At 33.2% G+C, this 61278-nt stretch overlaps 3 protein-coding genes across 7 annotated transcripts; 2 read left to right on the top strand and 1 right to left on the bottom strand.

Moving 5' to 3' along the window:
* Positions 1–5169: 5169 nt before the first annotated feature.
* LOC128190158 (mitochondrial coenzyme A diphosphatase NUDT8-like) lies at positions 5170–14799 on the top strand. Of its 2 annotated transcripts, none has more exons than XM_052862075.1 (4): positions 5170–5696; positions 9819–9951; positions 14354–14434; positions 14554–14799. In XM_052862075.1, the coding sequence occupies exons 1-4, from the start codon at positions 5368–5370 to the stop codon at positions 14779–14781; spliced, it is 771 nt and encodes a 256-aa protein (XP_052718035.1). In that variant the 5' UTR covers positions 5170–5367; the 3' UTR covers positions 14782–14799. The 2 variants fall into 2 exon arrangements, with proteins under 2 accessions (XP_052718035.1, XP_052718034.1); XM_052862074.1 differs by having other exon boundaries at positions 9819–9954.
* Positions 14800–26295: 11496 nt separating this feature from the next.
* On the bottom strand, positions 26296–42129 carry LOC128188560 (uncharacterized). 2 transcript variants are annotated; one of them, XM_052859682.1, is made up of 8 exons: positions 41986–42129; positions 38957–39116; positions 38183–38700; positions 32313–32582; positions 31138–31282; positions 29165–29320; positions 27594–27790; positions 26296–27220 (listed from the first exon to the last, which is right to left on the bottom strand). In XM_052859682.1, exons 2-7 carry the CDS (start codon positions 39059–39061, stop codon positions 27623–27625), a joined length of 1362 nt encoding a protein of 453 aa, XP_052715642.1. In that variant the 5' UTR covers positions 39062–39116; positions 41986–42129; the 3' UTR covers positions 26296–27220; positions 27594–27622. The 2 variants fall into 2 exon arrangements, with proteins under 2 accessions (XP_052715642.1, XP_052715643.1); XM_052859683.1 differs by having other exon boundaries at positions 41998–42115.
* Positions 42130–42239: 110 nt separating this feature from the next.
* LOC128188559 (uncharacterized) lies at positions 42240–51883 on the top strand. 3 transcript variants are annotated; one of them, XM_052859678.1, is made up of 6 exons: positions 42240–42385; positions 42553–42746; positions 44312–44478; positions 47703–48121; positions 48303–48485; positions 48770–51883. In XM_052859678.1, the coding sequence occupies exons 3-6, from the start codon at positions 44318–44320 to the stop codon at positions 49402–49404; spliced, it is 1398 nt and encodes a 465-aa protein (XP_052715638.1). In that variant the 5' UTR covers positions 42240–42385; positions 42553–42746; positions 44312–44317; the 3' UTR covers positions 49405–51883. The 3 variants fall into 3 exon arrangements, with proteins under 3 accessions (XP_052715638.1, XP_052715639.1, XP_052715640.1); XM_052859679.1 differs by lacking the exon at positions 42553–42746; XM_052859680.1 differs by lacking the exons at positions 42240–42385; positions 42553–42746 and adding an exon at positions 43721–43923.
* The last annotated feature ends 9395 nt before the right edge of the window (positions 51884–61278 follow it).

The raw sequence follows: 61278 nt of genomic DNA, 5'->3' as shown, positions 1-61278 counted from the left end.
CATCATTTACAAGAAACGAAAAGTTTTATAAAGAATTTAATTAAAATGAATACATTTTGCACATTGTAACGAAACTTACTACACTGGTCTCCCTTTATATTACAAACAATATGTTGGGGTTTTTAACAGATGTCTTTGTAATTAATAAATCCGAAGTGTATTACATTTTCCAAAAACAAAACATGTGCTTTAAGAAATTAAACTTATTTTAAAATTTATGTATCTAAACTGTGCAATATTTCATACACAAATGAACATAAAATCGATATATATCCATCAGTATCAATATAAGTATCAATATTAATTGAAAATGGGATTAGTATCAGTCACTGTATTTCTATGATGAACATAAATATTATGCAAGATAATCTTTTAGATATGTTTATAATTTTGAAATAACAATTGTTTAATTTTGTAATGTTCGTTACAATAGATGTACTATTTTTTAATCTCTGTTTGAAGGATTTATCAATGCTTTTTATTTTGTTTAAACTGTTACATGTTTTGGTGTTAGTTGAATGAATAAAATTTGAGCCTGTAGTTCTAGTCTCTGTCTATCAAATATGAAATAGTTTGTACGATTAGATTATGTAACATGCTATTTGATTTTGTAAAAAACATATTCGGGTCGTTTCTTTTAGCTGACAGAAGATAGAAATTAATCAGAATTATCAGCAAAAGCCTAATACTAGTTTGCAGCTATTTTATAGTCACAGAAAAATGTTTGAACTGAGCTCACAAAAATACGCTTTCTTTGACGTTAAAAAAAATTCAGAAAAATAAACCTTATCTATTAATCTTTTGAAAAAACAATATTCCATCAATGAGGACACTGTTTCATTTTTCTTCCAATACACACATTTATTTGCACTCATAGACATGCAGAGTGATAAGATACTGAAAAATGAAACTATCAATAAATCTGATATTAAAAAAAAAATTCAAATCAATATATATATTTAACGTATCATAGATTTTTAACCTTTTATGTAGATTGTATATTTAATACTTGGAAAGTGTTGACTCAAACAGGAGTATTCATAGCAAAGCCTCCCAATAGTTTCATTTTTTTAGAGCGTCACTGCCTTTTCTTTTGTAGAAAGGGTCTGTGCTCTACATGTTTCTGACAGTCTAAAAAAAAAGTCTAATGGAATTTAATAACCGATTTCAATAACCGATTTCAATCAACAAAACCCGTGAAAAGATGACCAACTATGCAGTAAAAATATCATTTTGTATCCAAACAATTCAACGTTTTCAAAAGATAATACTGTTACAAGTCCATAAAATCGTTGCCATAGTCACACATAGTATGTAAACGCGTACTTTGTACTTTGATATGGCTCAGTGGTTAGAGCACCAGACAAAAGCTAACCTTATGTATCTAAGATTTTATGTTGGGGGTTCGATACCACCGAAATTTTAGGCAATATTTTTTTCTTATCGTTTGTTAAATATATAATTAAAAACTGAATATAGTTAGAAGTTGTGCTTTTGCAAACTTGTATTATAATATATTTGAATAGATTTAATTGGAAAACATAGGCAATCACAGATTACAAAGCTAACCGAGACGAGGCATCAACTTTTTGAGGCATCACCTTTATGAGACCACCTTTATCACACTATATGAAAACCATAGTCAATGATCTTGGATATTCATAGATACTGTTTCAACACAATATCGTATATCATATGTTAAAATATTGTATGATAATCATTTGATCATGTCATACAGTATCATAAGATACAATGTTTATTAATACAATAACACAAATTATGATATTGCATCCTGTGATACTTACAATATATATCATATAATACAATATAATACTGTAATAAATAATTATGCAATATGATATTGTAACATTTAATATGACGTTGTATCGTTTTATACATTATTGTATCTAATCACATAATACAATATCATAATATCTAATATATAATACAATTAAGTGTTATATGATACTATATCATATCACATAATACACCATAATTTTATAACATATGACATTGTATTGTATGATACTGTATCATATTTGATTCATAATGATATTGTATCATATGATACAATATGATTTGATAAAACATATCATATGGTACAATATCATCTGCTATAGTAATATATTATATAATAGAATATTATATTATAAAATAGTGTATCATAAGATACAATATTATATATTACAATCTCATATTATACAATTAAATGTATTAATATATTATATAAACAAAAATCATATTATACAATATCGTATCATATGATTCGGTATCATATGTTTTACAATATCATATCATACGATAAAATATTATAAATTGTAATATAATATGAAACAACATAATTCGATAAAATAACATATAATACAATATCATATTATACAATATTGTATAATAATGTCCAATTATATACATAAATTATCATAATACAATATCATATTGTATCTTTTAACTTTTTACAGTATTATTCGTGATATTTTATTGTATTATATAAAACAATACTGTAACATCGTAGAATACTATATAATAGAAATCATGTTATATCATTCAACAGGAGATTTTTTTAGCATCCATGAAAATGGAGATCAGACTCTGCATCTGAAGCAACCTCTGCTATTTATTTATGTATTATAGTTAAATCGACTATGCAAGTTTGAAATAGTGCTATTATCTATTAAACATGTGACCTGTCCCAAAAAACTCAATCTCACCCAACATCCGAAACCTATGGCTCAGATTCAGCATTCTAGCCTGTCCGGTGCATCAATATCATATGACCCACCATCCAGTAGGTTTGGTTAAGTTAGGATCAGCAATAACTAAGATATAATCATCAGAGGTGACCTGCTCCAATAACTTTAACCAGCTCTAAAAACCTTAAGCTCCTCCAGCATCCAAAACCTTTGGCTCAGATTCAGCATTCAAGCTTGTCAAGAGCATCAGTATCATACGACGAATCATAATCTTGAAATAAAAGATACCACAGAGTCTGCGTCATCTGTTTCATATTTGGATATTTTACTTGAAATGGACATTGATGGTAACCTAACAACAAAACTTTATGATAAACGCGATTACTTCAATTTTTCTATAGTTAACTTTCCTTACTTATGTAGCAATATACCATCATCACCTGCATATGTTGTTTTGGTCTCTCAGTCAATTCGATACGCAAGGGTATGCTCTTCGTATAAACAGTTTCTAAGGCGAGGCAAGCTACTGACAAACAAGTTGATAAACAGGACTATCAACAGTCTCGTTTAAAGTCATCTTTTTGTAAGTTCTATGGTCGATACAACGACCTTGTCAGCAAATATAATCTTCCATTGGGTCACATGCTGACTGACGTTTTTTATACAAATTGTTAGACCATAATTATTCACTCAATTGTATACGGACTTTTCTGTTTTTTCCACCGATTACGACGTAAAGCACCGTGTGACCGGTCAACAGAGGATGCTCACTCCTCCTACGCACCTGATCCTACCTCTATCTTTTTGGAGGCCCGTTTTGCTCTGCTTTGAATTTCTATTTCGTTTTATGGATTTTTGAGATAGTTAACGGTTTGTTATTGTCATTTTTTCATCATCCATGCAAGTTTGGTGAAGTTAAGACCAGTAATAATAATCATTAGAGGGCACCTGCAACAAAAACTTTAACCAGCTCTAAAAACTTTAACCTCCTCCAGCATTCGAAACCTTTAGTTCAGATTCAGCATTCAAGCCTGTCAGATGCATCAGTATCATAAGACGCACCAACCATACAAGTTTAGTTAAGTTAGGACCAGTAATAACTAAAATATGATCATCAGAGGCCACTGCTCTAAAACCTTTAACCAGGTCATAAAACCTTAACTTCCTCCAGGGTCCGAAACCTATGGCTCAGATTCAGCATTCATGGCTGTCAGGTGCATCAGTATCATAAGGCACACCATTCATGCAAGTTTGGAAAAATTAGGACCAGTAATAACTAAGATATATTTTTTAGCATCCTTGATAATGGAGATCAGACTCTACGTCTTAAGCTACCTCTGCCATTTATTTAAATTAAAGTTAAATCAACTATGCAAGTTTGAAATAGTTCTATTATCTATTATACACATGACCTGTTCCAAAAAAACTAAACCCCATCCAGGATCAGAAAAATATGGCTCAGATTCAGCATTCATGCCTGTCAGGTGCATCAGTATCATATAAGATGTAAGTTTGGTTAAGTAAGGACCAGTAATAACTAAGATATAATCATCAGAGGGGGACCTGCTCCAAAATCTTTAACCAGCTCTAAAAACCTTAAACTAAACTGAACTTTATTTATTTTACAACGATTGATAAACAAGTTCTACAACTTATATTAATATCTCTCGTTAACCCCCTCCAGCATCCGAAAGCTACATGTATGGCTATGATTCAGCATCCAAGCCTGTCAGGTGCAGCAATATCAAAAGACGCACCATCCATGGAAGTTTGGTTAAGTTAGGACGAGTAATATTTAAGATATAATCATCAGAGGGCACCTGCTCTAAAATCTTTAACCAGCTCTAAAAACCTTAACCTTCTCCAGCATCCGAAACCTATTGCTCAGATTCAGCATTCAAGCCTGTCAGGTACATCAGTATCATATGACGCACCATCCATGCAAGTTTGGTGAAGTTATGATCAGTAGTTACTTAGAAATACTATCAAAGGGCACCTGCACCAAAAACTCTAACCTGATCCAAAAACCTTAACCTCCTCCAGCATCTGAAATTCAGGGTGATACAGGACCTGCAACAAAAACTTGAACCAGGTCCGGACGCCAACGCCGACGCCGATGCCGGGGAATACATGTAGCATGTATCATTAGACTTCGTCTCGGTGAGCTAAACAATAAATTCAAAATTGTATTCCACGGCTAAATCGGTAAACCGAATGGGCATTTTATCCCCATGACGTTATCTTCTTTAAATAAATATCAACTGTGACACTTATATTGCCCCTTTTAGGGCCAGGAATCCCGAGGGGACCCCGTTTCCTTTGGAATCCGGTGTTACCTGAGTGGACAAGTCCTAAAATTTAAATAGTTTGAGCGCTAGGCGATCTGTTAAGATTATTCTTTATCAATCGGGATCGGAAAAAATCGTATAGGCCTATATATAGGCGATAAATCTAAACAAATTCGTTATTGCTGAGCAGCTTTGTACCTACTCTTTGATCTTTGGTCAAGACTGTCGTATGCGCTTTAAAATATTTTAAAAGAGACCATCCATGTATTGTGTAATCAAGTTGTTTGATATAGTGATTATAGATTGAATGTACTTCTACTACAGAAAAGTATTTTCACAAATTTTGGATTTCAAACATAAAGTAAACACGTTGAAACACACAAACTGCTATGAAAATGAATAGGCATGTGTGTAGACGGATCCCCCTGTGCTTGCAAAACATGGGATTCAATTTCAGGCACTGTAAATTATTCCATTGTAACGGTGTTCTGTTTGACCAAAATGCAGTGACTTTTGAAAATATTTTGTGTGATGAGAACAAACTAAGAGTTCTAAAAGCACTTCAGAAGTATGACTTGCCTTCTTTGAGAAAAGTGACAGTATCTGGGGATCATAGGAAGGCAGCTGTATTAATCCCACTGTGCACTGTAAAAGGAGAACCATCTATTCTGTTTATGGTGCGGTCCAATAAGATCCCTGCCCACCGAGGAGAGGTGAGGTGAGTATACTTGCTGACCTAGTTTTAAAATGACATTCTTTAGCCTCCAAGAAACCATAAAAAACCTCTTATAATTTAATGTGTTACGGTCAGACGGTAGAACAGCTGACTATAGAGATTCAGTGGGCCTGGGGCAGGTTGGAATCCCTGTCAGGTGTATCATTATTCCTCTCAGTACATTTGGTGCCCTTTCAACCCCCTGGAACTCACCAGGTCCATTATAAATTTATAATCTTTTGATTTAGCCCCAAGATATTTATGCAGCAACATTTTCGTAAATTATTCGATATTTAGAAATAACTGTGGGTTCAAACAATGTCCATTCAATAGTTTGAAAAAATCCCCAGATTTTTCCATTAAAACACCCCCTCTAATGTAAGCATGTTAAGTTTTAAATACACTGCTAAAATTTAAAGTCTACAGGAATTTTGCATTGCAAAAGAGATGATAACGTTGAAGAATTGTGCAAGGTATTCCGAATGACTTCCATTTGGAGAAAAATGTTAACATTTTCCATTATAAATCTCCATAAGAAATCTGTGTTTGTTCCTGTGAATTTTTCAGAATGAAAAATAATAATGTGTCAATGAAGATATCTTGGTAAATTTGATTAAATGATGAAAGGAAATTATTTTTCTTTCTTCTTTAAAACTATCACACAGCTTGGCTTAGATATAATACCCGGTAATCAAAGTTTACAATCTAACAAAGACGATATTTTTGGCAAAACATAATGGCGTAGGAAAATATCATATTCTTTGCAATTCAGAATTGCTGTAGATTCATGAGTTTATTTAGCATTTTAAAACCAATAACATTAATGTTGGAATTTTTTAACTTATGTGAACTAATGATAAGATACTTGGGTTTCAGAATATGTTTTTAAAATATGATCTGCCTACCAAATTACATTTTTATTAGCTATTTTAAGCACTCATTATATACCTGGATTTGTGTGAAAAAATCACTAAATTCAGTTTTCCTCTCTTAATGAATGGTCAACATGTTAGCTTTTCTGTCAATTTGTATCTTAAATTTATATAAAGTCTTCATAATATGTAAAAATCAGAAATATTTTAATATTGGAAGCATAAAAAATAATCAAAATATCTTCAAAATTTAAGAAAATTAGAGGGTATGCAGGTGAAGAAATATCAATTTTAGTTTAAATATTTAGTCCAATTTAGTAGTACAAGCTGATAGACATTCCAATATTTTATTATTTCATTGATGAAAGAATAGAAACTTCTTATCTTAAACAGATGTCTCCATAAATCCAAATAACTACATTTATTTTCATCATCCTTTAAGTTGAGAAAAAAGGTAGTGGCCTTGACCTTACCTTTATGCAGAAACAAGATTGTCAAATTTGATTAAACTGATAGAATCATTTGGTTATTTGATCTGTTTGATTGTGTCAAAATTTTATAAATTTCTTAATATATAAGAAGTATGTCTGACAACAAGAAGACTCCATTCTTAACTTATTCAGAATAGCTTGATAAATATATATTATTACAACAGTAAGTTGATCCAAAGGGTCGGATCAACATGTTGAGTTGCTAGGCGCGGATCATTAGATCAAATAAGACTCAAAGCGTCGAGTTTGATCTGATGATCCACGTCTGACAACGATACCTGATCCAGCTCTTTGGATCAAGTTACTGTTATAATGATAAACTTATTATATACCCTTGTCTATTTAAAAGCTTTAATCACAAAACTATCTTTTTAAAATCAACTGCATATTGTTTATTTATATAACAAAGCTATTTTGAAACAAGCTCTTTTAAAATGTGCTAAAATAGTTAATACAGACATTATTTAATGTTTACTATGTCATCAGCTTCAGAGAGTGGTGATACGGAATTGGAATACCATAGTGTGGTGATCCGGAAAATTGGATCACACTTTGTAAAATTGACAGTACCAAAAAGGGAAAAATTGATGGGTATATAATAAAGCTCTTTACATGCAGTTACTTACTAGAATTTGATGTAAAGAAGATTGCATGTTTGTTACTACATTAATATACTCGCTATTTAAAAAGCAACCCAAATTAAAGATAGTTTTAACTTGGCAGCTGTTGAACACTTTTAAGCAAAAAATACATTTCCATTGTTCGAGTAACTGTCCATCACATCGTGTGCAATGCGGTGTGGATAAGTATATTGTGCTGAATTATCTTGTTTATCAGAATTGGCCCTCTTTATATGTCATTCAACTCAAGAAGTTACTATGTAGTCATGAATCAATTGCCTCAAAACTTTTATAAGTTTAAGTGCAAAGTCTGTTCAGAGACACAATTGTTGAATTTTTATACTTGCTGAAAATATTACACATTTAAGAAAAATGTATGACAAAATTAGCTAAATCAACCAATTTGGAATTGTCATAGCTTAATAATGCTAATTCAATCTATACTAGTATTGCTAAATCAAGACATTGTACTGGACCTGCTGACAGGTCAACTCCTGTCAAGAGAAGGAAACTGGGGATGTATCATCAAGGGCATGCAAGGATCATTTGATGTACATGACAGGCTTAGATGCTGCATCTGAGTGGTAGGTTTTGGATGCTGGAGTTTGATAAAACTATGATTTCCTAGAGAAAAGTGGGGCCACAAAGTTGAAGGTAATAAGTTGATCTTACAAATACTAAAACAACAAATGGGGTTTGGGATTTCACATAAAAATATGTCATAGGTCATTTGGCTAAGGTCAAGGTCACTGGCAGAAAAAGTGCAAAATTTGTCTGGTCCATTAGATCTTTCTTATGGAGCATTGGAAGATTGCTTATGACCTGAGGGTGTGTCATGACCTTGACCCAAGGTCATTCGGGCAAGGTCAAGGTCACTAGTAGAAAAAGTGCAAAATTCGTGCCAGGTCCATATCTTACTTATGGAGAAACATTGAAAGTTCGTACTTCACACAAAGATTGCTTATGACCTTGGGGTGTGCCATTATCTTGACCGAAGGTCATTTGGGCAAGTTTAAAGTCATTGTTAAAAAAATGCTTAATTCTTGTCTGGTTCACATCTTGTATGAATGGAAATTATTACATGTAGTAGGTAAAATTTAACACAATGATTGCTTGTGTCAGGCCACATAAAATTAATTGTTAGATTCTCATCCTTGTCTGCCCCTCTGAATATGACCTGCCCCGATGTACTTGATCTTTTTTTGAAAAAAATTGTATGGAAATTTTTTTTATGAAAAATGATAATCAGGCTTAGTAATCTAAAAATTCAAAACAATTAATGGCTGCTTGACATCGGGATCAAGGTCAAGATCTAGCTATTAAATGAAAGGTGCCTACAGGTTTATAAAATTTAAGATATAAATTCTTTCAATGATGCTTCATAACAATAGCTTTGTTTGACAGGGTGTATGGGGCTAAAGTATTTGGTAAACACAATGAAAAAACATGTTTTAAACTGTCATTTTCAATGAAATATGAAGGAAATAAGGAACAAACTTCGGAGATTTGTCCATTTTTGACAAATAAAATATATCTAAAATGTCTACAATCTCTCCCAAATCGGAATTAAACAAGCTCTTGACCTCCCCTTTAAAATGATGTAAAATTGAATAAAGGTATCAGGATTACTTTTTCTATGATTTAACATAGAGTGTCAAGAATTTCTTTTTAATTTTTCTACGTAATTCCTTTGCAGCCATAAAGTACGGGAAAAAGATTCTTCAAATAAATGATGACGTCATAATGGTTCTAGCACCAAAAAGACACTTTGGAATCATTTACTAGATCTTAATTGACCTTAACGTTTGATTCATGTCATGATTGTTATCATAAGGATGCAAATAGCTTCATGCATCAACAGTTAAGTTGAAATAAAAGGGAATTTTAAGAATAGTAATTGGTTTATGTACTCACATTAGCATTAAAAAAAAAAGAGCAGTTGTTATTGATAGAACATAGATGTTAAATAGATAGCATCCATCATTTTCTAAAATAGAAAAATAGTTATTACTTTTTCTAGAGGGGGGGGGGGGGTAACATTTATGAGCTTGCTCACAGTACCTGTATTTTAATCTGTGCAAATATCTCCATGAGTTGTTGCAAAAAAGAACAATTGAATTACTTTTTTCTTTCTAAAATTAGTTTTCCAGGAGGAATGATGGATGATACAGATCATGACTTGATAACAACAGCTTTGCGGGAGACACAGGAAGAAATTGGTTTGAGAATTCCCAGAGAAGCTGTTTGGGGATCTTTTCAGAGTTTACCAAGCAGAGTAGTATAGTTGAACCTTTATTCATATTCTATAATATTTACATTTGATAATAAATTTCCAAATATGAGCCTTTTGATGTGCAAAAATTTTCCTTATTAATGTGTGAATTTTGTAAGTGGTCAAGAGATCATATTTATGAGATCATATTTATGCAGATGTTACAAAGATCACAGCAATTGAAAGCTTATGTTTTAATTAATGTGTAATTAGGAACATTTATCAATAAAACAATTATATTTATATATGTAAACAATCTGATTTTATCATATGCATTTCATTCACTTTTTTTTAAAAATTGAGAATTTTTAGATCCCCCAAGTCACTCAGTGCATTAACAATTTTACATATTTAACTTCTTAAAAACAAGACAACCAATTGTTACCATTTTTGGTGCGAAGCATTTCTATGGTATACGTAAGAGGAATCTAAATTGTGAATTTCATGGATGTACCACTCCTGGGGTGCCACGGGCAGGGCCAAATATGCAAAAAATCTTCTTCTCTACTCCCATATATATTTGTTCAAAACTAAATGCATAGTTATGATGTCCAAGAAGTCTTCTACCTAAATCATGAAATTCATGACCGCTGTGACAGCTAGGGGTTTAGGCCCTAGGGCGGGGCCTATATATCCATATAGTGAAAATGTATTAAATCTTAAAAAATATTCTTCTTTACTCCTACACATGTGGGGAAAAAACTTAATGCATGGTTATGATGTCCATGAACTCCTCTACCTAAATTATGAAATTCATGGCCCGTGGGTAAGGGGTTCAGGCTGTAAAAGGGGGGGGGGGATATGACAGTATAGTGTTAATGCATATAATGTTTAAAAATCTTCCTCTCACACATCTATAATAAAAAAACAAACTTCATGGTATGTTAATCAGGAAGTCCTCTAACAAAATTATAAATTTCTTGTCCCCCAAGGTAGGGGTTCTGACTCTAGGGTGGGGCCAATGGTCATATAGTGTTAATGCAATGAATGCTAAAAAATCCTCTTCTTTAGCTCTTTACTTCTGCTGATACTGAATAAAAACTGACTGCATATAAAGAAAGAAAATGAAGCCATCTATCAAAATTTTAAATTTCACGTCTCACCATGTAGGGATTTGAATTTAGGGCCGGGCCAAAACACTCATATAGTGTGTAGGGTAGGGGTTCTTAATGCAGGGTGTGGCCAAAATGGTCATTTAGTGTTAATGTATATAAAATGTTCAAAATCTTCCTTGCTTCTTCATATTAATAGTAATTAATCATTGAATATAATGCAATTAGGAAGTTGTATGATCAAAAGAGTTATGCAAGTTTTTTTATCATTTGAAATAAAAACAGTTTTTAAACTTTTTAAATAAAATACACTTGTTAATAGTATAGTAATAATTGGCTAACCATAATCACTGATAAACAGTACATGTAAAATGATTTTGGTATAAATACCAGATGGTATTTCAGTCAAGAGGTAGCATATAGAGCTGAAAAATTTTTGTTTAAATGTCAACAGGGAGAGTATCTGTCTGCCCCTGGGGGATGGGAGGTTGTTTTAAATAGAACCTGTATACTAGCCACCTTGTTTTAGTTAATCTATGAAAACATATACACATAAAATCTATCTTGAAAGTTAAGTTTGTACCTTTTTAGCTCACCTGAGCTGAAAGCTCAAGTGAGCTATTCTGATCACATTTTGTCTGTCGTCTGTCTGTCCGTCTGTCCGTCCGTCCGTAAACTTTTCACATTTTCAACATCTTCTCAAGAACTACAAGGCCAATTTCAACCAAACTTGGCACAAATCATCCTTAGGCAAAGGGGATTCAAAGTTGTGAAAATTAAGGGCCACACCCGTTTTCAAGGGGAGATAATTAGAAATTAATGAAAAATTTCGAGAAATTTTCAAAAATCTTCTTCTCAGAACCAGAAAGCCAGGAAAGCTGAAACTTGTGTGGAAGCATCCTCAGGTAGTGTAGATTCAAAGTTGTGAAATTCATGACCCCCGGGGGTAGGGTGGGGCCACAATGGGGGGTCGAAGTTTTACATAGGAATATATAGAGTAAATCTTTAAAAATCTTCTTCTCAGAAACTAAACAGCCAGGAAAGCTGAAACTTGTGTGGAAGCATATTCAGGTAGTTTAGATTCAAAGTTGTGAAATTCATGACCCCTTGGGTAGGGTGGGGCCACAATGGGGGGTCGAAGTTTTACATAGGAATATATAGAGTAAATCTTTAAAAATCTTCTTCTCAGAAACTAAACAGCCAGGAAAGCTGAAACTTGTGTGGAAGCATCCTCAGGTAGTGTCGATTCAAAGTTGTGAAATTCATGACCCCCGGGGGTAGGGTGGGGCCACAATGGGGGGTCGAAGTTTTTCATAGGAATATATAGAGTAAATCTTTAAAAATCTTCTTCTCAGAAACTAAACAGCCAGGAAAGCTGAAACTTGTGTGGAAGCATCCTCAGGTAGTGTAGATTCAAAGTTGTGAAATTCATGACCCCTTGGGTAGGGTGGGGCCACAATGGGGGGTCGAAGTTTTACATAGGAATATATAGAGTAAATCTTTAAAAATCTTCTTCTCAGAAACTAAACAGCCAGGAAAGCTGAAATTTGTGTGGAAGCATCCTCAGGTAGTGCAGATTCAAAGTTGTGAAATTCATGACCCCTGGGGGTAGGGTGGGGCCACAATGGGGGGTCGAAGTTTTACATAGGAATATATAGAGTAAATCTTTAAAAATCTTCTCCTCAGAAACTAAACAGCCAGGAAAGCTGAAACTTGTGTGGAAGTATCCTCAGGTAGTGTAGATTCAAAGTTGTGAAATTCATGACCCCCGGGGGTAGGGTGGGGCCACAATGGGGGTCGAAGTTTTACATAGGAATATATAGAGTAAATCTTTAAAAATCTTCTTCTCAGAAACTAAACAGCCAGGAAAGCTGAAATTTGTGTGGAAGCATCCTCAGGTAGTGTAGATTCAAAGTTGTGAAAATCATGACCCCTGGGGGTAGGGTGGGGCCACAATGGGGGGTCGAAGTTTTACATAGGAATATATAGAGTAAATCTTTAAAAATCTTCTCCTCAGAAACTAAACAGCCAGGAAAGCTGAAACTTGTGTGGAAGTATCCTCAGGTAGTGTAGATTCAAAGTTGTGAAAATCATGATCCCTGGGGGTAAGGTGAGGCCACATGGGGCGGGGGTGTTAAAGTTTTACATAGGAATATATAAAGTAAATCTTTAAAAATCTTCTTCTCAGAAACTAATCAGCAAGATGATTCTTTATAATTGTTAAAACTTTGGCTCCAGGACAATTCTTCGGCCTCACAAGAAGGTTCAGAGTTTGATGTAGCTAAATATCCCATATATAAACAATTGTAAAGGATCTTTTTGAGAACTGCAATACTCAACATGTGATATGACTATAAAATTGAAGCAGGCAGCTATTTTTTCATTAGAATCTTTTTGTATTACTGTATTGAGTTATTGCCCTTGATTTATTGATTCTTGATTATTTTAATTAATGCATCCACTGTTAACCAATTATTGTGATGATTATTTTTATACAATAATAAATATTCAATGTATATAAGTTGTTCTGCATAAGAAGTTTTGGGTAAGGCCGGATTAGTTTGTTTATTTTTGATTTCCAATTTTTATATACTATGAATTATTTTAGGTTGGCACATATATAGGGACAGTGTCTATTGCATTTTGATGAGTGACTGTTTGGGGTTAAACTTGAACAGGTCTGGATAGATTGAGTGTGTGAACAGCCTTGCTCTATCTAATCTACGTGTTTTCTAACCTTCGATACAAAGTGTGCGGTCATACCTGCCCTGTATTGCAGTAATACAAGTGTGCAGTCATATCTGCTTGTATTGGTGGTGGTTGCGGCGGAGCACTAATATATGGTCATCACTGCTGGTGTTCAGGCCTTTCTAGCGCAAGTGTGCGGCACTCCCTGCTTGCGTTAGGTTGAGCTGTTGGCGCAAGTGTGCGGTCATCCCTGCTTGCATAAACGTTGAGTCCCTATATATGTGCAGGAGCGGTGATTAAAGTCTGCTCTTGTAAATATTGGCAGCAATCAGGGCTATCCGAGTTCCAAGGGGGGAAAAATGGATTTTATTTATACAGGATCTACATGTATTATTGTACATTGTCCAGATTGTTTGTATTATGACTCCATTAAGCTGACTTTATCATACCTATTGTTCCTCAGGTGAGCGATGTGGCCCATGGGCCTCTTGTTTTAATATCAGATTCTTGGTAGCAATCCATTGGCGACGATCAAAGAGTCTCATTTTAATCATATATAATCAACAGATTAAAGACAATATATATGATAACCCGAAAAGGAGAATAGTGCTCCTTATTTAGCTGAGTATCTGATTATAGATAGCTATAATTATTTTTTTCAATAGAATGGAAAAACTTTGGTGACTCCAATTATAGCAAGCATTGGTGAACTACAGAACCATAATCTACACCTGAACAAGACTGAGGTATAAAGTCAAATTGTCTCCACACATTTGCAATTAGCAGATTAACCACCATTAATGCTGTACCTGACCACTTGCTATTATATTAAAGTTTTTTGACATTTTTTTTCAAATTGTTGTAGGTAGAACAAGTTTTTACAAGGACAATTTCATCTCTTTGTGATAGAAAAAATGTTGGATCCACTCAATTTAAAAGAGGAAAGTTACCATCACTAAAATCTGGCTATACACTTCCTGTATATCTTGGGGGAGAACATCGAATATGGGGACTAACTGCAATTACTCTACACATGTTGTTACCGATTCTGGCCCCTGGACTATACAAATTTAATTTGTCGCATAAAAATTGATTATATGAAGTACATGTTTTAAAATGATTTATAGTCATTCTGAATTACCTTAGGTGAATATGATGAATGTTTTTGATTTATGTACACTGATATCTAATTTATTCACTATTGTTATGCTAATGTGGAGATGTAAATACATTTTCATTGGAAATCTTAAAAATTATTTTGTTAAAAACCATTCTGATTGCACACACAAGTACTCGGAAGTTGACATTAAAAAGATGCTTGAGTTTCTGATAGACAACATTTATCTTGTTTTTGGAAATCAAGTCTTCCAACAGTCTGTTGGAATTCCCATGGGTACCAATTGTGCCCCATTGTTAACAGACCTATTTTTGTATTCTTATGAAGCAGAATTTATTCAAAAACTTTTACGTGAAAAAAATAACAATTGTTATTTCCATACATACGTCGACTCGATATATCCCAGTGAACTTGAAATAAAAGATACCACAGAGTCTGCATCATCTGTTTCATATTTGGGTATTTTACTGGAAATGGACATTGATGGTAACCTAACAACAAAACTTTATGATAAACCGATGACTTCGATTTTTCTATAGTCAACTTTCCTTACTAATGTAGCATTATACCTTCATCACCTGCATATGGTGTTTTTGTCTCTCAGTTAATTTGATACACAAGGGCATGCTCTTCTTATGAACAGTTTCTAAGGCGAGGCAAGCTTCTAACAAGTTGATAAAACAGTCTCGATTGAAGTCATTTTTTGTAAGTTCTATGGTCGATACAACGACAGTGTCGGCAAATACAATCTTCCACTGGGTCGCACGCTGACTGACGTTTTTCATACTAATTGTTAGACCATAATTAATCACCCAATTGTTTACGGACTTTTCCGGGTTTTTTTTCCCGATTTCGACAAAGAGCAAAGGATGCTGACACGTCCTAGGCACCTGATCCTACCTCTATTTTTTTTAGAGGTCCGTGTTGGTCTGCTTTGAATTTATATTTCGTTTTATAGATTTTTGAGATAGTTGACAGTTTGTTATTGTCATTTTTCATTACAACATTTGTGCTTTCTCAAATGTAAAATTCCATGCAATGTGTATCACTACGACCCTTTCAAATTGATTATTATACCTCACAAAAAAGTTGGGGGGGGGGGGGGGGGTTACATAGGAATCACCTTGTCTATCTTTCTGTCTGTCTGTGCAATCTTAAAAAAAGGTGTAAAATTCATATCCGGTCTATATCTTTCCTATGGAGCAAGTTTGGGCAAGTTCAAGGTATTGGAAGTTCTTCAAACAAAGATTGCTTATGACATTAGGGCATGTCATAATTTTGACCAAATGTCATTTGGGCAAGTTCAAGGTCACTGGAATAAAAGGTGCAAAATTCATGTCTGGTCCATATCTTTCTTATTTAGAAACATTGGAAGTTTTTACTTCACACATAGATTGCTTATGACCTGATAATCTGTCATGATTTTGACTCAAGCCATTTAGCAAGTTTAAGGTAAGTGGAAGAAAAAAATGCATAATTCCTGTCCATGTCTTATCTTGTAATAAAAAATAAGCAGAAGCTAAGTTTTGACACAAAGACTCATTGCAACCTGCCTTAACCTTGAGCATTGGTCACTTGTTCAAGGTCACTGTAAGAAAAATGGTTCACCCATTACTTTCCGATACAAAAATACTTCGAGATATAATATATTTAGCAGGTGTATCATTTGTGAAATTGCTAACAATACCACTATTTTTTAATTGTGTTTCACCTTCTCAAAAAGACTATGAAGAGTTCAACAGCGTGTTTAGGTTCCTTTTTCTCATCAAAACCTGTAAAATTGTATAATCGCTTTTCTAAGATACGCTACACATAATCTTACAACATACAAGGTCACTACAGAGCAACCATTCAAGTTTGAATGTTAGCCAATCAGATTCAAGTTTATATAGACAAGTAAAAGGAAAAAATGACTGACGTTTTCTTTGATACGTTGATCAAAATAAACATTACTGAACTAAATTTTTTTAAAATCCTAAAATGTATAAAGTGTCAGTCATGAAAAGTGTAAACAATGTTAATACACAACAATATCAGCAACAACATGGCAAAATGGACGTGCCTTTAGCTGATGCAGAGTTACTGAGCTGAATTTAAGAGGGATGTGCAGCCATCTTGTACATTTGAGGATAATGTAATCATTTCTTGAACTGGCTTATTTCTGTCCAAAACTGGCCAACAATGTTGCCAAAAGATAAAAAAGCAATAAATACGAAGTTTTAAAATTTTTAAAGAAGTACCACCCACAACTACCAAGTGACCCACGAACATTATTAAAATCCCAAACACAATATATGTTGAAGGAAATGTGTGGTGGTTTGTATGATCATTTTGGGGTTGGTGAAAGAAAAGTAGAAGATAGCTTTTCTTATGGGTGTTATGACATCGATACAAAATTAAAACTGCAATTGAATATTGATGGTCTACCCCCGTATAAATCTACAAATGACGAATTTTGGCCAATTCTAGGGAGAGTAGAGAAATTACCTGATAGCAGACTGGGAACTGGAGAGAAATGGCCTGGAAGTGATGTTATCAGTCATTTGTGATGCTCTTGCTAAAGCTTTTATAAAAAATTTTATCAGGTTTCAGGGTATCATGGTTGCGATAAAGGTGTGCAGCCTGGAGAATGGGTAGGAAAAATGACTTTCCGAGAAGTAAATGCAGATTTACGTACTGATGCTGTTTTTGATGAAATGCGTGATGAAGATCATGATTAAGGTCCTTCACCATTTCATAATACATGTGTACAGGTATTAAATAGGTATTAAACTTCACATGGTGTCTCAATTTCATTTGGACTATATGCATTTGGTATGTTTAAGGGTAGTCAAACGCCTCGTGTTGTTCTGGATGAAAGATCCTTTAGAAAATCGTTTCAGTAGTTACATGGTTAATGAACTTTCTGAAATGCTTAAAAGTGTTTAAAAACACATTCCGAGGGAGTTTTCAAGGAGATCTAGATCTGTAACTCGTATTGACAGGTGGAAAGTCACAGAATTCCGCCAGTTTTTGTTATATACAGCTGTACAATTGTACTAGCTGACAAAGCATACAGGATTGTTTATATGAAAATTTTATTATTTTTATCAGCAGCAGTACACTACTACTTAATGCTACTCTTTGTCAGAACTATCACAATTAAGCAAATGAACTTCTGGTGATTTTTGTTCAACATTTTTGAAATCTTTATGGTAGGAATTCTCTTGTGTACAATATTCACAATTTGGTACATTTAGCAGATGATGCATATAGGTATGGTTCATTAGATAAAATATCTGCATTTCCTTTGAAATCTTCTTGCAGGGTACGTAAACCTTCATTTTTTATTCAACAAGTTATCAGGAGGTTGCCAGAAGGTACATATAGTTCAGAAGCTGAGCAAAACCTGCTGGCCCATTCTAAAAGGGGAACACCAGCACGGTACAGTACCTGAAGGATTTGGTCCCTGCTCCCAAAACAGTCATGTACAAATAGAAAATTATTGTATAACCTTGAAAGAAAATAATAGGTGTGTAAGAGTCAATGACAATATCTCCATTGTTTTTTGTGCATCAATCTTTCTTACGTGTATAACATTAAATAAACAAGGTTTCAGAACTTAGTGACGAGCTGAAACTTAAACCCGTATATTAATGAAAATAAGTTAATAATACTGTAGTTCTGAAAAATTATGAAGTGTCTTAGTCTTAAGCTTGCACGTTTAATGATTTTTAGGTCATTTTAGAATATTTATTTGTCCTCCAGCATTGTGCTTTATTGAGTTGTCAGTGAAGATCATTGGGCTGTTTGCTTCCTTAGCCCACCTGAGTTTAAAACCCAAGTGATATATTATTTTAAGCGTGTTCTTGGCATTGTAATTTTTCCAAATTTCTATCTTCTTCAGAACCACTCGGCCAAACTAATGAATTGACATTAAGTTTATTAAAATGAATTGACATCAAGTTAATTCAAATGAAAGGATAAGGTTAAGAATTATATTAAAAAACCTTCTCAAAAACAAAATATATTTGGTTAAATTAAAAGCTTGTGTTCAATCAAGTTTGTTTTTATCATAATTCCCAGGGATAGGTGGGATTACAATGGTAGAGAGGGGGAGTTTGACATTAGAAAATCATTCAAAGGGTTTGGGTGTTAAATATTACTAATAAAAGTGTTTAAAATGTTGAAAGAAAACACACTTTGATGAATTTGAAGGGAATATCTGGACTGGCTGGTATTTGATTTATTAAACTGTTCGGAACAAAGTTAAGACAGTTGTTCAGGCGAGCAGTATGGTTCCTAGGCTTATTATTTAAAAGATGTTCTGTTATTTTTCAATTAATTTACCACTGTAGAATCCTATGTAAAAGCAATGCTAAAGCTGAAATCAGCTGAACTGACACCATCCCTTGAAATTGATGAAGAAGATAACCCAACCAAGAAAAGAAAGAGAAAATATAATATATCATTGTGTGAACACTAAAATATTCTCAGGTCATGATTTTTAAATAACATTGTTCACAACAAAGATTACTCTTGCAAAAATCTTAGCTAAAGTTAGGTGATCAGCGTTTATAAATAATAAAATAATCAACATTTTATGTATTCAAAGGCCAAATGAAAGATACGAGTCCGACGACGACGACAGCGATATTGATGAGTCTTCTAGTCCTATTAAGAAAAAAGGGCAGTTACCGGTACAAACGTTAACAATAGCAAATCTTGCAGCTTGCCACCATTACCACCACTGTCTGTCCTTACTCCAGTAAAACAAGTACTTCACCAGTCAACAGACACACCAACTCTTCATACGTCTCCAAGAAGGTCACTTTTAGGATTTGTAACTTCCCCCCAACCCAGAAGTGATTCTCCGGAGTATGCGGTTAAAAACTTAAGAAATGTAGAAAATGTGTTAAATCATGACCTTAGAATATTAGAAAAATAGTCCAATGATTGGTTACTTAAATTTAATCCTAATAAAACCAAAGTTGTATTTTTTAGCAAATCAAAACGTAACGTAACCCCAGAACTATTTTTTCAAGATTGTCAGTTAGATATCGTTTCTTGTCATAAACATCTAGGCCTAACTCTCTCTCTCTGAAGATTTGAAGTGGTCTGTGTACATCAATGATATATATATAGTGAACATCGCTTGTAAAAAAATAGGACTACTTAAGAAACTTAAATTTACTTTAGGCAGAGACAAACTATCAAAATTATATATAACTTTTGTAAGGCCAAAATTAGAATATGCTTCTGTTGTATTCTTCCGCAGAAATTGAAAAGTTAGAAAAAGTACAGCTACATGCTGCAAGAATGGTCACGGCACTTCCAATTTTGGCCTCAAGGGAATCATTGTATTTCGAAACGGGTTGGAACTCTCTATCTAAAAGAAGGGAAATAGCTAAACCAACGATTATGTACAAAATTCATTACAATCTTGTACCACAATATCTTAGTGATATTGCTAACATTTATAGGAAAGATAATTCTCGCTACAATACTCGTTATGAAGACAATTATATACCTCCTAGAGTTAAGTATGATACATATAAAAATAATTTATTCCAAATGCTATAGGCAAACTCGGATATTAAAAAATCAACATCCATCCGCCAGTTTCAAAGAAGCATCTCTAATAATAGCATTGATTCAAAAGTTCCAAAATATTTTCTTCATGGTAAAAGAGTAGCTAACATCATTCATACCAAATTAAGACACAATTGTTTACTAAATTATGATTTACACAGAAGAAATATTGTTGATTCTCCAAATTGCATATGTGGAAAGAAAGAAGATGTATATCATTTTTATTTGTTTTCAAACTATTTTCTAATGCAAGGAATACCTTATTTAATGAACTATTCCAAATACAAAATTTAGGTATTATAGATTCGCATACTTTACTATGGGGTAATGACAACCTAGATTATAAAACCAATGTTAGAATTTTCACAGCTGTGCAGAACTTTATAATCAATTCTCGCAGATTTACATAAGTACATGTATACTATTTTGTTCTTTACCATTTTTTTCATTAAATGTGTAAATACAAGTACCATGTTTTATGACAATTGCAAATTACTTGTAATTGGGTTAGAACCTAGTAAGTTGCAAGAACTTGTGTTCGAACCCTTTGTATATTTTATATATACAATAAAATATGTTCAAACCAAGTGATTCTCCTATAAAAGGTATAGGGATTCAAATATAGAAATTAGTAAGAGATAAGTTCTAAATCTGTACACTAAAGGAAAATTTTCTATATGTAGTTGAATTGGTACATATAATAATGTTTAATAGAGCAGGTCTGGTCAATGTTTCTTTGATGTTTTGTTTACAAGCAACATTGTCTATAAGCAACATACAATCAATACATGTCTTATATCAATTAAATTTGAATAAATATACCGGTAATTATAATGTAATGTATACTGATACATCAAAGCTGAATAGTTTGACAAAGAATAATTCAACTTAAACAATTGCATTTATTAATAACCTGTAAATGTTTCTGCAACAGACTTCCATGTTATTTTAAATTATTTCATTATGTCTATCTTCTTATTTTTTCAGTTAAGGAAAAATACTTAGCATTGAAATTCTTGAGGAAATATAAACTCAAGTGTATGTTAATTCCAAATTTCTACAGTTGCTATCCAAAAAAGTTGACGTTAACATATCTACTGAAGATAATCAGCTTCCACAGCAAATGAAGCTTCCTCTGGAATCTGAAGCTGATATGGAGGATAGAACTTCTGTTAGACAGATGTTTATGCCAAACTGGTGAGCAAAGAATTAATAAAAAAAGCTCTACAATTATTTTTAAAATTGAAGCTACACATATTTAATGGGGGGGGGGGGGGGGGTGTCTGTTAACCACTCATTAGAACAGATTTTAGATATTAGTTATGCTATTTTTATCTTTACCAAATTTTTCTTTTTAAGAAATACTTGAAATTTTATAGAAGTACCTTTAATATATACACTTGATTTTACTGTTCTTTAGGTTCTTCATTTGGCTACCATTAGTGGTGACTCTACAGAAATGTGTGCGAGAAGAATTTTGAAGACACTAATGACAAACTCCTTTGCAGTGAAATACAGTATTGGATTGTAAGATTGTGAAAACTTCCCTATCAATTAAGGATTGTATAATTTACGCACAGTTATTGAACGTAAGTAGAATTCAAAAGATTATTTACCAGTTATTTTAGTATAAACAATTTTAGTAAGAATGATGTTAACTCATTGACTTGTTTTTCTTGTTTTAATTCTGGCTGCAGGTATGTAGCTCCCGGTCTGAAAAAATTCTGATCGACTACCTGGGAGCGACAGTGCCTCCCATTGTAAAAAAAACTGAAATTTACAGTGCATAAAAAATGCGCTAATTTTTGACTGATAAACCTTATTTACACACAAATTCTGTGGGAAAAAATTAGTACTATTAAATTCATGATACACATGTACTTACAAATTTAACCGCATGATGACTCTTTACTGAGAAAAGTAACAAATGTATTCAAATTCGAAATTCTACAATTTTAGAGAGTGTTCGAAAAAACCGAGCGACATCTATTAAGATATTGAAAATACCATCAATGAGTGGTTAAGGTATGCAAAATACCGGGATGGAGGGAGGAAGAATCGCGCATTAAAGAAAAGGAGGGAGAAGGTGGCTCGAGGGAGGGAGATGGAAAGTGCCAGAAGCAGTGCATAAATTTTTTGGCTGTTTATTACTGTGGCATACCCGTTTGTGGGTATCAATTTCTGTTTTGAGGTAGAAAGTACACTGCAGATGCCGGAACCATTTATTGCTGAATGTCATGAGCCATACGGCAGGATTAATATTTAGTTAGTATTATTTTAAGACAAGGTGGTCGTTGTTTATTTTAAACTAGAACTGTCCTAATGGGACTAATACCCCCGCTAGGCTAATTTCAAATGGGACAAATAATTGAATTGAATAATAAAGGTTTGGAACACATACAAAAAAACATTTCTAGAATTGTAAAAAAAAAAAAAAATTAGTTAACAAAGAAAAATTAAAATCAAAATTGTTAGAATTTCACTGTAAATACATATCTATAACAGTAATACATTTACAAATGTTTGTATTTGATGATATATTTTTTTAATTTAATTGATTTAAAGAAAAACCAACAAAATGACAATAACCCCTCCCTTTGCAGTGAATAGAAATACCGGTAGCCAAGCAATGCTCTTCTGTTGATAAAACTTTCAATATCTTTCTAATAAGAGTCTTGACAGATGCAATTATTTGTTTCAAATTTTCCTCACTTTCTTCTATGGCACAATGGAACTCCATATCAGAAAATTGATCCCATAGGACTATGATTTTCTTTGATGAACTTGTTAAATTTAATAAACTCCCAAAACATTATCATAATTACCATACTATGTAAAAATATGTAAAAAAGAAAATTTAATATTACAAACAATTTTAAAATTGCCAAAACACTACAATCATATCAGTAATTTTGAATTTCATTTAAATTAATGCCCAATAGGGTCACTTCATCAATTTACTTGACAAATAAATTTAAACAACCTCTAAAAATAGTTTAACTTCTTTATTAATAATTATATTATTTATTTCCTTATAATGATAGACCTTTTGGTTTACATGAAACAGTTTTAAAATAGCCCCAAAACCATCACCCATTTTACAGATTATCAATTTCCCCTAAACTCATGCTCCATCTGAACCATGGCTCAGATAATGGCTCCCTTGGGACAAATGAATTCAGTCACACTTGTCTTTGATGTTCTTATTAGCTCCTAAGAATTTATCATTGACAAACAAAAACTTTGCATTGTCAGTTGATAGAATACTTATAAAAAATAATTTTTTTTTATTAATTAAGACATAAAGACAAAAAACTCCATCTGGATGTATTTATATAAATATATTTTAGAGTGTTTTCTATTAATTAATTAATAAAATCTGTAAGGATTACCTCCCTTACTTTTCAACATTAGTGTACAATATATAGAATAAGGAAAATGAAAACTGTCATAAAATCATTAAATCTTGTCTGATCTTAAAAAAAATTGCAGGTGCACATCTTCATATGGTGTTCAATATATGTACAAATTTTCAAACTGTTCCATGCAGTAATAAAAAATTCTATAGGGGGGACAAAGTTGCGTCTACAGACAGACGGACAGACAGACAGACGGACGGACAGACAGACGGACAGGGTGAAACCAATATACCCCCCTAAACTTCGTTTGCGGGGGTATAACTAGCTTATTGCAGACATGTGAACTCTACCGCTTTACGCAGTGAACTTGTGTATTCACATCAGAGCGAGGTTTTAACCATACATATACTTCTACAAGTGAACATTTCTACTTCTTCTCTTTTTTTGCTAAGGTATATTTTGCGTGAATGTAGAACAACTTACACTGCATTCATTGTTGAAGGTTATCCTTTGGGTTTTGTGAATATGCATTATTTTTGCATATATGGTATTCAAAAAGGGCTTTTACCAAGATCTAACCACAAAACTAGTCTAAACTGTATTACAAAACTAGCCTAACGTTATTGTATATTTTTTGTTCCAATTTTGAGGACAAATGAACGTTACCTCAAAAATCATTTTTGACGAAAATTGAAAGTATAGAGTGGCCCAACAATGGCCCTATATTGTCCGCTACATTGGCCAAACAATAAACCAACAAGTTGGTCCGATTAAGGGCCGATGAGCAAATTGCCGTTGGCCCAATATTAGTTGCTTACATTGGCTCAGCTGTGCAAAAATAATGTTTGTCCAACATTCAAATGAATACAGTGGCCCAATGTTGTCTGTTACATTGGCCCAACAGTAACCCAATAAGTTGGTCCGATTAAGGGCCGATGAGCAAATTACCGTTGGCCAAATGTCAAATGCATAAGGTGGCCCAACATAAGGAACATTGTTGGCCCAACAATAACGTCCTGATATCTGGGGTGATGACTTACTTTTCATAAGAGCGTTTGTTAAAATTAATGCTTTAAGTTTTACGGCGAGACAACTTGCTAAGGTGACAGGTAAAATTATTTCACTCTCTCCCGTCTTCGGGAATGTTTGTAGAATTATGACACGCTATTGTTATTTGAAAATAGTGTCAATGTCGACTTGGGATAGTGTTCTCAATTAAAAAAATAGAACACATATTGAAAGAGTTGAAATGTTGGCTATTGAATTTTTTTTATCAAACAAAACGAAATTATGTAGTGTTTTGAGAAAGGTATTGTTTATTCTGATGCAAGCATGTTGCAGCTTGGTCTTATACTGTTGATGTAAATCAAGAGGTTTTTCATTAAATGTGAAAAGTGCGAGAGACCAAGAAAAGTTCTTCGTGTGAATTAAGAGCTATTAAACAACTTTGAAAATTTTCAAGACAGATTTGCATCAAAGACTATTAAGTGGTTCACAGATAATCAAGCTTGTGTAAAAAATTTGCAATGTGGGAGTATGAAATTGGAATAACAAGAGTTAATTACTCGGGGGGGGGGGGGGGGGTTAAAAGAGTTAACTAGAAGAGCGATGTATATTTTCTTTGCTTATATTGATATTCAATGGATTCCGAGACAAAAAAAAATATCGGAGCTGATTATATAAGCGACATCATAGACTATGAAGATTGTGGTGTGACTAAGGAATTTTTCCGATTCATGGATGAATTGTGGGATCCGCATACAATATATCGCCCTGCAAGTTCGTATAATAAAAAGTTAGGGAGATTTAACTCCTTGTTTTTTAATCCAGGTTCAGAAAATGTCAATTGTTTTTGTCAGAACTGGTGTAATGAAAAAAAACCCTGGCTTGTGTCACCTGTTTTTCTGATTATTAAGACGATCAACTACCTTGTGAGCTGTAAGGCCAAGTGTACTCTTATTGTTCCAAAGTAGATTCTTTCCCTTTTTGGATTTTCATTTGTGGAAAATATCTAAGCTATCGTGATTATGTACAAGAAGTAATCAAACTTTAAAAACCCGAAAAATGTTTGTCAGCAAGGATTAAACAAAAACTCTACATTTGGATCCTTCAGTTGTTGTAATCCTGTGTTGGCCGAAAGTTTTGATGCTGGTCAATGTTGATATACTGTTGTTGAAATAAAAAAGTTAATGTTTATAGAATCTTTTTAATTTAATTTGGTACATCATTTTTAAAAGTCTTGATACATACATTTCCACGGTAATTGGATCTGAGGATTGATACTTTATGTAGTAAATAAAATTGCTTGTGGAACAAAGCATGTGTAGCCAGCGGATTGAGTAAGTTCTGGTACATAGCAATGTAGCCAGTGGAATTGAGTAAGTCCTGGTACAAAGTATGTGTAGCCAGCGGATTGAGTAAGTCCTGGAACATAGCATGCTGTAGCCAGTGGAATTTAGTAAGTCCTGATAATTAGCATAATGTTGCCCGTGGATTTGAGTAAGTCCTGGGACATAGCATGGTGTAGCCAGTAGAAATGAGTAAGCCCTGGTACATAGCATGGTGTAGCCAATGGAATTGAGTCATTGTACTTTTATTATATCAATGCCCCTTTTTTAATGAACCATCCATACATAACTAAAACAAACACATAAATGCTTTCATGTTAGTGAAAGAACCCCTTTCTCAGTCCTCCAATCACTTATTTTGATTTTCCCAAAAGATTAATGCAAATGATGCTGAATGACACTGACTGAATTTGGAATTGCACAAAATCATTTCAAACATTACTTCTTTTTCTAAAAGATTATACATACATCTTGAGCAATGTCAATTGATTTGGAAAAAGAAATACATGCATATGCAAAATCTTCTACTTGACTTCTTATCACAATGAAATGGTACTACAGTGCTAACAAACAATTTTAAATCTATTTAGTTACTTATCAGCATAATATGAATCTATTCTTCTTTGATATTAATTTTGGAATTTAACCATATGTTGAACTGGATGTTGAATGAAGCAAGAAATAAAAATGTCACTATAAGTTTACAAAGGAAGTCTACTAGTTGATGAGATGAGCATTAAAGAAGATAAACAGTTCTCCAAAAAGGGGGAGGGGGATTCAAAATGATAGGATTTAAAGATGTTCAACGCTGATGGGTCTCTTGCTATGGATGTACCAATGTACAACAGAAAACAAATATATCCATCAACACATGTTCTGCAATTTCTTATCTGGGTAATAACAGTTTTCGCTTCCATTTCACCTGTTTTGCATCCACTTATGCATCAGCCTCCTAGTTATACTTAGTTTTTGGAAAGCAGTCAATTATCTTGCTATGTTTGGTTTTACTTTCCTCAGCATGGATGGAGAACAATCCACTAGAGACATGAATATTCTTCTTTCCCACCAAGATACAGGTTCATTCACAATTAACAATATCTTCAATCCTCACAGGCCCAAGATCTCTATCATCACGGACTTTTCACATGAAAAATGAAAAAAATACTGAATAATATTTCACAAAGTGGTAAAAATCGCATGACAAGAAAACTCTAATATTTAGTGAAAAAATACATTCCTTGGTTTCCTGGAGACATATAGGGAAAATCTTTATAAAAATTTTCCTCTCAAAAACCATATACACTTGTAAGGTAAATCTTTTGGAAACAAATTCAAGAAGATGGCTCAAATGACTTTTGGATATTTTTCCTTGCCAGATCAATTTAACTAGCATTTCTTTTCTTTTTTTTCATATGCCTCACCTTGTCCAAAATATGTCAGTTTAGACAATTTGAAAAAGCTTAACAACACAGGAGATAATTTGATATGGTTAAAAGTAAACTATACTTACTTTCTATGATGCTGTATCTCAAACAAACGCTAGTCGAAACGGTTTTGAATGCAACCAAGCCAGTACATAAATTCAAAAATCTCTTCCCTATCCTCCTTTTTCAGTATGTCAAAAGGTCTAGTATAATGAATAATTCCTTTATCTTGGAGTGGAAGTTCTGCACTCTCTATTTTCATTTTTAAAAAGACAAATACGATCTGCAAAAAAAAAAAAAAAAGAAGCTTTTAATGTGATGAATCACATGTGATAACAGTAAAACATAAGGAAGCACCATTATTCTTTTAATTACCGGTATTAAGCAACTCTTTACAACAAATGGCCCAGTGACCACATCCCCCACCTGAGCAACAAAGCCTGACCGACATATTTTTATTTTCACCCAACAAACTTTAATTCATAAGTCAAATTGCCCAAATGACGTAATAATCACCCAGACAACTTTAATTCACAAGTCCAATATAAAATATATTTATACAACATAACAAAGTTTCTTTCTTTTTTTGGGGGTACATAAATGCATTAAAATATGATAATTGAAAAAAATTCAACCACTCATTGTGGCCCCCCCCCCCCCCCTCTATCTTTAGAGATCACATACCACATCAATTTACATTACCAGAAGATGCTTCCACAAAAGTTAAAACTTTTCTTGTGAAATATTTTTGAGAAGGAGACTGTTTAATGATTCACCCCTATATATTCCTATGTAAAATTATTTAATCCTTTATTGTGCCCCCAACATACCACTGGAGTCATGATTTGAACACACTTTATTCTAAACAACATGAATTGATTCAAAATTCTGTCAAGTTTCTCAAGATGAACAATCTATGCAAGTTTGATAAAGTTTGGACTAATAATACCTTAGATATGCTGGTAGGACAGGCCAAAAAACTTTAATTAACTTGCTAAAAATACCTTAATCTCATCAAGCATCCCAAACATATGGCTCAGTATGTAACTATAGTCCATTAGTATCCCTAGATGCATCATCCATGCAAGTTTGGTGAGGCTAGAACCACTAATAACTTAGATATAGGATAGCCCCCCCCCCCCCCCCCCCCCCAAAAAAAAAAAATTAACCAAGCTTAGACACTGACACCAATGCTGATGGTATAGCATAAACTCCTCTAGCCTTCATTTCGGTGAGCTAAAAATGGATAAATAAATGTTGACCAAAACCATGATACGTCCCTATGAGATACCTTTATGGCCCTATCCAACCCATGGAATCATGATTTTAATTAACTTTAAATTACAAAATCTGAGAATGTTTTCTCATAATTTTCAACATTTCTGCTAATTTTAAAAAGATGAGTATACTTCCACATAAAGTTCAACCTTTAACTTTGTCTTAGGATGGTCTCAAAAGACTACCAATAATAAGCATTTCTAACACAAATTGCTAAAAATAAATGGATAAATTTTTCATTGTTTTAAAAAGTGCTATTACATCCATAACATAATCTTTTAGCCATGTTATTCATTGCAAGTAGTCTAAATCTGTTAAAGAAATGCTTGTGATAGTTGTAACCTATATTCCCCCATAAAACATTAACATTGACACTTACTGTAGTTTCCATTAATATCATTCCCAGGGAACATGGGAACATTGCTGAGTCTGGTGCTTCTGCAAAGAGCTCGGATCCAACCCGCCCAAGAACATAGGAGCCTAGTTGTTCTTCCAAACAATTAGATGATGCATTTTTCAATGATTTCCCCTTCACCTACAAATATGATAATTTATTTACATTTGAATTCAAACAGTACAAACATTGACGATTTTTTTTTAACTGCAACAAATTTGTTATAAAAGTGTTAAAGAAGATGGGTGGATAAGGCGTGTAAAATGCCCATACGTGATCGGACAGGCTACTGAAAAATTAAAGTATCAATAAATCTGATGGGTTTTTTTAAAATCATTTAAAACAATATATATTTAACGAATCATTGATTTTTAACCTAAAGGTATGTTCAATACTTGGAATAGGTTGACTCAAACAGGTGTATACGTATCAAAACCTGCAAATACTTTCATTTTTTAGAACTTTAAGGCATTTTCTTTTATAGAGTGGGTCTGTGCTCCATATATTTCTTATAGTCTAATTAAGGTCTATTGGAAAACTAACCGATTTCAATCAACAAAAACGTGGAGAGATGACCCACTATACTTATAAAGTATCATTTTGTATCCCAACAATTGAACGTTTTGAAAAAGTAATACAAGTCCGGTAGTTCGTGGCCTTAGTCACATAATATTTAAAAAGTCCACTTTGTTGTGTCTGAAATGGCTCAGTGGTTAGAGTACCTGGCATAAGCTAACCTTATATATCTTGGGTTTTTATGTTAAGGGTTCGATACCACCAAAATTTCCAACAATATCTTTTTCTTATTTTTTGTTAAATATATTAAAAACTGACTATAGTTAGAAATTTTGCTTTTGCAAAGTTGTATTATAATATATTTGAATAGATTTAATTGGGGAAAAATAAATTCAAAATTGTATTTCACTACTAAACCGAATGGGCATTTGCGCCATCTTATTCCCCCATCTTCTTTGGTTATTTTTCACCTCCACAGGACTTGAAATCAGTTCGCTACATCCATAAATTCATTGTATCCGAATTAGTTATAAACGTAAAATTTTGCAAAGATTTGTTAAGATCTAGAATTTTACCGGGGATTCAAAAAACTTAGCTATATCTGAGAATTCGCTCTATTCGTATTTGTACTAAACAAGTTTTACTGTATTGAAAAAAATGTAAAACTTTCAACCAAAGCATTGATCCAGTTGAGATACATGTCTTTAGCATATATTTCAAAGGACTATATATGGTTTGAGCCTAAAATGGCCCCATTAAATGAACATCGTCATTTTACTGTAATTCTTTGTTTTATTTGTACAGATATACATTGGAAGTTTTTTCATTATATTCATTTTCTTTAAAGTGTCCACAATATAAAAATATGACATAAAGTCTACCTTTTCCCACCAAAATCACATTTTTAGCATAAAACGGCTTGTTTTCAAGCAGTTTTCTTTAAGAAAACATTGAGCGATTCCTTAAACAAAATATTTTCACCAAAGATGTATCTCTCCAGCACTTATATTAAGTGACAAAAAGTTTGTTCTTGTTCAAAGAATTGCTCTATATTTCCCTTTCGAAAAAAGATAAAAAAAAAATGTCAATTTTTGACTGATTTTGATTAAATTTTAAAAATACTGTCAGTTCTGACGTCATATACTGCCAGTGAGTGCATATAAATAAAATAAATAGGTGAAGAACATATACTTTGTCAACTCTTCTAAAAAAAATAACACAACAAAATACTGTACCTGAAACACTATAAAAATGGCAAATTATGGGGGTCGAATTTGACTAATATCATATATAGTTCTTTTATTGAATAATAATGAGGACTTCCATTTTTATGTGTCGTTGAAAATTACATATGGGGATTTCAATGTTAAATTAAAATTAACATATGCAGCAGCTGCTTGAACTGCAATATAGGTAAACTTGATGATCAAAAAGGTAAATACCTCAACCACAAACAGCAGTGTGCTGTCCTTCTGCATGGTGTCCAGAACATCTTGATCAATTCTGAGTGGTGTAAATGGGTATGTTATATCTGGAATAGTATTCACTATTTTATCACCAATAACAGTATTTCTTTTGACTGCTGCTCTGAAAATTGAAAAAAAAGCATAGATAACAAGATGCAATTATAATCAAGGCCATAGAAGTTCCCTGCAATAAAGAAAGTCAAACAGTTAATTAAAACTCATAATTTAACCTTTGAGTACCCTGGCCCCTGTCTGTGTATCGCCAGGAATGTGTCAGGAATATTACTGATTAAAATAAAAATAATTTGAAATATTATTACAGCACAATTCTTATTTAAATAAATTAACCAAATTATCTTTTATATTTTGGCATACATGTTAACTCGACCGATTTACTCGAAAGTCTACCACTTTTTCGCTTTGTCTCCCGCTTACCGGTTTTATTAAAAAATCTACCACTTTTCTTCAATTAAAATATGTTCCTTGTTTAGATAACTAGCCATTTTGGAAGTCATTGTGGTCAAAAAATCTCGTCAGGTTTGAAATTAGCACGTGACTTTGAATCGGAAGCACACAAACGCTTTTTTAAGTCGGGTGAATGACAAGTTTTCAAGCATGTGTTTTACATTGAACAATGTAAAAAGCCACTTCTCATGATTATATTAGTTACATATTGTCAATATTATCAAATTTTGGGAACTTAACCTTTTTTTTAACAAAGGCTATTGTTAAATCTCTCCACTCAAATATTTAATACCAGTAATCGGTATGATGGTAAATGCATGCAAACATTTTTATTGTATGTGTTAATACAATGTATTATAAAATATGATTTTCAAAAGTCTTACAGTTTAGTTGATATCTTTAATTGCTTATCAGAAGCCCTTACTTACATAAAAATCTATGCTTTGAAAAATACGCAAAAAAGGCTGCATGAGTGTAATGCTACCACTCATCACTTCTATTCCAAAATCATATATGTTAATCTCCAGTGATGAAAATTAAGGTTCAAAATCTACTTAATTTTCATCACTGGAGATTAACATATATGATTTTGGAATAGCAGTGATGAAAATCTCATGGACCCAGTTGCTTAAAATTATACAAGAAAATCCAGGATATATTAAATGGTCACATTCATTTATACATACTTTTTTTCCAGAAAGAAAAGCCTTCCAAATGCTTCACAATAATGTTGGTAAACACTTTCAGAATGTTGTATTTCAGACGGTTGTCTTTTCTCTCTACTCTCTTCATGTTTCATTTCTCTGTGCTTCCTTTTTCTCGTGTTCACTTTGATGAACTCTTCTTTTCGTGTAAGAGATTCATCCTCTTTCATTGGAAACAAAAGTGTATGAAATAATAGCAATGTCTCTGTCAAGAAGTTCTGAACACCAAATAACCAATATCTTTCCAACCTCCTACAACAATAAATAAAAATTATAATTAAAATACAAACAATTTATATGGGTAATCATTATAAGGATTAAAACGCTCATCAAGACATTTAAGAGACTTATATTAAATATAATTATTAAAGAGTTCTTATGACTTTGATTTTTCATTAAAAAAACAAAAAACAAACTTTCAGGAATGTCAACATGTTCAAATTCGCTTTAACATATAAAGTAGTTAAAGATTAAAAAGTTCACAGAGATGGGGAATCACCTCAATAAGACCACCCATTAATTATCATATGAAAATCATAGTCAATGATCTACATTTAACATATAATACAATATCACATTCGTTCCATTAAATGTTCTACCAAGCCCCTTTCCTTACTCTTTACTAAAATTTTAACAATATACTCCAGAGGCAGTGTGAATCAGATGTGGATATATACTTGAAAACTTAAAAGAATTGTTAGAAAATTTGAAGTCACAAAATTTTACCAAAATTAATAACATCAAAATGTATGACTTTTCAACACTTTTTATCAATTACACCATTATAAATAAAAATCTAAGCTTTCTGATATCATAGACAGTTGTGTTTTTTCAATAAAAATGGATCTCGTAAATTTTCTTACATTGTTATTGGAAATCTGCAAAATTATTTTAAACCATTCTGATTGCACTCACAAGTTCTCTGAAGTTGACATTATTAAGAAGGTGCTTGGATTTCTGATAGACAATATCTATGTAGTTGTCTTCCAACAAACAGCTGGAATTCCCATGGGCACTAATTGTGCTCCTCTATTAGCAGACTTGTTTTTATAATTATATGAGGCAGAATTTATTAAAAAACTTGGATGCGAGAAGAATAAAACACTTGTTGGGGCCTTTAACTCGACATTTAGATATATTGATGACGTATTATCTATTAAAATCTGACTCATCTGTTTCATATTTGGATATTTTACTAGAAAAAGATGCCAATGGTAACCTAACAACCAAACTTTATGATAAACAAGATGATTTTAATTTTTCCATCGTCAACTTTCCTTATTTATGTAGCACTTTATACACCATCATCACCTGCTGATAGGGTCTATGTGTCTCAGCTTATTCAATGTGCAAGAGCATGCTCTACATACGAACAATTTCTTAAACGAGGCAAGCTACTGACAAACAAGTTGTTGAAAAAAGTTAAGTCAAATGCTGACTAATGTTTTTATAACTCAATGTTAGGCCATTTTTTACACACTGTACTGACAACGCTTTCTTCCGTTTTTCCCCCCAATTATGAAAGACCAAACAACGGGGGCAACCGGTCCCCAGGGGATGCTTACTCCTCCATGGTATCCGATCCCACCTCTAACACTTTAGAGGTCCGTGCTTGCTCTGCTTTGGATAATATGGACTTTTGAGACTAATAACAGTTCGTTATAAGTGTTATTTCTCATTGTAGCGTACTGAACAAAATAATATCATCTGACACAATGTGCATTGTCATATATTCAATAAAAATACTGTATTGCATCATACAATTTTGAATCATCTTATAATACAATGTAATACTGTTTATCGCAAATCCAACATAGGTGTACACGCAACGGTCGATGTTGCATTGTATGAGTGATGATACTTTCTAATGAGTGTACTGTATTGCAATTGCAATTTGGAACAAAGATTCTGATTGGTGCATTAATATAGACCCAATGCATGTTGAGAACATGATGTTAACACGTGGAAACAAATGTCCGAGAAACTTCTAATACAATTGTCCTTGCAAGTTAAAAGTTACATGTATTTGAGAACAAACGGGGCAATGTTAACGTACATGTGTATATAATGTTAGTAAAAAAACAAAAAAAACAAAGAAAAAGTTCTCCAAAAGCAGGGAATGGGCACATGTAGATTAAAATCACAGATTGGACTTCGCTCATCGAATATCATACATTATTCAGCTTATTGTGAAGAAATTTGTCAGAAACTGTTTGGTAAACAAATATATTTTACGCTACCATTCATAATGTACCATATGTGGAAAATCGCATGAGTTAAACAGACTGTTTTTCTCACAAAAAGCTTCACTGCAAAATGTAGATCCACAGGAAAATTCGGGTTGACATGCCGTGTAATCAGTTACACGTTTAACAGCATATGTCTTCACTTATTTTCTTACAATAAATCTGTACTGAAAATCTTTGAATCATCATCACCAGCTCCGTAAAATGAAGAAGGGTGGTTTATTTATAAATATAAATGTAAATCGTGAAAATTGACCAGCACGATATTTTTACAATCCGAGGTCGATTAGCATGTTTGAAAGAAAGTCAGCGGCAAGTAAAAAGCATCAACATCAATAGTAAATATTGTCTGATGAATATTGAGGTACATGTAATAAAAAATTAATGTTTCTAAAGACTGAGTGAGTTACAAAATAAGGTTAATCACAGATCAGTGCCGTAATTTTTAAGTTTTCGTACATTTTTGAAAACACATGCACACTTGTAGAAGTGTGTCATTGATTGGTTTTGAATTTCAATACCGGTAAAAGTTTATTGCTTATGTAACATTTATTGTTAGCATTTGTTGTGAATTCTTTAAAAATAAGCTACAGCAAAATAAATACTGCCTCAACTTAAATTGAGGGTTAAAAATGATTGAATTTATCGATGAAGCATTGTGCTGAAAAATGTAATGGGAAACCTGTTTAAACAGTTTGACAATTGTTTACACCATAAAAAAAAAAAGTGATTACAGTGAGAACTCTTGGTCAATTATTGCAGTGATATTGTTTTTGCAGTCCTGATTTAGAGTAAATGATACAGTTGGCAGTTGGTGAATAAATTATCAATACCAAGGTACAGGAAAAAGTGGGCGCGTACTAAACAGCCAATGAAAATGCATGTTTTTTAAACTGCAACTCGTGATCCTAATAGTGTTATCTCTCAAACCATCAGTCCATCAGTCGCAGCGTGTATACCTATGTTGGATTTGCAATAATATAATACTCTGTTGTAGAATATTAAGCCTTCTATGACCAAACATCAAATGACACCTTCTGGTATAATTTTTTGATGTTGTACGTTTAATATTGTATTATACAACAAAATACCATAGTATACAAAATAATACTTTATAACATGATACAATATTAACAAGTGTTTGTAAAACACTTATGGCCCCCCTCCCTTGGAAACATCTGCAAAGAAAATGAACCTAAACTGCAAATAATTGATACCTCTCTAAAGAAAATGAACGGAAACTGAAATTCTTCTAAGCCCAATTAAGGCACATACATGTAACTCTGTCAAAAAATGCTTGATTGTACCCAAAATTAAACTTGACCTTGATATTATTTTGCATAATCTGTATAGGGGGCATAAAAATTTCAAACAAAATTGTATCATATAATGCAATATCTTTTATATATATTGTACCATATTGTATCTTATGATACTAGACAATACCGTATCATATGATACAAAACAATTATGATACAATACAATTCAATACAATATTGTATCATATGATGTATTAATAATTATACCTCATTATAATAACTCTATATAACCGGTCATCTAATTGCTTCAAGAGGGTGACAACTGACAGGGCAAAAAAACTTCACATTTCCGTGTCATTTTCCCCCCTTTGGAAGCCTTGTGCTCTTTCCTGCAGAAAATATCTTTCACCAAACAAAAATTACTGTGAGCAAATTAATAACGTAATCAGGTAATATTTAATTTTGTCCTGGGGGTCATTTTACAGCTGAAAAATGTTAATTTCTACAAAAAATTGGGTTTTAAAAATGTCAACACTTTTTGAAGTAGCCAAATGATTTACTAGAACATGTTTAGGGGTGTCATGTTGATATGTAATCAGGTTTCAGAAAAAATTTTTATCATGGGGTTGGTAGCCAACAAAAAAAGATGATTTTTGAAAAAAAAAGAACTCCCTTACAATATATGCAGTAGACAAATCATCACTTGGGATATGATTGACGCTATAGATATGCAAAATGGTTTCAGAATTTTAAATTTCATCACGAGGGTCAGTAAGTGGCTAAAAATCGACGTTTTCTCTCCCCAAAAACCCTACCGCCAACAACTCCTCTTAAGGTTTAAGAAGAAGCTATATGATCTCTTGGAATATAATTAAAGCTATCCTATAGATCTGCAATAAGGTTTCAAAAATTTATACTGGGGGTCATAATGATGAGGATGACCCCCAAGGGATATGACATACAATGTACTTATCATTAGATGCCCCTTGACACCGGGATTAAGAATATATATGGTTTAGGGGTGGGGATCTCAACTTTTTTTCTAGATATTTGATCATTTCTAGTTCCGGGGGGGGGGGGGGGGGGGGGGGGGGGGGGCAGGATCCCCAGGGGTCATGAATTAGTTTTCATTAGATGAACCTTGACACAAGGAACAAAAAATTTATGTGGTTTAGGGGTGAGAAACTCAACCATTTTGAAGATATTTATTTGTTTAAAATCTTCAATTTATGTCAACTTTAAGGCAACCTTGCAACCATGCTCTTTGCCCTCGGGTCATGGTTTGAATAATCTTAAATCTACAAAATATACTCATACTAATGTGTAAGTTTGGTGATAATCTACAAAGTGGTTCTTGAGAAGAAGATTTGTTAGCAAACACTACTTTTGTTTATATTTTTGTTATTATCTCCCCTTGTTTTAAAGCCACGCCCTTTATTTCGTACGAAGGAAAGCCCTTGAGCCAAGGATGCTTTATGCTATTTTTTACTTAAATTGGCCAAGGGGTTCTTGAGATATGGTCCACATTCCAAAAAGTTTACGCACACCGCACGCCAGGCCATTGCATTAGCTCTTTCAGCCTTCTGCTCAGAAGAGTTAAAATCTATCTGAAATCACCAGCATTTTTAAGATAATTGATCATTTCTGATTTCTTGAGGGTCAGGGACTCCTGGGGGCCATGACTCACATACCACAAGATGCGCCTTGGACAAAGAACAAGAATACATGTATATGTATAGATGGTTTAGGGTTGGGGATCTCAACCAAAGATATTAAAGATTTTTCAAAACACCATTTTAAGGTCAACTTCGTGGTTTCAGAAGAAGATTTTTAAAGATTTTCCATGTATATATTACTATGTAAAATTTTGACCCCCATTGTGGCCCCACCCTACCCCCAGGGGTCATGATTTAAACAAACTTGAATTCCTTCACCCAAGGACACTTCGTGCCAAATTTGGTTGAAATTGGCCTGTGGTTCTGGAGAAAGAGTTGAAAATGTGAAAAAGTTCACGATGACAATGACAACTGCGAAAATGACAACACACTTTGACCAGAAAAGTTCACTTGATCCTCTGGCTCAAATGAGCTCAAAACACTGTATGATACAACATAATGTTAGTTGTATAAATAGAGAATAATACATGGCAGAGTCGTATCACATCCCATATCAACCCGCGACTTCAAATGCCAGAGGGCTGATATTAGTGGAGGGTTGATATGGTGAGATTCAAGTGACCTAAAAAAAAAAAACTAGGGAAACTTAACATCGAAAATAAAACAATACATGTACCGTGTTCTATCTGAAATTTTATAACTTTTCTTCTAGATATATAAAACTTACTTACGAATTACGAAGATCCAAATTTTTGTCTGTTTCTTTTGCCCTTGCAAAGTCTTCTTTTAATATTGTCTGCACACAACTTGCTGTAAATTTACTGTATATGCTATTTTCTAAGGAATCCAAGCCAAAAGAAAATAACAAATTATCTTTAGTTAAACTGCTAAACATTTCAGCATATTTTTCAACATCTGGAATATGTGGATGGTTCTTTAAAAGGACAGTTTTAACATCCTGCATGAATTCCTTCAGGGAAAGAGAAGTTTCATTGTAGAAAATGTTGAGGGCCTTTAAATCAGCATACTTCCATTGACTAGATGGGAAAACTCCCATTTTCACATTTCCCATTTTCACATTTGTAAGTCTTCCTTCAGAATAATATTTGTCAGAGTTATCATCCTCACCTTCTGTAGCACTTGATGCCGAATATTCTGCTGAGGAGGAAGACCTTAAAATTGACTTCCTTTTTCTCTGTTTAGGATGGCTTTTTTTGCCTTGTGTGCATTTTTTATCACTTTTTGTAACCTATATATAAACAATTAAACAAATGTTACTACATAAAATTACATACTGTTGCACTATATAAACCATATAAGGGGTATTTTCTGCAATTGTTTCTTTTCAAAAGTACATCAATCAACCAAGCATGTTTAGAATTTACTAGGACCCGACACTCTAACCACTGAATAAGCTTTTAATAAATTAGTTTTTATGGAAGTGTAGAGTGTTTTGACTAAAATCATACCGGTAAATGCATTATTTGGTTTTACAGTATATATACCTGCTTTGTTATTGTAGGAGAGATTTCTTCAGTTGCCTCAACGTTGGTGACACCTGTTGTACTGCTTGAAGTTGAATCCTTTTCATTTTCCATACATTCCATCATTCAGATTTTAATACTCTCAGTATCTTGGGTTTTTTTTTACTTCTATCCAAAAAACCTGAAGTTTGAATTTAAAGGTTAAATATCTTTTGAGTAGATTGTTTTTGGTAAGATTTTTTTTTTTAAGTTGTTTTTCAAAACCACCAACATAAATTTTTGCAAATCAGAAAATATTTTTTTGAAATCTTTTATAATTTTTATAATTGCCACTGGATGGAAATACAAATTACAGACTTATACAGACTTTTAGGAACCCCAATGTTTAGGCACCAATTGTTCTGCATTTGACATATGATGTTTTGGCATTTCTCTAATTTTTAAATAAAATAACTGGGATCTGTATGCAAGACGAATAGGGTCACACAAAAAAATATTCTTATATTAGTTTACATGTACTTAATAAAATGATCTCTTTATTACGAGTTAGTTATTTTGTTATTACGAGAAAAAATCTCGTTATTACGAAAAAAGATCTCATTATCACGAGTTAATTATTTCATTATTATGAGTTAATTTTCTCGTTATTATGAGAAATGATCTAGAAATTACAAGAAAAGATAGTTTTTTAAACACCTTCACCAGCCCCATAAAGGGAAGTGGTCTAGTTTATTGATATGTAAAAAAGGCAACTCTCAATCTTGATGTAAATCTAACTTTCCGAGGTCAGTACATGTAGCTTGTTCTGGAAAAAGTCTGAGGCAAATAAGAAATGATATCAGTAGTAAATTGCATGAAGAATTTATTATTTATTTAAAATAATTGAATTTTTCTAAGTCCAAGGCACATAAGTCAATCAAAAATTACTCGCACATACCCAAAATAAAACTTGACCTAGATATTATTATGATAAATTTGTATACCAAATTTCATTTCAATTTGTGCAACCTCCTTGATGAAAATGAATGGAAACTGCAAACAATTGGAATTTTTGTTGAACATAACTTGATCTAACTCATAATCAAAGTTCACCTAGGTATTATTATGATAAATCTGTATACTAAAATTCAAATATGAGCAACCTCTGCAAAGAAAATGAAAGGAAACTGCAAATAATTAGTATTTTTCAACATCCAAGGTGCATAACTCTCTCAAAAACGGCTTTATTATACCCAAAATCCATCTTAGATATTATTACGATAAATCTGGATAAATCTGAATAACTAATTTTCATTTCAATACCGGTACTTGCTACCTCTGCGAAGAAAATGAACGGAAACTGCAAATAATTGAAATTTTTCAATGTCCAAGGTGTGACGTCTTAATTTCCGACGTCACATTTTATTTACACCCATCTTCAGCAGGGTGTACGAAAATTTACACCCAACTTGTTAATTATCAATCAGATCTCACCTTACAATCCACATATATAGGAAATAATGCCTGTTGTGCATGCCCCAACAGTTGCAATGTTAAACATATCAAAACAAAAAATTTCTATTCAAGGTGGCAGCTTTTTTTTTTATACAATTCACTGTAGCCAAGGGATGATTTTCTTCAGAACTCTGTAGCTAGAATTTCCTTCAGCACAAATACATTTAATTCACTCCTTATAGGCTAATCACCAATTTCTGAAGTAAATTACTGGTCAGAATGTAGAGCTGAAACGAGTACCTTAAATCAATATTTGAATATTCATAACTGCTATTCTATTCGTATTCGAGTATTCATAGACGTCATCTACAAAGTAGGATTTATGTTTGACAGCTTATATGACTATATATATATATGCAATTGCATGCATGTGCAGACTGCATAAACACGTCAGCTTGACTTAACATTCAGTATCCACTGAATTATGGGCACATTTTATTTTTATGCAAATGATATTTTAAAAAACAAAATAACATCTAATAACAATCAAAAGATTTATTACTTCTTTATGACTCCTGAGACCGTTAATCAATCCAATGCTTTCCGCCATGTTTGATTATACTATTTGATAAAACCAATAACGACCTTGAATACGGAAATGTCTTGTTGGAATTTTTTTTTTAAAGTTGTATCTTTAAAAAATCCATTCAATGTAAGGTACCTTTTGACATTATCACTCCATAACTCACATGCACTTTCTCAAACATATTTCACAAATTATTTCATTCCAAGGTTATTTCTGCTAATAATATACATTATTCATATAAATATCCGGAATGTTTGTCTCCATCCGATGTAAACCCTGCTTTTACATTCAATGTAAACAAGTATGGCAGTCATAGATCAGCTAAAATTTTGAATTTATGATAAAATAACAAATATCATGAGGCTAATGGGTGTTTGCCTTTTAGATGATTGATTAGGTCAAGTGTGCCTTTCTATATAATGCTTCTTGTACCAACTAGATGGCATTGTCTTTACTTTCGTTTAAAGTAAAATGTTCCCAAACCCAGCTTCTCTTTTCAATCATAACAAAATAACACGATGCTGTATAGTTTACAATGCTGCATTAAACATGTGGCTGAATATTCGAATACTAAATATCCATTCGAATATTAGAAATTTACCATTCATTCGCGAATATTCGAACATTCGTTTCAGCACTATCAGTACTATCATCTGAATGTGTAAAATTTTCTACACAGTGGTTTTTCGGAAATTTCGACCATTTCATATTTTGCCCATTTCTCATGATTTTTCAGCTTTTAAGACCTCCCCCAGCTAATTCAACCTCCTGCACCATGTGCATGTAAACAACATCATATGTCGAAAACTTTCTGGTGAATACTTAAAAATTACTATGTCCCATTCATCTATTTTTCGTGTTATTTTACCTCCCGTCTGTAACTTGCGATTTCAGTGTGTATAGTCAACACAGCAGTCATAGAAGCAAGTTTGGCATTTTACTGCTGATTTTCATGTACTTAGGGGCCTACATATTGCATATCAATTTCAACAAGAGCTCGGTGAGCTAAAAAAAATCCCAATGTACATACGTGCATGCGAACCAGTTCCTCCAAATTTCTCCTTTGTTAAACCAGACTGGTTCGCGTGCATCAATAGTCTGGTACCAGACTAGTGCTTCCGTGGCAGGGGGCAGTTTTCTTTTTCTTTTTATACCCCTCACTGTCTGCAACTATTTTTAAATAAAAAATTCCCGGGATCCCGAACCCGATCTCAACTCACTTTTAAAATTAAACTACAATATTTAAAGAAACATTCAATTCTTAAGAATATTGTGATTTCAAATAAAGCTTATAAATAGGCCTATTTCAGTTTTTAAGTCATCTACCGTTATACAAAATCAAATATTATCCAATCGTGGAGCGACTTATTCGTAACGCAAATGTAAACAATGAATGGCGGATAAGGTAAAGAACAGTCGCCATGGACATGGTAAATATCACAATTTGAAGTAAAAGTAGTGTCGTTTTCAGCACAATAAACTTGAAAATAAAGAGAAGTTGATAGTTCAAGATAAGAAAAATAAAATACAACGAAACACTAAAATCAAATGTTAAACAAAACAAAAGTCCTTTTGACATTCCTTTGCTGTTTTAAAGGGTTAAAAGAAAAAATGACGGACCAGACCGAGATTTGAAACCGGGCCCGTTGAATCTCTAATCAGGTGTGCTACCAACTGACCTCTCTGATGCCGGTATTTGGACCGGTCTGACCGTAACATCACACCCTTCGAATGATCTTAAATATAATTCGCCCTCCCAATTAAGGCTCGAGCTCTGTCCCCTAGCAGAAGGTACAATGTAACCTGTCAGTTCCAAGGATTGTAATCTGAAAAAAATCATCTGTTCTGATTCACTATCACTCCCAAACATCTGAAACAACCCACGTAGAGGTCACATCTAATTTTGATGACCAGGAATCTAAATATATTAAAATCATAACTTTTTTGACCAATCAAAATTCACACTTCTTAAACACTGTCAGAAGTAACAAAAACATATAAATGCCAGTGTCAATAAATGCCTTTTTTAGGAAGTTTTTAATGTTTGCAGAGGAGAAAAGTCACATGCTATGCACATATTGCATAACTATACGTTTTCCTAAAAGTTGGTACTTTTCTCAACGAAGCAGCATCTTTGAATGAATTTGCTATGAGTTTCGTCAGCCACAATTTGATTGGTTTATCAAAAGATCTTTAAGACGACTGACATGACCTCTAATTAAGATGGTAGTTTCAGATGCTCAAGAGCGGTAGCACATCAGAACAGCTGATTTAATCAGATTTGCAGGGTTTGGCACATCTTTCCAAGTCGAGGGTTTCTGATCTACTCCACTCTACATAAACCCTTGACCAAAAAGACAATACCTATGCTGGTTAACAATTACGCCATCTAATGAGTGTACTCATTTTAGAACTTTTGTGCCCTCTTGTTCTAGCCAATCATGAGAGAATGTGTTATAAACAGAAACATTATAGCAAATGGCTGCTCCCATGAACGAAATGAAATTTGTAGAAAAGTTGGATTCACGTAGACTAAAATCTGATAGCAGTAAGTCAAATACTTACTAGTCCGTCTCAAATTTATTTGACAACAGTTCAACATTGATCAATGCACAATTAGCAATTATTGAAACAACGTTTCTTATTGGATCTTGTAAACTTGTATGACACCAACCAGCATGCGAGGTTTCTAACCTCGTCAAACTTTGACCATTCGGTCAAGGGTTTATGTTGAGCGGATCTGGATCAGAAACCCTTGACTTGTGAAGATGTGTTTGTCACAGCACCTCATATAATGTGGGTTGGGAGAAATAATGACCGACCAGACTTGTATTCGCACCCAGGCTCCCTGAAATTCTATAGTCGGGTGCTCTACCAACAGAGCTATATAGCTCAATTAAGTATTTGAACCACTCTGACCATCGCATGTCATAAAACAAAGACAGGGACGTATATACTATTGTATACCGTAAGTTGTTTTAATTCCACGGTGTTAAAATTTCACGATTTATCAAAATGCACCTGCAGTCGCGATAGTTTTAATTTCACGCTCCAGAAAAACAAGTTGTTCAAAATATAAGCATTAACAAGTTTTAAAAACAATTATGTAAATATTTACAATGGGTTTAATTAAGCAGGAAAACGATAAATCGCGAATCTAGTGAAATTAAAACCATCGTGATTATTTGCCAATCTACAGTATTTTTAAGCTTAGAGTCAAAGACAGTATCGATCTTTGGATAAATTGAAGGAATGTTTAACTGTCTACAGCAAAAAGGCTTTTGCTCACACATTAAAATATGATGGATATTGGACGATGCAGATTTTTATTGACTGGTTTTGTAATATTTATGCAGATATAGATGGAAGCAGTCGGTCGTCCAAAAACAGGTAGGGGTCTTCGATCCCGCTTAAGACGCCCCCCATCAAGAGGTGGAAGACAAATTGAACAACTGATAAGTGATGAAGAGGAAAATGGAAGACCTGCATCTAGGCGAGGGTTTACACCAGAGACATATGAAAGGTAAAGCAGCTGAAAATAATATAAGTGATTAGTGTGTGATATGACGAAGATAACAGGTCATTAATACCATAAAAAAAACAATGAAATTATAGTAGTTTGTTCTTTTTCACTGCTGTACAGGGTTGTCTCTAAGAACTGTGGGGCGGGGAATTCACCCGCCTATAATGCCTTAATTACCCGGCTATTATTGCATTTCAAATGCAATGTAGCTATAAGCAAGACCCCCTTATCCCCTTCTACTTTTTCATTTTTTCCTTCTATTTCAATTTTTAGAGACAACCCTGACTGTATATGATGTATTTTTACTTCCCATTGTGTTTTTACCTGATTTCACCCAGATGATTTTGACCTGTAAAAAGGCTTTTATCAAGAAGAAAAAAAACAGAAGAAGTTGATAAGTTGAAAATAAATTCATTTGTAATTAAATAACAATTATTAATTACAATGAGGAGCTATAGTGTACCTAGTGGCCAAAATAAATAATGAAAAATTAAAGAACAAAAATCTCCCAAAATAAGACATAAATAATTTGAGTCAACTTAGAAATAAGAAAGGGGGCGTCTTTGTACCTTGGTGCAATTAAGGCTCAGTGAGGAAGCCCCGAGCACAAACATGCATGGGTTTTTATACTTGTTAAATAATAGTGAACACTTTTAACAAAATTAACCAAAAAGAATTTATGTTTCATAATAGATGAAAGTAAGATCGGTCCTGGAAGATTCACTCACATTAAGGATGCAGGTGTGAGTGCCGTAAAGAACATGCATGTACCTGATATTTTGTGAAATTAAGGTGAACTCATCAGTCAGTCTTATGCGTTTACACACCACTATGATGAAGTTGTCATTTATTATATTACTAAAAGAAAGGTGATGTCATAAATTTTTTTTTAATATTATTCATTTGCTTCGAATCAGCACAGTCTGGACAATCTGAACGCTTACAAGTCAACATTTTCTGTGTTTGGTGCCTGCGGTCTATGTTCAATCACGTAATCATAGCATTCATGACACTCGATCGACCATCGTGGAAGCATCCTGTCTGTGTCTTTGAAATTTCTTAGCCATTTAAGGGGAGCGTGGTCAGTTTGCATGGTAAACTTTCTAAGTAAGAGATAGTAGCGAAAATGTCTCTGAAAATGAACTAAAGCAAAAACTCTCTTTTGGTCGTACAGTAATGTTGCTGAGTATGACTCAACGTTAATTACTACCGTATGCTATCAAGCGCTCGTCACCATTTTGTAACTGAGATATGACACCACCCAGTCCATAAGCGCTAGCATAGATCTACCTCTAATATAAACTCTTCATCTGAATCTGGAAATGCTAAAATAGGTGAAGTAATTAACATTCGTTTCAAAGTTTGAAAGGACTGTTCAAATTTTTCACCCCATTGAAAATTTACTTTCTTTGCAGTCAGTCTGGATAAGGGCATCACGATTTCAGAAAAATTTTGAATAAATCTTCTTTAGTACCTTACAAAACCAGGAAAAGTTCTGATATCTCTTTTACTTTCTGGTGGAGACCAATTTTCATCAGCGCAAGTTTTTTCAGGGTCATACTGTATGCCCTTTTACAAATGGCATAAGTATAAGTAACTTCTTGAAATAAGGAGCATTTCTTTGGTTTTAGTTTTAAACCTGCATTGCAAAGTTTACCAAAAACAAAATGCAAAGGACTATGTGCGGTATGGTCAAATATCTGCCCCCGATTTCAACCAATTCTTAATAGTATCAAAATCAAATCTTCATAAATCATTGTACAGAGGATGCCTATCACTTTAATCTTGATCTTAATCATCATTGCTCATTTGCTGTTTATCTATGACGTCACCTTAATGACCTAATTCCAGCAAATTTGCAAACAAATGAAAATATTCTCATTTTTGCTTTATATTTTGCATTCGGAAGTATAGAGAGCACGTCTGCTCGAGTACAATTTTAACATATGTTTTTGTTCAGATAGTTATACACATTGAACTAATATATGGTACTTGAGCAAGCCTGCGCTCGATGTTTTCCAGTCGAAAAACCATCGGAAAACACCCATATTTTGCTACAAAACACCAATTTATCAAAATAAGGCAATCTTCATGACGTCATTTCTACATTATGACGTCACTGTGTTGATAACATTTTACACCCTTATTTTTAATATGATTTTAACTATCTTTCACCTTATTTTTAAAGCTCTTTATAAAACTTTGATTTTGGAGGCAAAAAATGCATATCTGCACATACCGCACATAGTCTTTTCCCAGAGCATTTTCAAAATCTTTACCAAAGACAATAATGTCGTCAAGGTAACACAAGCACTTGTCAAATGAGAGATTCCCCAGAACTTTTTCCATTAACTTTTGAAAGGTCGCGGGGGCATTACAAAGCCTAAATGCCAGGATTTTAAATTGAAACAAACTCCTATGAGTTGTAAAATCAGTTTTTATTGTGCCTGTTTCATCCATTTTGATTGGCCAGTAGCCACTGGCTAAATCTAATGTTGAAAACCATTTATTTCCTGCTCATTTATTTAACATGTCATTGATTCTTGGTTGTGGATACACGTCTTTCTTGTTTAATTTTCTGAAGCCTCAACAGAACCTCGGTGTACCATCTTTTTTAGTTACCAAACAGACTGGCCCTCGCCACATTGGGCTCTCACTTGGTTCAATCACATTGTTTTGTAAAATTTTGTCCATTTTTATTAGTGTGGCCTAAACATTTTAATTGTCTGAATGACTGAAATGTGTCTTGTTCCACTTAGCTAAATTATTGACTCATGGCTGGTCAACAGGTACAGTTTACTTTGTATAATAACAAGTACTTTGAGATAATTAGGAGTATAATTAAAATTTTGTACAAATGTCTAATACAACCATGAACTGATATTTAACATCAAAAGAAAAAAATCAAATAAAGCACTGATATATGTCTACCAAAATAAATGTATATGCACAAGTCCTAACTTGATTGTTCCAAACTACATTTTCATCTACAAAATAAGACCAGACTTCAATGCCATGTTTTTTCATTTGCACAAATAAATGTACAATATATGCACAAAACATATTATCTAGAGCTAGTACATGTATAAGGTAATAATACCCTTTAATATACCGGTATTATGATTTGCATGATAGTTATCAGCCTCCTTTGTAGTTGATAATGATACACAGCCTACAGATATTCATGTTATATATAACCATTGCTATTGAACGGTATATTACAGGGAGGATTACGATGAATTTTCTAGACAAAACTTTGTTCTGGAACGGCAGATGACCCCTGAGTATGGAACACCACTTGGTCTTATGTCAGGTCATATGTCTCCTCAGCAACACAGAAACTCCCCAGCCTTCAGAGACAGTCCACACTCACAAAGGGGCTACAGACCCCCCAGAGACAGTCCCTTAGTTTACAGTCCAACACATCAGGAACCCCCACAACATTCTGGTCGACCTTCATCAAGAAGGAGAGGGGACATGAAAGACAATGGAAGACGCTATAGCTCCTCTTCTCCTCAACAGGAAGATTATCACTATGGCTCCTCTCCTGCTGAAATATGTTATGGCTCTTCACCAAATTATGAACATGATGACAATAGATACCAGGATCAAAATACCCACTTTAATGATGGACAAAAATTGGGTATATGAAATGTCATGAATTCAAACTGGGTTTTTTGTATTCTGTTTTCTTGTAGGGTGGTGGTAGTAATTAGAACCTAGAAGTATTAGACTACATAAAAGTTGATTGTTTTTATTAGCAAGATGTTACTCACTTTACTGTTGAATTTTTCCTACCTTTTCTGATATTTTTTCTTCTGCAGATTTACATCATAGGAGAAAATCTCATGAGATTGAAGATAAGATATTAAATATTGATGAATCCTGGCCTTCAACTCCTCGAGAAAAACCTCCAACAGCTCGACCAAAGTCCAGCAGAAAGCGACTTAAAAGCAGTCGAAAGAAAAGAGAGGAGCATGACCTTCAGCAGTCATATTCAGCTGTTGGTATGTTTCCATCGTATTTTCAATGTCAAAGACATTGGAACCTTTTCAGAGACGGGACAGACAACCCCCTCTTCCCATTTTACACACATGCACATGCAAACACACACACACACACAGATTAAATTTGTTTCCACTGCTTACATGAATGTATTAACATAACATACTAAAGAAAAGAAAGGTTTTTAGTTCTGAAAATTGTGGCATTAAGTAAGATATGAATGAGAAAACATCAGAATACTGTTATACTTGATGCAGAGGAATGAGTCATATATTGTTATTTTTAGATACACCAATACTCAGGCCTCCCTCATCTCTCTCGAAATACAAACCTCTCCCTGCTATTGGGACTACATCACCAAACACTGAAGATTCAGATGAAATTTCTAGAAAGACACAGAGTATGTCTCTTGGACTTGGTGAAAGAACTCTTACACGGTATTCTATAGACATTCACAAAAATGACAGTGCAAGCCCCTCTGAAAATGGTACGTCAAGAGGAAGTGATAACCCAGACAATGTGGATCAGATGAAACCAGACAGAAGGGAAAGCATTGATAAGCAATACTCAGACAGAAAACAACAAAATTATGAGCACAGGGATTGTGACAGACAGGTAATAGATATTCTTAACAAAAATGGACATACTCTTCATGAGCTACCTCCAGAGCCTGATGAATCTGAACAAAGGATCTTGTTAGCCTTACGACTACCTGATGGCTGCAGACATCAGAGGTTTTTCAGGTTAGATGAAACAATGGATTTGGTGCTAAAATTTGCTGAAAATGTGAGTGGAATGGACTTGTCAGAGTTTAGATTAGCTTGCAATGCCCCAAGGACAGTATTTGCTGATCTGACACAACTTATAGGCGAATCTGGGCTCCAGGATAGGACTGTTCTTTATTTAGAAGAAATGAACTAACCACTAAACACATTTTGGATAGTTATAAAAGAAGGGAAATTCATTTCCCAATTATTAATGACTCTTAAATACAAGAAGCCCAGGTGCCATATTACTCACTTGAGTAACATTGAACATAACTCTAATCAGCTGCAGTGTTTGGAATCAAGAACAGGTTACCCAGTCTAATTCAAACAATGGATTAGTAGCATGTACAGCCAGAAGCCCTTTACAGTGTCCATTTATTTATATCTGCTGATTACAAGTCATCAGCATTTTTATAATAGAGTAATTCCAGCTTACACATTATTGTTTAATTCAGTTTAACTATTTTATTTGTGCACCTAACGGAAAGGAACAATTAATCAGAGAAAATACAACTGGCAATTTAATAATGTAAATGACTGCAACAATATAGAGATGATTGCATTCAAAATCAATGACAGTGAATCAATCTGTTGTTTAATGATCTTAATCCATCTTTAATTTGACTTCAGTTTTTAAAAAAATGTGTGTTTTTTTATCTATTAATTTATGTATTTGAAATAGATAATAACATTGAAAAATCATCACATTGTCAAACCTAATTTACCTTATGCCTTCCCCCCCCCCCCTCCCCCCTTCCACCCGACTCCACAAAATAAGGCTGCACTCTTTGAACCAAGTTTTTTAGTCCCATAATATGCATGTAATATATGATACTTTTTTTTCTCTTTGAATAACTTTTGATTATAATATTTAACATTATTTAACATAAATGCATTTTCATGAATTTGAATAATGTAAATTTTTACTCAACAAATTCTCATAACTGTAACTGGATACTGTGTTTGATTATACAGTTTGGACGTCAAAAAATTTCATCATATTTCTTTGTTTAGACTGAACTTGATTCAAGATGAATCTGGCAAGAGAGCAGGCATCTTTCAAGATTAATTAGTTGTGGCAAGATTTCAGAAGGGGAGGGTCATAACCATATTTTTAGTTTTTTGTTTCTGGGTTTTGTTTGTTTGGGTTTTTTAAAATGGGTTTTTTTTTTCGTTTGGTTAAGGTTCAGTATGAAGCCTAATTAAAAGCATGTTTGAGACTCCCTTTGTATGGGCTTTGGTACTCAGGTGACCATTAAGGCCTGTGGCCTCTTGTTAAAACACCAAACCTCATTTTTTCCTCTTTCTTATTATGTCCCCTTTGATAAGGGACCTGGTCCTTTATTTGAAGAAACTTGAAAGCTCTTCTTCAAAGGATGCTTTGTGCCAAGTTTGATTGAAAATCGCTCAGTGGTTCTGAAGAAGATGAAAATGTGTGAAAGTTTATAATGACAACAACGACAGACTACCGACAAATTTTGATCAGAAAAGCTGACTTGACCTGTCAGCTCAGGTGAGCTTAAAATTCATTTATGATAAGGTATGAAGGTACATTTATACATACATTTAATCTTAGTAGTGGAATAAATTATTGCATGAAAAAAAGAATCTTAAAGTGATAAATTTGAATTTTGTTAAAAGTGTGGTGGTAATCATTTGTTAAAAACTAAGAAAGACTTTGGTATACATGTATATAATGTGGAAATGGTCAGTTTGATGACGTACATTATGTAACTGTCAAATTTAACAGTCATCACTGTAGTTATCACATTGCAATTTTCTATGCCTTAGTTAAAATATAGATATATTATTTGTAGTGTTTTAAATTTAAATGCAAGATACGTGCATGTGCACTTAACCTTAACTTATACCTATTATCAGTTCAGATCATACACTTTATGGTAAGTTTAAGTACAATTCATATACAAATGTGAAGTATAGGTATTCACTACAATGCATATAAAATGTTATTGTTATGTATTAAAAACCTTAAAATAATTTTTCGGCTTTGAGAAAAGATTCTGCGAATTCAAACGTTACTTTTTTGTACTCTTTATATGTATTGATACATGTCATTGTATAAAGATGTACTTATAGTGCTAAGGTAATGGTTCAGTTATGTACATGTTGTTGAAACAAGAGGCCCATGGGCCACATCGTTATTTTGAATTTTTTAAATATATAAAATTCTAAAAATTTTGTAAAACTCTCATACATTTCAAGATTTTACAAAACATTAACAATATATTAAAAGTAGTCTTCTTTTTTAGCATCATACCCAAAAAAGATCTAAAATACATCATAAAGGTAACAGAATTGTAAACGAGCTATTAATATTAAAAGTGAAAGAAGGATACAGGAACTTAATATGAGGTTATGAAGATATGAGGATGCTTACACAGCAAAATATTTAAACATAGAATTGTATTTTCTTCAGAAGATTTTTAAACATTGTGATATACTTGTATGTTAAACTTTAAACCCCTCTTGGGGCCCAGTGTTGGTCCAGGGTTCACTGTTTGAACTATTTGGAATCTACACTATTTGAGGTTAATTGCACAGTAATCTCACAAATTGAAGCATTGTAGTTCTCGTCGAGAATATTTTTAAACATTTTCATTGTACATTTTTATGCTTAAAGCTATACACGCCATAGGCGTCGGAAGCAAATTGAAAGTGGGGGGGCTAGACTAATCCTCAGAAATATTGAGAAAAAAAAACCTCCCAAAATCATGGAAATCCTAATCCGTGGGGGGGGGGGGGGGGGGGGGGGGGGTAGTATACCTATGCTTCCAAAAAATAATTTCTTACCCATATTTCCAAAATCATGGAAATCCTAATCCGGGGGGGGGGGGGGGGGGGGGCCTAGTATGCTTCTGAATCTAACTTCTCAATCTTTCAAGCTAAATTTAGGAACAATAATCTTTCCTGCGAGAAAAAGTGGGGGGGCTGAACCCTCTATCATGCTATGTTTCTAATGGTTAGGTATAACTTGGCAAAAAAAAGTGGGGGGGCCAAGCCCCCCTTAGCCCCCCCCCCCCGGTTCCGACGCCTATGCACGCTATAATTTGCGTCAATTTTGAATAAAGGGGAAAATGTATGTGTTTGATTACTAATAAAAGTTACCTTTATTCTGTTAATTATAATGCTCAATTCGATCACGTAACAAATATATCAAATATTAAACAATAAAAAATATTTATTTTCCTGCCAGGAAAGTAATGCCTCCTCGTGAATATCAATCTATCACGTGATATCGACAGCTAAATTTAGCCTATCATACCAAAACTGGTGAAGGGTCAACAGCACTTCATAATTGTGATAGTTTCACAAAGGAAAGGATATTTTCAGTAAAGCATAAATTTGTCCGATATACGAGTACAAACAAAAGAAAAAAATACAAGCCTGTGAGTAGATATGAATACTTCCTTTAAAAAAATGACGTAGACCTAAGTTTTTCCCCTACATGTATGTGCTATTTATAGATCCTATAAGTGTTAATGCAGAAGTAAGGGTATCGTGAGTGACAAGCGTATTTTACTCATTATACATGTATGTATTTCAATTTAACAACTGTTAAGCATATTAAAAATCAAGTTGGATATTTAATTAGGCAAACAATAACGACCACCTAGTTCTCCGCGGACATGCGCAATCAGGTCGGTTTGCTCTTCCTTCATCAATATTCATGAAAAGGTATATTTTCCTGGCAGGAAAATAAACAATTAAAAATCTATATCTTTGTAACGAGATGGAATTCACCATTGTAATTTACAGATTAAGGATAACTTTTATAAGTAGACAAACACATGCGTTTTCACTGTCATTCAAAATTGACGCAAATTATAGCGTGTATAGCTTTAACTTTGAACTCCCGTTTGCACCCCAGTATTAGTCCGGGGGTCATGGATTGAACAATCAAAAACCTACATTATCTGAGGATAATTGCATTAAGTAATCTCACAAAGTGTAGCATTGTAGTTGTTGAGAAGAAGATTTTTTAAACATTTTCCCTATATATTCCTATGTTATACATTGGACCTCTGTTGGGGCCCCAGTATTAGTCCGGTGATCATTATTTGAACAATGTATAATTTAAACTATCTTACGATGCTTGCATACAGTGATATCACAAATTGTAGTTCTTGGAAAGATGATTTTTAAACAATTTCCCTATATATTTCTATGTTAAGCTCTTGGGCCCCAGAATTGTGCCGTATCACAATTTTAACAATTTAGAATCGTGAATAAAAGCTATGGTGTAAATATTGCCGGTGAAGTGACTTTTTTAGAAGATTTTTTAAGACACCCTATTTATACTTTGTCGTAATTATCTCCCTTTAAAAGAGGGTTTCGAAATTAATATTTTACAATAAATAACCCCCTTCCCACAAGGATACTTTGTAAGAAGATTGGTTAAATCTGGTCTAATGGTATTAAGGGAAAAGTAAAAAATGTTCGCAGACTGACCCATAGACGGACGAACGACGGACAACAGGTGCTCAGAAAAGCTCATTTGAACCATCGGTTTAGGTGAGTTTAAATTACATGTTTAAATTACATAAAAAATGTACATGTTTAAATTACATGTTAAAAAAATGCATTCTTCCTAACTGTTCAATTTAATATAATGTTAAATTATGCTTATTCTGTGTACAAAACATATTCTACTAAGACTATCTGGTTTATAAACATGATGCATTGGTGTACGTGGTACTATTCTTTTACATGAAATTAGTTACATGTATGTATGAACTACATATTATATAGATAATTAGATCTCATTTTGGGTTTTTATTCCCCTGCTCCAAAGGAGAGGGGGGTATACTGTTTTACCCTTGTGTGTCTGTCTGTTCATAATAAATTTCTGCATTTTACTCAGCAACCGTGAATTACAGATGCTTGAAATTTTAACACTCTTTGTTTAGATATGCCATAAGAAGGGATTCATTTTTGTTCCATTTAGACGTCAACTTCCTGTTAAATGACGACTTATAATATTATTATCCCAAATTTTCGAACAAAGTTTTGTCAAAGATTTCTCAGCAAATATTCAACACAGATGGTGGAAATTTAAACTCATTTTTTAAGGTGTGCCATATAGTTGGATTCATTTTTGTAACAATCCTGTTAAATGATGACTTGAGTTATTTTTTGCCAAAATTTAACAAACACATTTTTGTCAAAGATTTCTCAGCATCTATTCATCGTAGATACTGGAAATCTTTTTACACTCGTTGTTTAGGTATGCCATATGAAAGGGAATATATTTTAACAAATATGCTGTCAACTTCTTGTTATACCCCCTGCAAACGAAGTGCAAAATTTGTGTCCGGTCCATATCTATCTTATGGAGACACATTGGAAGTTCTTACTTTACGCAAAGATTGCTTATGACCTTGGGATTTGTCATGATCTTGACCAAAGGTCATTTGGACAAGGTAAAGGTCACGGGTAGGAAAAGTGCAAAACTTGTGTCCAGACCATATTTTACTTATGGAGAAACATTGGAAGTTCTTACTTCACACAAAGATTGCATATGACCTGAGGGTGTATCTTGACCTTGAACAAAGGTCATTTGGGTAAGGTGAAGATCACTGACAGTGCAAAATTTGTGTCTGGTTTATAACTTTTTACGTAGAAACTATAGAAGTTCTTAATTCACCCAAAGGTTGCCTATGACCTGATGTTGTGTCATGACCTTAACCCAAGGTCATTTGGATAAGTTTAAGGCCATTGTTAAAAAAATGCTTACTTCCTGTCTTTGTCATTAATAATTAATAGAAAAATGCCCGAGTTATGACTTTTTCTTAGCGGGGGGTATCGTTTGTGAGCTTCCTCAAAGACCTCTAGTTTAGTGTCGACTTTGTTTATTTTGAATATTCACATCACAGAGGGAGTTTCACAAGTGAGCATTAGCTCACATATATTTGTTATACCCCCGTAAACGAAGTTTAGGGGGGTATATTGGTTTCACCCTGTCCGTCTGTTCGTCTGTCTGTCTGTCCGTCTGTCCGTCTGTCCGTCTGTCTGTAGACGCAACTTTGTCCCCCCTATAGAATTTTTTATTACTGCATGGAACAGTTTGAAAATTTGTACATATGTTGAACACCATCTGAAGATGTGCACCTGCAATTTTTTTTAAGATCAGACAAGATTTAATGATTTTATGACAGTTTTCATTTTCCTTATTCTATATATTGTACACTAATGTTGAAAAGTAAGGGAGGTAATCCTTACAGATTTATTAATTAATTAATAGAAAACACTCTAAAATATATTTATATAAATACATCCAGATGGAGTTTTTTGTCTTTATGTCTTAATTAATAAAAAAAAATTATTTTTTATAAGTATTCTATCAACTGACAATGCAAAGTTTTTGTTTGTCAATGATAAATTCTTAGGAGCTAATGAGAACATCAAAGACAAGTGTGGCTGAATTCATTTGTCCCAAGGGAGCCATTATCTGAGCCATGTGTTTAGGGGAAATTGATAATCTGTAAAATGGGTGATGGTTTTGGGGCTATTTTAAAACTGTTTCATGTAAACCAAAAGGTCTATCATTATAAGGAAATAAATAATATAATTATTAATAAAGAAGTTAAACTATTTTTAGAGGTTGTTGAAATTTATTTGTCAAGTAATTTGATGAAGTGACCCTATTGGGCATTAATTTAAATGAAATTCAAAATTACTGATATGATTGTAGTGTTTTGGCAATTTTAAAATTGTTTGTAATATTAAATTTTCTTTTTTACATATTTTTACATAGTATGGTAATTATGGTAATGTTTTGGGAGTTTATTAAATTTAACAAACTCATCAAAGAAAATCATAGTCCTATGGGATCAATTTTCTGATATGGAGTTCAATTGTGCCATAGGAGAAAGTGAGGAAAATTTGAAACAACTAATTGCATCTGTCAAGACTCTTATTAGAAAGATATTGAAAGTTTTATCAACAGAAGAGCATTGCTTGGCTACCGGTATTTCTATTCACTGCAAAGGGAGGGGTTATTGTCATTTTGTTGGTTTTTCCTTAAATCAATTAAATTAAAAAAATATATCATCAAAAACATACATTTGTAAATGTATTGCTGTTATAGATATGTTTTTACAGTGAAATTCTGACAATTTTGATTTTAATTTTTCTTTGTTAACTTTTTTTTTTTTTTTTTTACAATTCTAGAATTTTTTTTTTTATGTGTTCCAAACCTTAATTATTATTCAATTCAATTATTTGTCCCATTTGAAATTAGCCTAGCGGGGGTATTAGTCCCATTAGGACAGTTCTAGTTTATCTTGTTCTTATTTTAATTACCAATATATGTACACATCATTGAAAATAAACAAATTTCAACATATTGTGAATTGAATGTTTTGCTTACTTGATAGTGTTTATAATACATGTATTGTAATATGGATTTATATTTAGAGTGTGTATTGTATTCCAGGTGAATAACTTTATAAAATGCATCCTGTGTAGTTAATTACCAGTGGTATAATTAATATAAATGTGTATAAATTAAAGCACACGAACGCATTTATGACATACTTTCTTTTCCACTTAGTAAAGGAGTGAAATTGAGCTTTCTTTTAATTTCAAACAGAAAAGAAAACTTCAAAAAGAATTTTTTCTTTATACCATGCCTGATACGTGGTAACTTTGGAATTCCTGCCAAAATTAATGAAGAAAAGGACTATATATGGTTTGAACCTTAAATGGCCCCTTTAATTGAACATCGTAATTTCACTGTAATTGTTTGTTTTGTTTGTACAGATATACATTTGAAGTTTTTTCATAATTTTCATTTTGATTCAAGTGCCCACGATTTAAGAATAGGTCATCATTAAGTTAACATTTTCCCGCCATTTTCGCATTTTTTTTTTAGCATAAAACGGCTTGTTTTCAAGCAGTTTTTCTTATAAAAAAAACATTGAGCGATTGCTTGAAGAAACAAAATATTTTCACCAAAGATGTAACTCTCTAGTACTTACATGTATTAGTGACAAAAATTTCGTTCTTGTTCAAAGAGTCGCTCTATATTTTCCATGCGAAAAACAATAAGGAAAATGTCAAATTTTGACTGATTTTGATTGAATTCTAAAATTAGCGTCACTTTTGACGTCTTATACTGCCAGTGGGTGCATATATATAAAACAAATAGGTGAAAAACATTTTATGTCCACTCTTTTAAAAAATAACACAAACAAATAATGTACCCGAAACAATTTTAAAAATGGCGAATTATGGGGGCCACATTTGACTAATATCAGATATAGTTCTTTATCTTGATGGTTTATTTCTTTTTTTTTGGGGGGGGGGGGTTTGAAATATAAACTATACTAACTTTTTTGGCACAGAAAAAAATCAAACAGTATAGAAGTACTACAAAGACTTTTTGCCTAAATGTAATATTGGTAATTAAAATTTTTCATTGTACATTATGGGAAAAAAACAATAAGGGGCATCACATAATCTCAAAATTATCAATATTTTCCTATATTTTTAAAAAGATTTCTACAGAATGAAGATAAAGTATATGTACAAAACAAATGTATGTTTGTTCGCCCTAAAATGCGTTCGCCCTTGACGCTGTTCGTTTTCGTTCGCTCTAGGTCCGTTCGCCTTAAATTCCGTTCGCCTTATTTTTATACAGAATAAATGCATACATGTATTTATTCGGTTGATTGACAGGCAAACCTAAACATTAACAATTGCTTGAGTAACAGAAAGGCATAAATCAGCGCTTCATTCAGAGCACAGTGTACATTGTATATGTAAACAAAACCGTAATAGATGCTGTGAGGTCAAAATAATCTTTTCTTTTTTTTTTTTTTTTTTTTGATACAAAAGAGTTCTACATCATGTCAGCCTCAAGTAAATACGGTTTCTCTAACTTCAAACGTGCATTTAAGATTAATTATGTAGTTTATTAGCTCACCGAAGCTGAACTGATCGGCCAGAAAAGCTGAAACTTGTGTGGAAGCATCCTCAGGTAGAGTTGATTCAAGTTTGTTGATGTCATGATCCCCGGGGGTAGGGTGGGGTCACACTGGGGACCCAATTTTACGAGGGAAGACATTTTAATTATTCACAAAAATTGAAATGTTTTAATATATCTTTTTACTTATATGCAAGTATGTTGACATACTGTTGATTCTTGATTCATATTGTTGAGACTTTGGCCCCTGGACAATCCTTGTGCCTCACAAGGGGTTCAAAGATTATATCGGAATATATCCCATATATAAAGAATTGATTAGAATCTTTTTGAGAACTGCAATGTTATATGACTATAAAATCATCCTGTTAGAAAAGGGTCTAAATTATAAACACAAGAATATCCAGGGGGAAATCGATTTTCATTTATACAGGATCTACATGTTTTATACTACATTGTCCAGATATTTTGTATGTGACTCAATAAAGCTGATTATATTATGCCTTCCTCAGTTGAGCGATGTGGCCCATAGGCCTCTTGTTTTCAAATAATTAAATACGTAGTTGTTCAATGTCTAATTAACGCCATCTTGGCAGGTACATGTAAATTGTACTTTTATGGAAACTCGACGAGAGTTTCCGCTTTAGATTAATATTTATTATTTGGTCATAATTATATTTTTGTGTTTATTTGTGTTACTTACTGCTCAGACTTTAATGCATTCACACGGCAGCCTTTAGAACATGTAAAGGAACTTCACATCTTGCCTGATCATTATATGTCGTGTGTATAGGCTGAAAGAATTAATTTGGCTAACACTAAAAATAGTGTATAAAGTATTCTTCTTTTGGGTTTGTTACAACGCTCTTTGAAAAATTACGCCCTTTGTAAATTCTTTTTAAAGTGCGTTAATTTTGGGACCAAGTCAACGCACTTTGAAAAAAATATATTTATGTTTATATCGTCGATATCAACGCTCTTTGAAAAGAATTGTTCGGGGTTTAGTCGAAATAATGATACTTTTATATACAATAAATGGTTTTTTTAACCTTGTTTAGCTTAATTGGATAAATTTAAAAAAAAAAAAGAACCCAATGCATTCAAGGCTCACTTTTCATTCATTCAATCTTTATTTCCCCCTTGCGGAGATATCGTGCTATAAGTTACAATACATAAAGAAAATAAGTCAATTGTACAATAATAGAAAATTTTAGTGATGACAACGCATATCCATAGTCTAGCCAAGGAAAATGTTTATATATTGTTACATATGCTCCAAGAATGACAGAACTCTATTATAGCACGCTGATGCACATATTGTGAAAAAAGGATACATTATTTATGTTTATCAAAAACAATATACTCTTTTAGAAGACCAGTGCGAGAGAAAAAAAAACCCCACACCCTAATGCCTATTTTAAAGTTCATACATGTATTAATTTAATGTTTGTTAATGTATTCTTTTTAGCTCACCGTCTGTCTGTCCGTCTGTCTGTCCGTCCGTCCGTCTGTCCGTCCGTCTGTAAACTTTTCACATTTTCAACATCTTCTCATTTCAACCAAACTTGCCACAAAGCATCCTTAGCCTAAGGGGATTCAAAGTTGTGAAAATTAAGGACCACGCCCTTTTGCAAAGGGAGATAATTAGAAATTAATGAAAATTTTCGAGAAATTTTCAAAAATCTTCTTCTCATGAACCATAAGACCAGGAAAGCTGACACTTGTGTGAAAGCATCCTCAGGTAGTGTAGATTCAAAGTTGTGAAAATCATGACCCCCGGGGTAGGGTGGGGCCACAATGGGGGGTCGAAGTTTAACATAGGAATATATAGAGTAAATCTTTAAAAATCTTCTTCTCAGAAACTAATCAGCCAGGAAAGCTGAACCTTGTGTGTAAGCATCCTCAGGTAGTGTAGATTCAAAGTTGTGAAAATCATTACCCCTAGGGGTAGGTGGGGCCACAATGGGGGGGTCAAAGTTTAACAAAGGAATATATAGCGTAAATCTTTAAAAATCTTCTTCTCAGAAACTAATCAGCCAGATGATTCTTTATAATTGTTAAGATGTTGTCCCCAGGTCAATTCTTTGGCTTCACAAGAAGGTTCAGAGTTTGATGTAGGTTTATATCCCATATATAAACTATTATTAAGGATCTTTTTGAGAACTGCAATACTCAACATATGATATGACTATAAAATCATCCTGTTAGAAAAGGGACTAATGATTATGAACATAAGAATATCCAGGAGGAAAATGGATTTTATTTATACAGGATCTATATGTATTATTGCACATTGTCCAGATAGTTTGTATTATGACTCCATTAAGCTGATTTTATCATACCTATTGTTCCTCAGGTGAGCGATGTAGCCCATAGGCCTCTTGTTTTATAATAAAGTGATTTATTTGAGTGATTAGAATTTGAAAAGGGGGTTTATTTTGAAACTCTTATAGATTCTATAGCATACCATTAAAGAAATTATTGTTTGGCCAGTTCGTTTTTTAAATATCACTGTACTTAATTTGCAACAGAGCATATTTCTTTTTCCAGTCTTAAACGTTTACTTCATGTTTCTGAAAATCATAGGTTTTAAAAGGAAAAGTTATGGGTAGTGGACCTTCCTCCTGTAATCAATAAAATGATGAACTGGTAATTGACCTGTATCTGTGGTTCACTCCCACCCGTCCCAATCCCCGTTCTTAAAGACGGTAAATTGGATTTACTAGAGTTAACAAATCACCATAGTATAAACGAATTAGAAATTCAATTCCAGAATTTGTGATTTCTACATGTTTTTTAGAGTGCATTAAGTGTCTCAAACATTGTCTCGATGCTAAAAATTGTTGATGTATCTTCATAACGCACATTGAAAATTTTTTTCCAAAGTGCGTTTATTTGGTCCCATGCGTGTGTGTGTCTTTCTACGTTCTTCTTTACACCGATATTATAACATATGAGAACTCTTTTTGTGTGCAAAATTGATCTTGAATGGATTAATTAAGCCTGGTTTACTCTTAAGGATTACGTTTACTCAGAATGAAAAAAATTCCAATGATGATAATCAAAAATCCTCTATTGTGT

Source organism: Crassostrea angulata, chromosome 6 (assembly GCF_025612915.1).
Source record: "Crassostrea angulata isolate pt1a10 chromosome 6, ASM2561291v2, whole genome shotgun sequence".
Taxonomy (NCBI): Eukaryota; Metazoa; Mollusca; class Bivalvia; order Ostreida; family Ostreidae; genus Magallana; species Magallana angulata.
The sequence above is the reverse complement of the archived record's forward strand: the minus strand, read 5'-3'. Positions and strand labels throughout refer to the sequence as shown.

Excerpts from the sequence above, each read along its gene's own strand:
- LOC128190158 (XM_052862074.1), top strand. The coding sequence starts at position 5,368 with ATGAAAATGAATAGGCATGTGTGTAGACGGATCCCCCTGTGCTTGCAA. Across the intron at positions 9,955-14,353 it reads AGAGTTTACCAAGCAGAGTA|AATGGAAAAACTTTGGTGAC; the intron begins GTATAGTTGAAC and ends TTTTTTCAATAG. Across the intron at positions 14,435-14,553 it reads TACACCTGAACAAGACTGAG|GTAGAACAAGTTTTTACAAG; the intron begins GTATAAAGTCAA and ends AAATTGTTGTAG.
- LOC128188560 (XM_052859682.1), bottom strand. The coding sequence starts at position 39,061 with ATGATGGAATGTATGGAAAATGAAAAGGATTCAACTTCAAGCAGTACA. Across the intron at positions 31,283-32,312 it reads CTTTTCTTTCTGGAAAAAAA|AGCAGCAGTCAAAAGAAATA; the intron begins GTATGTATAAAT and ends TTCAATTTTCAG. Across the intron at positions 29,321-31,137 it reads CACTGCTGTTTGTGGTTGAG|GTGAAGGGGAAATCATTGAA; the intron begins GTATTTACCTTT and ends TCATATTTGTAG.
- LOC128188559 (XM_052859679.1), top strand. The coding sequence starts at position 44,318 with ATGGAAGCAGTCGGTCGTCCAAAAACAGGTAGGGGTCTTCGATCCCGC. Across the intron at positions 48,122-48,302 it reads TAATGATGGACAAAAATTGG|ATTTACATCATAGGAGAAAA; the intron begins GTATATGAAATG and ends TTTCTTCTGCAG. Across the intron at positions 48,486-48,769 it reads GCAGTCATATTCAGCTGTTG|ATACACCAATACTCAGGCCT; the intron begins GTATGTTTCCAT and ends TGTTATTTTTAG.